This window comes from Homalodisca vitripennis, unplaced genomic scaffold, assembly GCF_021130785.1.
Source record: "Homalodisca vitripennis isolate AUS2020 unplaced genomic scaffold, UT_GWSS_2.1 ScUCBcl_3948;HRSCAF=9791, whole genome shotgun sequence".
In the NCBI taxonomy this organism is placed as follows: domain Eukaryota; kingdom Metazoa; phylum Arthropoda; class Insecta; order Hemiptera; family Cicadellidae; genus Homalodisca; species Homalodisca vitripennis.
The window spans coordinates 1-70,408 of record NW_025780070.1 but is presented as its reverse complement, the minus strand read 5'-3'; the positions used below and the strand labels follow the sequence as shown (position 1 = coordinate 70,408).

The following is a 70,408-nucleotide window of genomic DNA, read 5'->3' as shown; positions in this document are numbered from 1 at the left end:
CAATCTATGGACAGCCATATCTCAAAAACGTACGAGCCAATTTTGATAAAACTTTCTGTACACATTCACTACATGGTCATAGTATACTAAAATACAAGCCTCATTCTTAGGCCACGCCTATTTCCCGGAGCCACAAATAACTTTATAGGCCAAGTGCTGACCAAAAACCAATCTATGGACAGCCATATCTCAAAAATGTACGAGCCAATTTTGATTAAAACTTTCTGTACACATTCACTACATGGTCTAGTTATACTAAAATATAAGCCTCATTCTTAGGCCACGCCTATTTCCGGAGCCACAATAACTTTATAGGCCAAGTGCTGACAAAAACCAATCTATGGACAGCCATATCTCAAAAATGTACGAGCCAATTTTGATAAAACTTTCTGTACACATTCACTACATGGTCTAGTATACTAAAATATAAGCCTCATTCTTAGGCCACGCCTATTTCCGGAGCTACATCGATTTTACAGGCCAAATGCTGACAAAAACCAATCTATCTAGGTTATGTGCTGAAAAAATCTAATGTATTAAATCAACTCACCTGGAAAAATCGTAGAGCATATTTAGGTTAATTTTCGTATACATATTGTAGCCACTTTAACAGGAAAATTGCGTGCAATAATCGTCATATTTAATAGTAATGAAGACTAAACCGGTTGAGCTTTTTATTTGCAAGAACGGTAGGAGGCTAGGGATGTTGCGATATTATAGATATCAATATATATCGGATATTATCGTTTCGATATGTCCTTATTTTGATATCGATATAAGTTATCCGATATTACCGTGATATCGGCAAGAAATATACAAATATTGTAGTTTTGATATCATATTGAATTGAAAAGTTGTTAATTCTTTATTATTTTGGCTTTATTAGTTGTACAAAAGTAAAAATTCAAAACAACTTGCTTTTTTTTCTGTTGTTAAAATGCAACGCCAGCAAAGAAATTAACTTTGCAGATTAAGTAAAAAAGTAACAAGACGATGCTTGGTTCAGTTAAGCCATATATAATATAATTGCTTTTTAAAATGCAAATTGTTGTTTTTAAAACTCAATTTAGATTCTTGTAGATGTATATTGAAATGTAAAATTGTATTTTTTATCCTTACTTTTACAATTGTTTTTTTAATAATTGTGCTTCAAATGGGTTCTTAGTTAAAAAACATGTTTAAATAGAATAATTTAAGGAATTTCTTTTTTATCTTTAAAATCATGTTTTAGGCTATAAAAAACAAACCCGATGGGGTTGTTTATGAAAAACAATTTGTAGTATCACTAGATAAAGGAATACAACTAGTGATAACTACAATTAACAAGTTTTTCCAATGCTCCACGATTCTACATATATTAAAACAATACTGAGAGTGGGTCAGCTGCTAACTTATCACTACGGCAATAGTTTACTGGACCTAACACAAAGTAATCATGTTATTTTGGTAATAGGTTATTGACAACGTTGTGGCTAAATGGACGGACGGCTGGTATAATACTGTTGCTAAAATGTGACGAATAGCTCTTTGTACGATAGATTTTTTGTTCATTAATAATATCTTATAATAACACGTTTACGAGCGCACGCCAATTTATGCAAGTTATGTGCTCAATTATAAATTGTTCTAGTTACAAAATTATAAAATCGACAATAAAAACATGTACTTATTGTGTTACTAAGCAAAAATATGACACTCGAAGTTAGAAAATCGTTAGTTGGTTTGTCTAAAGTATGTGACCCCTTACCATCTGTCGGAGACAATGACTTTGAAGAAACTGATGATGCTGACATAAATGAGTCTACTTCTGATGCAATATATCAACAGAGTCCTTTTTACAAAGACATGAAAGCAATTGAAACTGAAGTTCATACATTGCTGAACATCAAAGAGCTACCAAAAGAAGATGAGCCTAAAGTTTTTGAAAACTTAGACAGTTCAGATTCCAATAAAAATATGAATAGTGATGATTCTACTACTCATGATAGTGCATCTAGGACAGAAAACATTATATTACAATTCTAAAATGGCAAATTTAATTATTAATAAATATTCACCGTATTTGCCCTTATGGTCTGGTTTGTTACTTCACACATCTACAGAGAATGTTTGTTCAGAAAGAATGAGCAACGGTCCTGTAGAGAATTGGTTTTTTCAACTAAAGCACATTATTCTGGCAGGGAACAAACGGCTAAGACCAAATAGATTTATTTCGCAATGGTTAGGGAATATGTTATGTCAATTTATAAAGAAACTATTATGGACATACCCAAAGAAGGATGTGCACGTGGTAAACGGAAACATAACAGTGACAAGAGGAGACCCAGAATTGAAAAAGAAAACAAAAATTGAAAAGCGAATCTGCTCTTATATCAGGCACTAATTCAAATGTCATAGATTGTCCTGAGAACATGGATATTGTTGAGGAAACATGGCCAAAGACGAGAAAGAAGACCAAAAACATTCTTTAACTCACAATATATTCAGCGAAATATACCAGCAAGAGGTTGTCATGTCTCAGTCACAAAATAGACATAATTAAGAACAAAGTTCTGCCAAATGGTTTAATCGATGATCTTAATTTCTATGTGTCTTTGAGTAATGGAGTCAACTACGCTGTTTGTATCTTGAAAGGTCCAATAAGTAAACATTATTTATACTTAGAAGATATGCTAATATTACAATCAAACAAATGGATTACTTCAGATCTAATTGTAGGTGTTAGTTTTATGCTTCAGATTGCTTACCCACATACAAACAGCGTAGTGTTTCATGACAATGTTAGTACTAACGTTCTTGAGAAAGGCAAAAATTTGGATAGAGACCACTTTGCTTTACAAAACTCTATAATTACAGAGAATACAACTAAATTGTTTTTTCCCGTTAACATTAGTGGTGTTCACTGGGTACTTGTTTATGCTAATGTAAAAGAGAAAAACATTTTCATACATAGATCCTATGGATGATACTGAAAATGTAACATTAGGCTTAAAGACTGCAGAAAAAAGAACATTTGATAGATTCATTAAATTTTTTGCGCATTTAAACAGAACAAAACGTGGATAATGTAAACCAAGGGATGGAGATTTGTCCAGTATACTCATCCAGTACAACACGATGGATATAGCTGTGGCGCATTTGTTATGTATTTTATAGAGCAGTTAATGACCAACGATAGCATTTCTGTTCAATCTTTTTCTCCCAAAACCGCTACAGAGCTTACCTTTACAAGAAATTGTTGCTCCACTCGGAAAGCATGATAAATATATGCTTGCAATGTAAAAATGGAATTTACTTCCATAATACCACATGATAAGGAAAGTGAAAGTGTTGAATGCACTGCATGTTCAAGATGGTATCACATATTACGACCAGGTTGTTTGCCTGATGATGTACCAAAAGATAGTAATATTTTAAATAAATCAGACGTGAGAGTTTTCTGTGCCCTGTGTAGACAATACTGGAAAACTTACTTACAAAAATAATACATTGCTTGAAATTAGAAGGTATTAGTTAGTACCAACTTGTAAAAGTTGCTTCTTAATAGCGTGAAATCATGTGACCCAATAATGTCAAGTTAGCGCCAACATGTAATGGCTGCTCTCCTTGATTGCATGAAATCATCTGTGACCAATAATGTCAAGTTAGCGCCAACATGTAATGGCTGCTCCTTGATTGCATGAAATCATCTGTGACCAATAATGTCAAGTTAGCGCCAACATGTAATGGCTGCTCCTTGATTGCATGAAATTATCTGTGACAAATAATGTCAAGTTAGCGCCAAAATGTAATGGCTGCTCCTTGATTGCATGAAATCATCTGTGACCAATAAAGTCAAGTTAGCGCCAACATGTAATGGCTGCTCCTTGATTGCATGAAATCATCTGTGACCAATAATGTCAAGTTAGCGCCAACATGTAATGGCTGCTCCTTGATTGCATGAAATCATCTGTGACCAATAAAGTCAAGTTAGCGCCAACATGTAATGGCTGCTCCTTGATTGCATGAAATCATCTGTGACCAATAATGTCAAGTTAAGCGCCAACATGTAATGGCTGCTCCTTGATTTGCATGAAATTATCTATGACAAATAATGTCAAGTTAGCGCCAAAATGTAATGGCTGCTCCTTGATTGCATGAAATCATCTGTGACCAATAAAGTCATAGTTAGCGCCAACATGTAATGGCTGCTCCTTGATTGCATGAAATCATCTGTGACCAATAATGTCAAGTTAGCGCCAAAATGTAATGGCTGCTCCTTGATTGCATGAAATCATCTGTGACCAATAAAGTCAAGTTAGCGCCAACATGTAATGGCTGCTCCTTGATTGCATGAAATCATCTGTGACCAATAATGTCAAGTTAGCGCCAACATGTAATGGCTGCTCCTTGATTGCATGAAATTATCTATGACAAATAATGTCAAGTTAGCGCCAAAATGTAATGGCTGCTCCTTGATTGCATGAAATCATCTGTGACCAATAAAGTCAAGTTAGCGCCAACATGTAATGGCTGCTCCTTGATTGCATGAAATCATCTGTGACCAATAATGTCAAGTTAGCGCCAAAATGTAATGGCTGCTCCTTGATTGCATGAAATCATCTGTGACCAATAAAGTCAAGTTAGCGCCAACATGTAATGGCAGCTCCTTGATTGCATGAAATCATCTGTGACCAATAATTTCAAGTTAGCGCCAACATGTAGTGGCTGCTCCTTGAACCAAGAGTCAAATATTGTAGAAGGTGAGTGACAAATACAAACAACACAGATGATGGGAGGTAAATTTGTTTCGCGTCCGTGTAATGGTAAATATTCAGTAAAGGATCATTCATTGTACTTCAAATAAAACAGTTTTACATACTTTACAATATCACTTTAAAAAGGTAATTCTTAATCTCATTTCAATCATTGCATTTCTTTACCACTACACACGTGCCTCCTGGGTAATGCCAAATGAACAAAAAATACATACAAGTTCTAAGTACCATATTCATATCCTTAGATTGGTTCATGTAGTAAATGTGTACAGACAGTTTTATCAAAATTGGCTCGTACGTTTTTGAGATATGGCCGTCCATAGATTGGTTTTTGTCAGCACTTGGCCTATAAAGTTATTGTGGCTCCGGAAATAGGCGTGGCCTAAGAATGAGGCTTGTATTTTAGTATACTAGGACCATGTAGTGAATGTGTACAGAAAGTTTTATCAAAATTGGCTCGTACGTTTTTGAGATATGGCCGTCCATAGATTGGTTTTTGTCAGCACTTGGCCCGTAAAATCGATGTAGCTCCGGAAATCGGCGTGGCCTAAGAATGAGGCTTGTATTTTAGTATACTAGACCATGTAGTGAATGTGTACAGAAAGTTTTATCAAAATTGGCTCGTACATTTTTGAGATATGGCCGTCCATAGATTGGTTTTTGTCAGCACTTGGCCTATAAAGTTATTGTGGCTCCGGAAATAGGCGTGGCCTAAGAATGAGGCTTGTATTTTAGTATACTAGACCATGTAGTGAATGTGTACAGAAAGTTTTATCAAAATTGGCTCGTACATTTTTGAGATATGGCTGTCCATAGATTGGTTTTTGTTCAGCACTTGGCCTATAAAGTTTAATTGTGGCTCCGGAAATAGGCGTGGCCTAAGAATGAGGCTTGTATTTTAGTATACTAGACCATGTAGTGAATGTGTACAGAAAGTTTTATCAAAATTGGCTCGTACATTTTTGAGATATGGCCGTCCATAGATTGGTTTTTGTCAGCACTTGGCCTGTAAAATCGATGTAGCTCCGGAAATAGGCGTGGCCTAAGAATGAGGCTTGTATTTTAGTATACTAGACCATGTAGTGAATGTGTACAGAAAGTGTTATCAAAATTGGCTCGTACGTTTTTGAGATATGGCTGTCCATAGATTGGTTTTTGTCAGCACTTGGCCTGTAAAATCGATGTAGCTCCGGAAATAGGCGTGGCCTAAGAATGAGGCTTATATTTTAGTTATACTAGACCATGTAGTGAATGTGTACAGAAAGTTTTATCAAAATTGGCTCGTACATTTTTGAGATAAGGCCGTCCATAGATTGGTTTTTGTCAGCACTTGGCCTGTAAAATCGATGTGTAGCTCCGGAAATAGGCGTGGCCTAAGAATGAAGCTTATATTTTAGTATACTAGACCATGTAGTGAATGTGTACAGAAAGTTTTATCAAAATTGGCTCGTACATTTTTGAGATATGGCCGTCCATAGATTGGTTTTTGTCAGCACTTGGCCTATAAAGTTATTGTAGCTCCGGAAATAGGCGTGGCCTAAGAATGAAGCTTATATTTTAGTATACTAGACCATGTAGTGAATGTGTACAGAAAGTTTTTATCAAAATTGGCTCGTACGTTTTTGAGATATGGCTGTCCATAGATTGGTTTTTGTCAGCACTTGGCCTGTAAAATCGATGTGGCTCCTGAAATAGGCGTGGCCTAAGAATGAGGCTTGTATTTTAGTATACTAGACCATGTAGTGAATGTGTACAGAAAGTTTTATCAAAATTGGCTCGTACGTTTTTGAGATATGGCTGTCCATAGATTGGTTTTTGTCAGCACTTGGCCTGTAAAATCGATGTGGCTCCGGAAATAGGCGTGGCCTAAGAATGAGGCTTGTATTTTAGTATACTAGACCATGTAGTGAATGTGTACAGAAAGTTTTATCAAAATTGGCTCGTACGTTTTTGAGATATGGCCGTCCATAGATTGGTATTTGTCCAAAAATAGAAGAGGTCTAAAATGAGGGTAGTAAATATAATACAGTAGACCATGTATTCAAAAGTAATGTATTAAGTATAATCTATAGATATTTTTGTATTTGTTCTTTTTTTAAATTATAAAATTTAATTTTAATAATATAATTTAATCCTGAAGTGATTGAACTGGTTCAGGAACTAGGTTAGTTGTAGTTCAGGAACTAGGTCAGGAGTAGTTCATGAACCAGGTTAGGATTCAAGTCAGCGGATTAGTTCTTTTTATGGATGGAATCTATGGCCAGTTTCACACTGCTGTATAAAGTTTTATTCTCAAAAGGTCTAAATTAGGAAAAACCTCTTTTATTTGAGTCAAATTTTCAGCCTCACGTTATTGGTTATTGGTTATTAAACGGAACCAAACATGGCTGATGTCAGCGGCGACCAATACAAGGTTGACTCAAAGTTACAATAAGACCACGAAACGCCCAGCACAGATATAGGAAATATTACTCTGTGCAAGTAATGTTATCTATGATTTTGTTGACATTTTTACCTGAAACCTTACATTGTTTTTAGGACGACGATTGCAATAGGTTAATAATGCAAAACTTTTCTTTTAATTTCACATTTATGCAAATTTTAGAGAAAATCAAAATCAGAAAACTTTTATAAAAGGAGGGTCATTGTATTCCATGAAAGGGGGGAATTGAGGGAGTTTAATATAAGTTGGATATTTACTATAGGCTTAGGGCATAGGTCACACCTGCAAATTTTCACAAAATTAATGATGGAAACGTGAAAACTCCTAGAGCCTCTCTCCAACAACTTTACCACCAACCAGATCAATATAACCAACCAGTCAGTGAAATCACCAATTTAGAGGTTACAATTTTATAGCGCTTAATTAATAACCTATGCCAGTTTACATTAAATTTAGGCACGTTAAAGGAGAAGAAATCTCCTAGTCAGATTAGGTGATTACGCAAGAGTTACGCTCATTGCACACAATTAAGTTATTAAAATATAAAATTACTCACTAAATACCCAGGTGTTTTAAAATCTATACTAATCTGTTACTCGTACCTAAAGTCCTTATGAATTGTCAAATAGTTTATGACGAAAATACTACTTCCAATAACAAGATTACTTTAACAAGCACTCATCCACTGACTGATCACTAATGATTAATGAATCATGTAGGTGGGGGTGGGTGGGGTTAGTGATGTGCGTTAGTAGGCCACCGTGAAGTTAGCGTCACTTTATCGTCCAGACCGTCTAGTGCATCAATGTTGCAGTCATCAACCTGAAGGCGTTAACAAGAAATTCAAAAAACTGAGATAAATTGTATACTACTAATTATAAAAAACGATTTTTCACAATATCAACACACTTTTTTCTATTTATTACTTTCCACAAAGGTTTCCCATTAAATGTGTCAGGAATAAAAATCCCAAATATAATACCTAAGTAAACCGTAGGAATGTATCGTAAAATGGACGTCCTCTAATAAAAGCCACTCCTGAGATTAAAACGAACAAGTGCCCGCAATTAAACTTTGTACACAGATGCTCTGTAAGCTGAACTTTAATATACCAACGTCAAAAAGGTGGTGTCGGCCGTCAGAGGTCCTATCGTCTAAATTAAATGCACCGTTGGACGGGCGTTCTCGTATAAAAGTCACTCCTGAGACTTAACCAAACAGGTACCCGCAATGAAAATTTGTACACAGGTGCTCAATAACCTGAATGTTAATATACCAACGTCAAAAATGTGGTGTCGGCCGTCAGAGGTCCTATCGTCTAAATTAAATGCACCGTTAGACGGGCGTTCTGGTATAAAAGTCACTCCTGAGACTAAACCAAACAAGTGCCCGCAATGAAAATTTGTACACAGATGCACTGTAAGGTGAACTTTAATATACCAACGTCAAAAAGGTGGTGTCGGCCGTCAGAGGTCCTATCGTTTAAATTAAATGCACCGTTAGACGGGCGTTCTCGAATAAAACTCAATCCTGAGACTAAACCAAACAAGTGCCCGCAATGAAACTTTGTACACAGATGCTCTGTAAGCTGAACTTTAATATACCAACGTCAAAAAGGTGGTGTCGGCCGTCAGAGGTCCTATCGTATAAATTAAATGCACCGTTAGACGGGCGTTCTCGAATAAAAGTCACTCCTGAGACTTAAACCAAACAAGTGCCCACAATGAAACTTTGTACACAGATGCTCTGTAAGCTGAACTTTAAAATACCAACGTCAAAAATGTGGTGTCGGCCGTCAGAGGTCCTATCGTCTAAATTAAATGCACCGTTAGACGGGCGTTCTAGAATAAAAGTCACTCCTGAGACTAAACCAAACAAGTGCCCGCAATGAAACTTTGTACACAGATGCTCTGTAAGCTGAACTTTAATATACCAACGTCAAAAAGGTGGTGTCGGCCGTCAGAGGTCCTATCGTCTAAATTAAATGCACCGTTAGACGGGCGTTCTCGTATAAAAGTCACTCCTGAGACTAAACCAAACAAGTGCCCGCAATGAAACTTTGTACACAGATGCTCTGTAAGCTGAACTTTAATATACCAACGTCAAAAAGGTGGTGTCGGCCGTCAGAGGTCCTATCGTCTAAATTAAATGCACCGTTAGACGGGCGTTCTCGAATAAAAGTCACTCCTGAGACTTAACCAAACAAGTGCCCACAATGAAACTTTGTACACAGATGCTCTGTAAGCTGAACTTTAAAATACCAACGTCAAAAATGTGGTGCCGGCCGTCAGAGGTCCTATCGTCTAAATTAAATGCACCGTTAGACGGGCGTTCTAGAATAAAAGTCACTCCTGAGACTAAACCAAACAAAAGTGCCCGCAATGAAACTTTGTACACAGATGCTCTGTAAGCTGAACTTTAATATACCAACGTCAAAAAAGGTGGTTGTCGGCCGTCAGAGGTCCTATCGTCTAAATTAAATGCACCGTTAGACGGGCGTTCTCGTATAAAAGTCACTCATGAGACTAAACCAAACAAGTGCCCGCAATGAAACTTTGTACACATATGCACTGTAAGCTGAACTTTAATATACCAACGTCAAAAAGGTGGTGTCGGCCGTCAGAGGTCCTATCGTTTAAATTAAATGCACCGTTAGACGGGCGTTCTCGAATAAAAGTCACTCCTGAGACTAAACCAAACAAGTGCTCGCAATGAAACTTTGTACACAGATGCTCTGTAAGCTGAACTTTAATATACCAAAGTCAAAAATGTGGTGTCGGCCGTCAGAGGTCCTATCGTCTAAATTAAATGCACCGTTGGATGGGCGTTCTCGTATAAAAGTCACTCCTGAGACTTAACCAAACAAGTGCCCGCAATGAAAATTTGTACACAGGTGCTAAATAATCTGAATATTAATATACCAACGTCAAAAATGTGGTGTCGGCCGTCAGAGGTCCTATCGTCTAAAAAAATGCACCGTTGGACGGGCGTTCTCGTATAAAAGTCACTCCTGAGACTTAACCAAACAAGTGCCCGCAATGAAAATTTGTACACAGGTGCTAAATAATTTGAATATTAATATACCAAAGTCAAAAATGTGGTGTGTCGGCCGTCAGAGGTCCTATCGTCTAAATTAAATGCACCGTTGGATGGGCGTTCTCGTATAAAAGTCACTCCTGAGACTAAACCAAACAAGTAAAATGGACGTCCTCTAATAAAAGCCACTCCTGAGATTAAAACGAACAAGTGCCCGCAATTAAACTTTGTACAAAGATGCTCTGTAAGCTGAACTTTAATATACCAACGTCAAAAAGGTTGTGTCGGCCGTCAGAGGTCCTATCGTCTGAATCAAATGCACCTTTGGACGGATGTTCTCGTATAAAAGTATTAGATTTTTAAGTATCAAGGTTATCTAAACTAGATTAGTATATATCGTAAAATGTTCAAAACGTTGTATGGAATTTGGTACTCCAAAGTTTCATTATTTTTAAAAACATGAAAAATTAAAAGCATTATAAAAAGTGATAGCTTGAAATTCTAGCATGCGGACGTATTTTAGAAGTTATAACATAAATATTACTGCTTCTCTTTTACGCACTTTTTTAAATGACGTTGTCCTCTTATATCCATGAAAATAATAAGTAAAATTAGTAGGCTAACTAACAATATATTTTTTCTAACCTCACATATATTTCAAAAAACAATTTATTTTAAATTTCATTTATTATTTTTATTCTGTTTACTTATGTTTTTATCTGCAACAATTTATTTTCAAATGTTTTACCAATTATTTTTACTATTGTAAAGTTTTGGACTATTGTTGAGGGTTTTTTTGTAATCACTGAATTTATTCAGGGTATGTGAAATCTTATTTAGAGTTATTATATCGCATGGTTGTATTGTATTTAAATGTCGTGTAATTTAGGACATTAGGGTTTCCCTGATTTTTTTCTAATTTTTCAGAGTCAGATGTGGTTGAGGCTCGAGAAATTTATGTTATTGCTGACACCTGGTAGGTATGAGCAGATGTTATAATATGGAAAGAAAAGCTATTGTGTAGACTTATCTCTTTACCCAATACCCCTCACGGAATTTCTGAGAATAGTTTTTATAACCCTTACACGTAATTTCATTAGACACATTCAGAAGGGACACGCAAAACTCGAGACCGGTTGCCATAAACCTATTGTCTGGTAATGACACCATTTCGAGGAAGGAACCACCTCACCCGAGCCTTTACCTGAGACTACCTCACTGTTAATTCTGTTGTAGTTAAAATATTTGTTCCATTCCATTGATATTTGAACGTTGATTAATTTGAACTGTAAAAATCATGCAATGCTAACAAACATCTTTGTACAACTTATACATGAAATTAACAAATCGATTACATGGAATAGTAGGCTAATCACGCCAAATATTCTACGTAACAATATACCATATATGACGCCAGGGACTCGCTTATTGGAGAAAGAAAACGTATTATAAGTTTTTAATATTAAAGCTCATATGCATTAAAACAGAGGTAAACATTAATTTAATACTAATAAATGACCATTATAATTTTCAAAATAGACAAAATAGACAAATAGAATGAATAACATGATAATGATGCATTGACTTAAGAGAAAAAATCCTTCTAGAAGTTCTATATTTTTAGAATTAATAATATAATTAAATGGCGGTATGCGGTACCATTACATCAACTCATAGAAATAGTAATACCATTGAAGCATTCATTTCATATTGACTATGTTTAATAAGTCATAAATTGCAAACCTTAAACATGTGGTTTTTAACTCACAAACCTCGGAAAATTGTTTGCTGCTTAAAATACAAAGTATGACCTCAATATTGGCTTTATATTATAATATGCGTCAGATACGTTTGATAACATACTGTATCGTTGGACTTAATATTTTAGTGCGGAAATATCAAAATACACGTTATTGGCATAAGAATGTATATTTAGAATCTCCTTAAAAATCGAATGGAAAACTACAAATCTGTTTATGTATACAAAACGTAACACGCGTACGTTCTTACTGTAATTTACTGGAGATTATATAAACAACTCCAGATATCTTAACTACACTGAGGGCAGTTTCCCACTGGGGCATCAAAGAGTAGAGGAAAGGTTTATTTTTTTACTCATAAATTTAATGTTAATGCCAATTTAAACGTGTTTTAGTTTCTATACGATTCTAAACGGATTAGTAGTGTAAAAGACCCAACACTGATATTGCAAATATAAAAATAGGGTCGTTGAGACAACGATTCGTAGAGTAAAAGAGCTGCCCCCCAAATAAAAGATCCTTCTGAGACTAAACCAAACAAGTGCCCGCAATGAAACTTTGTACATAGATCCTGAATTTTAATGTACAAAATGTATTTGTTAATTATTTGAATAGCGCTCTTTTTATAAAATCACAGTATAGATCTTTTTTAAACTTGTAGTTTAAGTAACGTTCTGGAAGACATTGAGAGGAAAATGCCTATAGCTCTGATTTTGCATTCCTTGCTTTTGTATGGTAGGTAGCGATGTCCTTGCTTCTACTAGGCAAAGTGAATATTGGGATTTGCCAATAGAATCATAAATTTCTATTCAAAATTGCTGGCACAAGGGGCGGCACACGGGGCGGCGCCCTTTGAACCCCGGAGAAAGTTGGACCTCACACTTAGATGAAAACCCTACAGTAGTCTAGGACCATCTTCCTTCTGTTCCCCGTTGTAAATCTCCAATATGTCAAATAAATATAAAAACGATGCCTGAGGGATGTTTGGCACCATTCTTGGATTGGCTGTGATCTGTGAACGTTGTTTGCATTAGTGCAAAGTTCAACACACGGAGTGCTACTTGATCTTCTGTATCCTGTTATCTGAGGTAATTAATTTTAAAAATTTTAAAACGTATTATAAACTTTACCTGGTATGGATAAATTTATATTAATATTTTATACTTGTCACTCTCGATTAAATTTTTGAATGATACATAATTATGACGTAATAGATAAAGTCTATCATTTCGTACTAATAGTGAACTCGAAATTATGTATATCATCCATCTGAAAACAACAGATGTAGGCTTCAATTGATTATTTTATTTATCAAATAGCAACACGTTTGAATTTTAAACATAAACATTCCGTACTTTACAAATAACGGAAAATATAATAAGAGATTTATACTTAACAGTTAATTTCAAAACTCAGTGGTTTACACGTAATTTAACACAACTTTTTTTAGTTTAAACCTTTCTACAGAAAAATTATTTTGTTCATACCAGTTACAAAACATGGTTTAATTTTGTAATACGATTTTCTAGACAAAACCTTACCTGTAATGAACATAAATTACAATTATTACACGACGATATTGGTTCTTACCATGCCTATCTGTACACAGCAAGGAAGATATTAAATTAATATATTCTCAATTTAAAAAATTTAGGACATTTCTCAGTGGTCTTCAAAAAAAACTCAGTACAAGAATGATGGCATGAAAGTAGACAGATGGACATATGTAAGAGGCGAGGGGGCAGTCCAAAGTGATAGCTTTAATTGTGGAATATATGTTATAAAATTATATAGAATGTTTTCTGAAAGACCAAAAAATGCCGACGAAAATAAATGCTACTGATTATAGAGAATACTTAAAAAGAGAAATTCTGCAATGGTCAGATAATATGGCAGACATATGCATACAATGTGGAAAGGGGAGAGACTCGATGCAAAATATTGATAATGTGCGACAGCTGCAAAACGATGGGCTCACTTCCAACCATGTCTTAAGTATTTAAGTAAAACCCAACATGAGGTTGAGGTAAATGATTTCATATTTATTTGCAAACTTTGCCAACAATTTAAATCGAAATACAACAGGAACCCTTGGGAATGAAACAATTAACAACAACACCTGTTTTTAAGGAAAAATATTAGGTCCCGCACAACGCAAAGAAAATTGCTTAACGGGTTGGTGGTGGATTGAGTAGCTGCCAATATCGTTATGCATAGTATATTGATAGACAGAAGCCAAGGAAAGAAAGCAATTTTATTAACCTGTATATAGAATTAGCATCAACCACGGTATAGCAAAAATATTAGGTCCCGCCCAACGCAAAGAAAAGTGCTTAACGGTTTGGTGGTGGATTGAGTAGCTGCCAATATCATTTATGCACAGTATATTGATAGACAGAAGCCAACTAATTGAAGAGATCCAAATAGAACTTGCAACAACCACTGTTTTAAAAAATTATTAGGTCCCACAAAAATAATGAGATGTTTCCTGAAGTTGTTGGTAGTGAAATTAGTAGCTACCATTAGTTTTATATTAATTGTAATTATTATCAAGAACCCTAACCCTACAACTAACTACCTCATACGCCATACTTAAACCCCCGAAATATACTATACCCTACTTCCACCACCTCATCTCTTTCGAAAAGAATCCTTCTACAACCAGAACCTGCTTAGACGATGGTAATGACCACACGAAGGACGTGTCGCTGACGTGAGCAACATGTTCTCCTCTTCCTGACAACATTGTTTACTGAAGTGGTAAAGGGATACAATTGTCCCTCAGATTGATATTTAGATTAAACGTATATTTAGATTGTTTATAACAATTACTCTTTACAGGTGAAGTAAAACATTAATAACAAAAAGTAATTTTTAGAAATTGTAAATGTTTTACAGCCGTACTTTTCTTCATTATTATTGTATGGGAATTGTGTCATAACTGACAGAGCGCAGTGAATACATACATACGGTCCTTCTTATCCCATACATGTGTTAGCGTAAAAACATTTCCATCCACGAATAATTTAATTGTTTTGCTTAAATCATGGCCTGTAAATTCATTCCCATAATATATCATACATGTATATAGATATTTCAGTAACAGTTAATGCTATTGATGTCCGTAATATAGGTCCATAGTTGCATGGCAGAGTAAATTTTGTTGGTGTTGGGTATTTGTAATATAAATTTAAAATTACTCGTACATAACATATGCTTTAAGAAATTGTAATAACACATATTTGTTGGTATTATCTTTTAAGTTTGTAGCCGTTGAGTTCCAGAATCTAGAGAAGGAAGAAGAAAAAAGAAAAAAGTGGTGTTTTTTTTAGTGGGTATGCCATCAGAATACTATCTGGTGGAGAGCCCCACACTTGTTCGCTTGGTTACGGTAAGATCAAGCGTTCGGGCAGCAATGCACGTGCAGAGAACGCCCGTCTATCGGTGCATTTAATTTAGACGATAGGACCTCTGACGGCCGCCGACACCACATTTTTGACGTTGATATATTAAAGATCACCTTACAGAGCATCTGTGTACAAAGTTTCATTGCGGGCACTTGTTTTGGTTTAGTCTCAGGAGTGACTTTTATTCGAGAACGCCCGTCTAACGGTGCATTTAATTTAGACGATATGACCTCTGACGGCCGACACCACATTTTTGATGTTGGTATATTAAACATTCAGGTTATTGAGCATCTGTGTACAAAGTTTCATTGCGGGCACTTGTTTGGTTTAGTCTCAGGAGTGACTTTTATTCGAGAACGCCCGTCCAACGGTGCATTTAATTTAGGACGATAGGGACCTCTGACGGCCGACACCACATTTTTGACGTTGGTATATTAAAGTTCACCTTACAGAGGCATCTGTGTACAAAGTTTTCATTGCGGGCACTTGTTTGGTTTAGTCTCAGGAGTGACTTTTATTCGAGAACGCCCGTCTAACGGTGCATTTAATTTAGACGATAGGACCTCTGACGGCCGACACCACATTTTTGATGTTGGTATATTAACATTCAGGTTATTGAGCATCTGTGTACAAAGTTTCATTGCGGGCACTTGTTTGGTTTAGTCTCAGGAGTGACTTTTATTCGAGAACGCCCGTCCAACGGTGCATTTAATTTAGACGATAGGACCTCTGACGGCCGACACCACATTTTTGGACGTTGGTATATTAAAGTTCATTACAGAGCATCTGAGTACAAAGTTTCATTGCGGGCACTTGTTCGTTTTAATCTCAGGAGTGGCTTTTATTAGAGGACGTCCATTTTACTTGTTTGGTTTAGTCTCAGGAGTGACTTTTATACGAGAACGCCCGTCCAACGGTGCATTTTTTTAGACGATAGACCTCTGACGGCCGACACCACATTTTTGACGTTGGTATATTAATATTCAGGTTATTTAGCACCTGTGTACAAATTTTCATTGCGGGGCACTTGTTTGGTTAAGTCTCAGGAGTGACTTTTATACGAGAACGCCCGTCTAACGGTGCATTTAATTTAGGTGATAGGACCTCTGACGGCCCGACACCACCTTTTTGGACGTTGGTATATTAAAGATCAGCTTACAGAGCATCTGTGTACAAAGTTTCATTGCGGGCACTTGTTTGGTTAAGTCTCAGGAGTGACTTTTATACGAGAACGCCCGTCTAATGGTGCATGTAATTTAGACGATAGGACCTCTGACGGCCGACACCACATTTTTGACGTTGGTAAATTAAAGTTCAGCTTACAGAGCATCTGTGTACAAAGTTTCATTGCGGGCACTTGTTTGGTTTAGTCTCAGGAGTGACTTTTATTCGAGAACGCCCGTCCAACGGTGCATTTAATTAAGACGATAGGACCTCTGACGGCCGACACCACATTTTTGACGTTGGTATATTAAAGTTCACCTTACAGAGCATCTGTGTACAAAGTTTCATTGCGGGCACTTGTTTGGTTTAGTCTTAGGAGTGACGTTTATACGAGAGAACGCCCGTCTAACAGTGCATTTTAATTTTAGACGATAGGACCCTCTGACGGCCGACACCACCTTTTTTGACGTTGGTATATTAAAGTTCAGCTTACAGAGCATCTGTGTACAAAGTTTCATTGCGGTCACTTGTTTGGTTTAGTCTCAGGAGTGACTTTTATACGAGAACGCCCGTCCAACGGTGCATTTAATTTAGACGATAGAACCTCTGACGGCCGACACCACATTTTTGACGTTGGGGTATTAAATTTCAGCTTACAGAGCATCTGTGTACAAATTGTCATTGCGGGCACTTGTTTGGTTTAGTCTCAGGAGAGACTTTTATACGAGAACGCCCGTCCAACGGTGCATTTAATTTAGACGATAGGACCTCTGACGGCCGACACCACCTTTTTGACGTTGGTATATTAAAGTTCAGCTTACAGAGCATCTGTGTACAAAGTTTCATTGCGGGCACTTGTTTGGTTTAGTCTCAGGAGTGACTTTTATACGAGAACGCCCGTCCAACGGTGCATTTAATTTAGACGATAGGACCTCTGTCGGCCGACACCACCTTTTTGACGTTGGTATATTAAAGTTCACATTACAGAGCATCTGAGTACAAAGTTTCATTGCGGGCACTTGTTCGTTTTAATCTCAGGAGTGGCTTTTATTAGTGGACGTCCATTTTACTTGTTTGGTTTAGTCTCAGGAGTGACTTTTATACGAGAACGCCCGTCCAACGGTGCATTTTTTTAGACGATAGGACCTCTGACGGCCGACACCACATTTTTGACGTTGGTATATTAATATTCAGGTTAATTTAGCACCTGTGTACAAATTTTCATTGCGGGCACTTGTTTGGTTAAGTCTCAGGAGTGACTTTTATACGAGAACGCCCGTCCAACGGTGCATTTAATTTAGACGATAGGACCTCTGACGGCCGACACCACATTTTGACTTTGGTATATTAAAGTTCAGCTTACAGAGCATCTGTGTACAAAGTTTCATTGCGGGCACTTGTTCGTTTTAATCTCAGGAGTGGCTTTTATTAGAGGACGTCCATTTTACTTGTTTGGTTAAGTCTCAGGAGTGACTTTTATACGAGAACGCCCATCCAACGGTGCATTTAATTTAGACGATAGGACCTCTGACGGCCGACACCACCTTTTTGACGTTGGTATATTAAAGATCAGCTTACAAAGCATCTGTGTACAAAGTTTTCATTGCGGGCACTTGTTTGGTTAAGTCTCAGGAGTGACTTTTATACGAGAACGCCCGTCTAATGGTGCATGTAATTTAGACGATAGGACCTCTGACGGCCGACACCACATTTTTGACGTTGGTAAATTAAAGTTCAGCTTACAGAGCATCTGTGTGTACAAAGTTTCATTGCGGGCACTTGTTTGGTTTAGTCTCAGGAGTGACTTTTATTCGAGAACGCCCGTCCAACGGTGCATTTAATTAAGACGATAGGACCTCTGACGGCCGACACCACATTTTTGACGTTGGTATATTAAAGTTCACCTTACAGAGCATCTGTGTACAAAGTTTCATTGCGGGCACTTGTTTGGTTTAGTCTTAGGAGTGACGTTTATACGAGAACGCCCGTCTAACAGTGCATTTAATTTAGAGGACGATAGGACCTCTGACGGCCGACACCACCTTTTTGACGTTGGTATATTAAAGTTCAGCTTACAGAGCATCTGTGTACAAAGATTTCATTGCGGTCACTTGTTTGGTTTAGTCTCAGGAGTGACTTTTATACGAGAACGCCCGTCCAACGGTGCATTTAATTTAGACGATAGAACCTCTGACGGCCGACACCACATTTTTGACGTTGGGGTATTAAATTTCAGCTTACAGAGCATCTGTGTACAAATTGTCATTGCGGGCACTTGTTTGGTTTAGTCTCAGGAGAGACCTTTTATACGAGAACGCCCGTCCAACGGTGCATTTAATTTAGACGATAGGACCTCTGACGGCCGACACCACCTTTTTGACGTTGGTATATTAAAGTTCAGCTTACAGAGCATCTGTGTACAAAGTTTCATTTGCGGGCACTTGTTTGGTTTAGTCTCAGGAGTGACTTTTATACGAGAACGCCCGTCCAACGGTGCATTTAATTTAGACGATAGGACCTCTGTCGGCCGACAACCACATTTTTGACGTTGGTATATTAAAGTTCACATTACAGAGCATCTGAGTACAAAGTTTCATTGCGGGCACTTGTTCGTTTTAATCTCAGGAGTGGCTTTTTATTAGAGGACGTCCATTTTACTTGTTTGGTTTAGTCTCAGGAGTGACTTTTATACGAGAACGCCCGTCCAACGGTGCATTTTTTTTAGACGATAGGACCTCTGGACGGCCCGACACCACATTTTTTGACGTTGGTATATTTAATATTCAGGTTATTTAGCACCTGTGTACAAATTTTCATTGCGGGCACTTGTTTGGTTAAGTCTCAGGAGTGACTTTTATACGAGAAACGCCCGTCCAACGGTGCATTTAATTTAGGACGATAGGACCTCTGACGGCCGACACCACATTTTTGACTTTGGTATATTAAAGTTCAGCTTACAGAGCATCTGTGTACAAAGTTTTCATTGCGGGCACTTGTTCGTTTTAGTCTCAGGAGTGGCTTTTATTAGAGGACGTCCATTTTACTTTTTTGGTTAAGTCTCAGGAGTGACTTTTTATACGAGAACGCCCATCCAACGGTGCATTTAATTTAGGACGATAGGACCTCTGACGGCCGACACCACATTTTTGACGTTGGTATATTAAAGTTCAGCTTACAGAGCATCTGTGTACAAAGTTTCATTGCGGTCACTTGTTTGGTTTTTTAGTCTCAGGAGTGACTTTTTATACGAGAACGCCCGTCTAACGGTGCATGTAATTTAGACGTTAGGACCTCTGACGGCCGACACCACCTTTTTGGACGTTGGTATATTAAAGTTCAGCTTACAGAGCATCTGTGTACAAAGTTTCATTTGCGGGCACTTGTTTGGTTTAGTCTCAGGAGTGACTTTTATTCTAGAACGCCCGTCTAACGGTGCATTTAATTTAGACGATAGGACCTCTGACGGCCGACACCACATTTTTGACGTTGGTATTTTAAAGTTCAGCTTACAGAGCATCTGTGTACAATGTTTCATTGTGGGCACTTGTTTGGTTAAGTCTCAGGAGTGACTTTTATTCGAGAACGCCCGTCTAACGGTGCATTTAATTTAGACGATAGGACCTCTGACGGCCGACACCACCTTTTTTGACGTTGGTATATTTAAAGTTCAGCTTACAGAGCATCTGTGTACAAAGTTTTCATTGCGGGCACTTGTTTGGTTTAGTCTCAGGAGTGACTTTTATTCTAGAACGCCCGTCTAACGGTGCATTTAATTTAGACGATAGGACCTCTGACGGCCGACACCACCTTTTTGACGTTGGTATATTAAAGTTCAGCTTACAGAGCATCTGTGTACAAAGTTTCATTGCGGGCACTTGTTTGGTTTTTGTCTCAGGAGTGGTTTTTAGTAGAGAACGGGTTACAGGATACATTTTTACAGTTTAGTTAGTATATTTGAGTTTTTATTTATTATAAATTTAACGGGAATTCTTTGTGGTAAATAATAAATACGAAAAATTGTGTAGATTTTTGTGCAAAGATCGTTTTTTACTATAATTAGTTTTATACTATTATTTCAGATTTTGAATGTTTGTTAGCGCCTTCAGATTGTTGACTGCAACATTGTTGTACGGAAATACAGACGGACGATAAAGTGACGCTAACTTCTTGTTGGTGTTAGTAGTGCGTAGTCGAATGAAATTGAATCGTTTAGTCGACTAATCAAAACTATCGAACAGTTTCGAATAACGAGATATATTAGTCGACTGACGCAACGACTACTGTTTGTTAAAATGCAATGCGACTATACGACTAGAGTCGGTGTATTATTGAGTATTGACTGCTGATGAGTAAAAGCAAACCACCCAACATGAGCAAGTTGAGACTTGTCAATTCCAGATAGTTGTTTATTCTATTCATCTGTTGTAGTTCCTTTGTCCTACTTGTTAGTACACCTAGTTGACTCTTGACCGCTCATATAATGAATTATGCACTTATTATATTTAACGTAAAAATAATTGCTTGTGTGGTTTGATTTATGAAGGAGTGTCAACTTTATTTCTTCTAATTATTGAGGTGATATACTTGCAAGTGACACAAGTTTAACAAATACGTTATTTAAAAAAGAGAAAGAAAACAACGATCTAATGTTTGAAATTTTAAAAAAATTCAGATTCTCAGAAATTTTCATTATTTGTAAAAATATGTAAAAGTAATAACAATACAACAAACTTACGTAAACATTTAAAACATATTACTGCTTTAGAAAGTGGCAATTTAAATACGGCTCACAATTCAACCATCTTCCACTCATGATTCTATTCAAAATACTTTAGAGGAACATATAATCCCCAAACATGTCTTTAGTTGAAACTGATAAGCCAACTGCGACTATAAATTTTGATACGAGTTGTAACATCAGTAGCTGTGCCATAACCAATAAACATCTGAAAAGACAAATTCAATTGGTTTTATAAAATGAAAGTAAAACACTTTCAGAATAAAAAATAAACAAAATCAACAATCTCGTTTTACAAATGATAACTATAGATCTCCAAACGTTGTCAGTTGTTGAGGATGTGGGATTCAAAGCTTTAGTACATGAGCTTTTGAACCCAGATATGTAACTTTCTTCTAGGAAAGTAGTTACACACAATATGTTACCAAAACTCTATGAGACAACTAGAGTTTACTGGTCATGCTATGTTAAATTCTGCCCCAGTTTGTATCGTTAACTACTGATAATTGATCCTCAAGAAACAAAACTGTTTATAATATATGACAGTGACTAGTTTTTAAAAACTTGTTAAATACGTGCTGACAACTCAATCACTTTCTGGTAGTCATACTGTTGCTTTACCTATCAGAAACATTATTAATAAGACTATTGATAAATAGCACCTAAGAAATAAAGGTGTGGTAGTGACGGATGGAAGTGCAAATATTAAAGCTGTTGTTAAGACTGTCTGGATTTCCAAATATTCCATGTGACACACACATGCTTAACTTGATCGCACATGACAGTATTGCAAAGTGTGCAGACCTAGTAACAATCCTTAAAAATGTAGATCAATTGTGACACATGTCAAAGTAAGTATACTAGCTTTAGATAAACTAAAAACAGTTCAAGCTAATATGGATAGCAATGAGTTTAAAAACTAATACAGAATGTACAAACGAGATGGAATTCTTCACTTTTCATGCTTAATCGTTTGTTGGAGGTTAATGAGGCTTTATTTGTAGCGCTTGTAGCTCTAGACAAATGCGTCAGAGTTACTATCCAGTGACCAATGGGATGTTTTTAATTACTGTGTGAAACTCTTAGAACCTTTTTGATGCCAATGACTGAGAAAATATCGGTATAAAAAATTATTCCAACAGTTTCAATATAATAATTAATTTCACTTGTCAGAGGTTTGTTCAGAGTACTATACATTGTTGACACTTAAGACATAAATTCGGAAATCATTAAAAATGAAACCTGGTTAGTGGGAGTTCAAACATGACTTGGACTTGTCGAGAAAAAAAACTAAATCAATATCATCAGCATCACTGCTTGATCCTAGATTTAAAAAGGCAAAGTTTTGGAAACATAATAACTTTTCAGAAGAAGTACAACAAGTGGCAGATAAACTATCAATGATGTATGCAAATGAACAAGAAGTCCAAAAATGAAGAAGGGGGAACTTTAGAAAAAAAGTGATGACTAGGGAAGACGACCAGAGAATGTTGACAAACAAGAAAACGGAAGAATCTGTGAAGATTTTTAGAAGAAAAGCTAAATGAAAAAAGGACTAAGTCTAATCCAACGTGTACATTAATCGTCATGATTAGACAATATTTTGAACAACCGAATGAGGACCGTAAATGTGACCCAGGAAAATATTGGATGAAACAAAGAACACTTATCAAACAAAGAAATCACTTCAAAAAGCTGGCAATGAAATACTTGTCCCTCCCAGCAAACTTCAGTTCCACCACCAAAAAGAATATTTTTAAGTGCCGGTCAGATTTTTTTTTCGGAAAGAGGGAATAGGCTGAAGCCGAAAACATGTACATATGTTATTGTTTCTGAATGGAAAACGTGTAATAACACTGCATTTTCCTATTAGATTATTATTAGCTTCGTTTTTCGGTTTAAAATCAACTTCATATTCTAACTACTCATATTTTTCCACCTGTTATTTTTTATTCTTAAATAAAATTAACTTTTAAGTTATCTGATTTCTTGAGAAATGTTTGCTTTTTTACATAATTATATGTAGGGCTATAGCTATTGTTAACAATCGTAATTCATACATTTATTTTTGGTTTAAAACTATTTATATTTACTTACGTAAGTGCATAAAAATGGATTTACTTTGGCTTGAATTAAAATTAGAATTACTACTTGACTAAATTAAATAATTAATAAATATTTTGTCTTCATCCTTATTAACAGAAACAGAAATATTCATATGACTGCGCTAATTTATAGTAACTACAAAAGTGATATTATAGGATCGTTAAACATTGATATTAAAAATTAATATGTGTAAATCCAATAACGAATTCAGCTAAAATATGACATTAAAAGGAAAACCAGTTACGAGTTATGGCTAATAATAAGAAACTATAAAGATATGAGGGAAAAAAACGTTCATATCTATCGGAAATGATGTAAGTCGTACTAGTTTTCGACTAATTACTCGATTATTTGTCTCGAATAACGACTCTGTTTTGAGTCGATAGTGCACATCACTAGGTGTGGTCCTCTCTGGACTAGTTTTCACTTTTCCGTCCCTGACCACTGTTACTGTTGCCATGCGTTTTATTTTCCCGTTTACTTATTAATACAGAGGGGCTTGAGGACGTCATGAAGCTCCGATGTGTACTGTTATGAGGTTGCTTACATAGAGTTATTGTTTACTAGACATGTAGGGGTTGTGACATTCAGTACAACATGCAACATAAAAAAGGTCCGACTTATGGTAAACGTTATAATTGTTAAAAACTAACATAACATTTTCATATATAAGAAGATGTCATATCTGTGTATATATTAGTCAAAAGATTGATTGATTTTAAGGATGGATGGCATGGAAAGCGAGAAGTCATGAAAGAATTTCGTTTTGTCTGCAACCCACCGGGCCGCCAGACTTTCTTTACAACCCGAAATGTGGTGGGATTGCCATACGTTGTCAGTTGTTGCCAAAATTTTTAAAACAACCGATTATCGTACCGACGACGTCGGAAAGTTATCATACTTTTTAGGTGAAAAATTATAAAACGTATGGTTAAGTAGTAAATTATGTACATTTATTTATTAGTTCGTGTGATTTGCACATAAATAAGTGGCCACCAAAATTGGATTATCAAATTCTATCCAGTTATCTTAAATTTACCCAACAAATAAATAGTCATTTAGCTAATCTAATTAGAATATTTTTTGCTACGTGTGAAAACAAAACAATGCATATATTCTAATTATTTTACAAACCTAACAAGTTTAAAAAAAAATTTCTCAAATTTATCAGCACCATTTGACACCACTTACCAACATACATTTTTAATATAAATATTTGTGCATGTAGGCCTTTTCTAAAATTGCCATACAAAATTATATTTTAGTTAATTTTAAGCAACATTTTTATCAAATAATACTTGCAACCCATACTTGTCACATGGGGGTTTATGAACAGTTATTCAATGCAGTGGGCTCGCTATCTCATCTCGCCTCCCACACGTACTTGGTCTGACGATGACTTAAAAATATTGTACTAAAAAATACAAACATTAAACCAGATTTTTTCGTGATAATTTGATATTACAAAAATTATGGGCAGGGTACAATAAGCGAGCCTGGTTTTTTATATCGCTTATTACAATCTTTTGATACTTTATACAAGGTGTAAAAACAAATCCCGCACGGGCTTTGATGATGACTCCCGAACGATGACAGTTGACAGTTAAAGCAACTTGGTACATCATTACTGCACCTATAAATCTTCTTTTTGAAGTAACTACCATTATTTTATCATCATGTCAAAGAGATGCCCCGCATTGAATCAGAAGAAACTCTTAAATGAGAGAATTGGTCGAATAGTACATCAAAGGCCTTTTTAGTAGTAGAGTACAATTGCCGCAATTCGACCTCAAAGGGTTCACCCCTTTACAACATTAAGCTGGTTTTTGAAACATTTTACAATATAGTTTATACATTATTTATGCCAGCAGGGTTCAGATTATATTACTATCACAAAAGGTGGTTGTAAAAATCCCAAGCATTTAATAAATCATTAATACCCAACTGACCATAATTTTGTGTGGTTAGAGAGAGAACTAGGAAGCGATTCGCAAGAAACGTATCCAAGTCAAAATGTAATGTCAAGCCTTGATAGCCAAAATAGAAGACACCCCACTATAAAATGATATCACCATATAGAAGAAACCACCACGGAGAAGTCTGAAATCTCCGAAGAAATGAACAAGCATGCCTCGATTATTACGTCGAAAACGTACAGACTTCTTCAATTAAACCCAAAAGAGTTTGCGTATTCAATCCGGGATGGCGCTTTTGTCCGAAAGTCGATGTTCGAAAGCTGTCACCTGGATCATGCAGAGGAGTAAACATTTTTATATTTTATTTACCAAAAAGGAATTTTTGTTATTTTTTGCAAGACAATTATACTTCCTGCAGTGAAGAAGTTTTTTTAAATCAATTTTGAACTTATCCAATTCCTTATTTGAAGTTTATTTTTGATGATGGTAGGAAACATTATTTTGGGGAAACATATGTTTTGGGAATCAGTATTTTTCCGGACTTTTGCAATCGTTTAGTGAAAAACAAAAAAAATCACTAAACACTACGTTTCGAGATCTGCAATTTGATCTCTTCTTCATCTTCTTGAATGCCCCATATGTTTAGCCTTCTCAAAATCCACAAAACAACCATCCATCTCTCTGGCCCATCATTAGTTTCTCGTGATTCCCACTTATAGGGAATTGTTCTAAAGTCCTATTGGACATCTTAAATGCCATTGGTAGGGAAAACTGACTCTTTTATCAAAAATTCTAGGGATTTTGCAGAGAAGTCAAAATCCCGGAAGTTGATTGAAACTGACAAAACTAGTTTTGACTTTGAAAGTTTATTCATATAAATGTACCAGTTCCAGAAACTTTCGAAATTATTGAATCACATATCAAAGAAGACCAAACATTAAAAACTAACTAAAACTTCCCGTTGCCAAGTATTTATGGAACTGTTAGAAACTACGCACACTCAATTGCAATTATTTCGAGTTAGAGAATAAAATTTACCATCAAGATGAGGAGATGGCAATGGGCTCCACCACTGTCTCCTATTTTCGCTAATATTCTTTAGGGAGGGATTTGAGCAAAAACCTTTGACTTCAGCTTTGAGCTCAGTTCAAACTGAAGATTTGGTGGAGGGTGTGTGGATGATTAACCTGTGTTATTTTTCCTCGTGAAGAATTGAATAAGTTTTCGAAAAACATTAATAGTATTTCTCCTTCCATCCGCCTCACAATGGAAGTGGAAAGTCCAAAACAAAGCTTCCCTTTTTGGATGTGTGTGTATTAAGAGATAGGGATGTCCTTAAGACAACTGTGTTTCGAAAGATAGAAAATTCACACAGGAAAATATTTAAATTATCAAATCAAACCATAACAAATCTGTTAAAGAAGGAGTGACCTACTCGTTATTTGATAGGAGTAAAAGAGCTTATGCATCAGATAAAGATAGATTAAAAATAGGAACTTAAACACATTCACTGCGCCGGCCCCAGATTGGGGACGGCGGACCTGCGCGCGTAGTACGGGACATCCCCCGATGGGGCCGCCTTGCCTGCTCTACACACAAAGCCTCAGTGTAAATTCAGCCTTTTCGTTGTAGGACTATTGAATCTTTGTCGCATTTTTAGGTTGTGTCCAACGTTTTTTTTGATCGGTTTCGTTCGCTTTTTACCCGTTACGGTTCTTTTTCAGTAGGAGCCCGTTGTAATCTTTGAGGTGTTTAGTGTGTTGTTTCTGTGTATATCAAACTGTGTAATTCTTTCTCTACATTATTTGTGTTTTTTTTAATATAAAAATGGAATCCTGCAGTGCCAGGTACCTCTGGTCAGACTTTCACACCAGCAATGGACAAATCTACGACAGAGATGGTTCTGAGGATTTCATACAGAGTTGTTGACGACTCTTTCCTCAGGACAATTCACCTGCTTGTTCTGAAAGGCTACTGTTATTGTGGTTCCTATTTTGGAGTATTTACAACTGGTATGAGGCCTATCGAATTCGTCAGAACCTAATCTTTGTTAGTAATCAGTCCCGGGGTTTGGTTCCCCAATAGATTTTTTTCACACTCCTTCTTGACGATGTTTTCCTAGAAAATATTATTTGCAAATTTACAAATGCTTGTGCATTCAATTTTGTATGCAGTAAACCAACCTTGATACCAAAATAAAAAATAAATGCGTGGAAAGACATCAACTGTACCCGAGCTGAAGACATTTTTAGGCGTTTATTGTACACAGGCAAAATACTAAATTTAAATTGAATCCAAGACTATTGGAAAGCAGATTATTTATTCAATTTCAAGTGTTTTAGTAAATTTTTTATGTCGAGGAACAGGTTTCTTGTCCATTATGCGTTGTTTTGCATTTTTGCAAAAAAATGACAATGCTCTTGGACCCGGCACTGCATACTTTCATAGAAAAAATTCAGTTCGTGTAGGTTACTTCAACGACAAAAAATGAGAAAATGTTTTACTACCTCAAAAAGAGTTATCTCCTGAATGACGCTATGGCACTGTTGGTGAGGAAGATTACTCTTCCGTCAGTACATCAAAGGCAAAAGGCACGAGTTTGGTGTTCAAAAATTGTACACTTTGACAGAGGCATCAGGGATTTATTCTTTAGATTCCTCGTGTATCGGGCAAATCAGATACTGCCGTAGGTGGTGTAGGGCATCCGGAGAAGGTTGTCCTACACCTTGTGAAGGATTATTTTGGGGCAAGGCCATTCAGTTGTATTATGGACTTTCAATGAAACAAGTAAAGTGATATCAGCAGCAGAGCGCTCGTACAACTTTTGTCAGTACGGGACCAGCACAATATGCGGTCGGCCCCAGTAGGGGCCGAAAAATTGTGACGTCACAGTTCCAGGATAACTCGGCCGGAAACGTCATTTAGACCTTCAATCCGGCCTTTCTACCGTACAAGGAAAGTTTTTTTCTACATAAAAAAATTGTTCAGCATCTGGTAACCCTAATTGTGCTTTTTTTTTGCCACAGCGAATGTGTTAAGAAAGTTGAAAAATCGAATCTTAGAAGCAAGGATACTCTCAATTAGTAATAAAAATAAGTGCAAACAAAACAAACTACAAGAATCATTTCTGGGTCAGAAAAAACAGAACAGTGATAAATTTGCGTTTATGTCAATCTCTTATGTGCCGGGGATTATCAGAGAAAATTAGAGGAGTAGATAGAAAGTACATTAGAACCGTGTTTAAAACACACAAAACTATTAAGACAAAGTTTTGTAAAAACAAAACAAAACCAAAAAAATAGCACACAGGATTCCAATTACTGTGTTTACAGTATAAAAATGCATAGGCGAGAACAAAAAGACCATTAAACGTAAGGATAAAATAACACAAAGAAAACAAAATACGGGTTTCACAGAAAAAGTAAAAAAAATTGCACACCCATTGTTGGTCCGAAGACCAATCATATGAATTGGGATGAAAAAAACATCATACATCGAGAACTACATTTCTTTTAAAAGGAAATTAATAGAGGCAACATATAGTACATTAAATTGGCATAACAACCAAAAAACCAGGTCAAACCATCAGTTGAGATTAGGCCGCTTTGGTTGCTAGTTCTAAAAAATAAACTAAAGTATCAAACGGATTAGATATTTGTAATAAAACCAATGCGATGACACAGTATGGTTTTAAGTTTCATCTAGCATGAACTAAGAATAATAATAATAAAAAAAGGGACCCACTCCTGTCCTTCTTCTTTTTTATTGCCACCATCTGTTTTTTTTGCCGTGACGATTGCCATTTGCTAATGGCCTCTGGTCAGTCGTAGGGTGGTTGGTAGACGAATGCAGACGTATTGTGACCTGTATTCTGTAGTTTAATTTTAATGATTAGTGTTGTGTATACTTTTATTATTAAGTACATGTTGTTTTAGAGTTAGTAAAGTTGGCACACAAACATGGTGGTTGTGATTCCTGACTTAGGCGTGTCACATACGCTTTTTTTATGATTTGTTTATTTTAACCTAGTTTGTAATTATGTATTAATTATATTAGTTATTTACCCTGTAGAAAACAGATCAGATTGCAGATCCTTGAAACGTAGTGTTATTGGTTTTTGTTTCCACTGAACGGACTTTCAACTATAGTTTATTTTTTTTATAGTTTTGGGCAGAAATGATAAAAAACCGGTAAAGCATTTTTAAGTGTTCATTTTCCATGCTTTTCATTTCAAGTTTATTACTAAATTTATATACATTTAAAGACAAAAAGAGTTCTTTTTAAGTGTGTCTTTAATGTTTCATGTCATGTTTATAATTTTGTACAAAATTTTTATGTTCAGAAGCGAAGCAATTTTAGTTTTTTTGAAAAGTTTTATGTAAATGAGTGCTTTGTTCAATTCAGTTTGAAACTCATATCAATATGGTTTTTTTATTTTTCAATAAGAAGTTTGTCAGATTTAAGTAAGAAGATTTTATTTTTGTTCGTTTTGTTTTCTTCCAGAAAGAAAAAAGGAGTATAAGGTTACTGAAAATGTACAGTGTAATACAAGTTAAGATCACAACGTTTAGATGTATGATGCGCTTGATATCATTAACTTCAATTGTTACTGGTAAATGACTACGAATTGTTTGTGATATACGGAACTAATGTATAAAAAATATTGTTCTTAGTTTTATATTCCTTTATTTTACTTTACTTACTTGTCTTATTTAAACCTATCGTTGAAGTGAGACCGTAAACCTCAATTTGATCTTGAGATCTGTTTGCTGAGTTAAGGGCATGCTAATGTTCAGCCAAATGTTCTAGAGAGACATGCCGCAATCATCTAACAATTTTTGCTATGTAAAATGAAGATACACTACAAGCACAATTTCTAGTCACTAAGTCAATTAATTTTTGACAACTTCCCACGCTAAAAAGACATTCACCGTGATCAAACTTTGTGTTGTCTATCTAGAAATAAAGCTTCATGCAAAACTGCAAGTGTGTATCTTGATCCCCCTTTCTTTGATATTTTTGGACAGAAAGGCAGCCGAATCAACAGTCCCAGTACCGTTTATTATGTACTGGCTTTGCTAAACGCTCAGAAAATTAGCTCTTTTTAATTTACTCCTCTCTACAAATATTTCAAATATTTGCCACCATTTTGAGTTTGAGTTTTATAAAAATAATAACCATCTTATTACAGATTTAATCATAAAAAAAACTGCATGCAAAATTTCAAATTTATACATTTAATTTTGTGCCACTAATGTGTGCACTTACACAGAGTTCATCCCATCAAAATATAAGGCTAAAGGCTAATTGAGTGTTTGGTGTGTATCACTTGACTACTAGCACTACATGGGAGATTACATTCGGAACTAAGTTGTTTACGTTAACCATACCAAATGGGGACATTTTTCTAAATGTAAACATCTGGTATATTCTGGATTGCGGGAGTTTCAAGAGTATGGTTCTGGGCTTAAAAACGTACCAAGGACCACATGTGTGCCTGGAGAACATTTTTGGTCCCCAATTTGTCACTGGAAATATTAACATCAATGTCCTCCAAACATATACTATTTACAAATACAAACAAACACACACATTCATCATGTCACATCTTTTTCATTCATTCTTTGGGGTAAGGACACATTGACTCACAAATGACTTGATTTATTAATGTTTTTAAGCATATACAATAGATATGATTCCCTTCTTCTCTGATATTTCAAACTTACCATCCAGTTTGATTTTAACACTTATAAGTAAGATCTTAAATAAAAGGTTTGCTACCCTCTAAGAAAATCACACAGAATATAAAGAAACACGTTTATATCCTTTAATCGTTTTTTTTTTCCAAAAAGGAAAAATTTCAGAAATAAAGAAATTTTTACCTTGAACAAGACAGCAAATATGCAATAATCTCTCTCAATATATATAAATTATGTAATTATGTACAGGGTGAAGTGAGACATGTTTTGAATTTCGATTATCTACCCAAGAAGTTGATATCTGGAAGCCAACTGAACAAAACAGTTATCAGTAAACTAACTTACAATATATTTACAGTAGGATGTGTAGGAACTTTGTCAAATGTACAGCAGTGGGTGGTAACCCTATTAACATAACAGAGTCACAACAACAGGCAAGAGAGGGATCTGGCGAGCTCTTTAGCTCTCATTTCAGGTTTACTTTGGTTCCAGTTTCTAGTACTTGTCACATAGTATTTTTATGCTTACAATTAATTAGTGATTACAGCAGAAAATATTTTTTAAAATTAAAACAGTTGTTTGTTCAAAAAAGTGGAAAACTAAAAAATAAGAAAACTTAATTGTAAAATCTTAAAATGAAACTAAAATTCAAACTATACTAAATTCCATTAATTCACCCGAACACAGATGACAATAAACTGAGGTTTTTTACAATTTCTTGTTTGAAAACTTCAAATTTATTATAAAAAACGCTCATTTTAGGATAACCTGTTCTCAAAAGAAAAGAAATTTCACATTAGTAGCTCCATTGATGCACCTAAACATTATTTGGCAACCTCATACATTTTCAAAACATAAATCTCCTAAGAAATATAATTTTTATGTATTTGTATCAAATAATAATCTGCATTTAGGTCTCTAAAAACAAACTTTGCATGACAACAACAGTTTATTCGATTTTTTTAGATCAATCTTACACATTATCGTATGATTTACTTCAAATTTTAGGTAATTTACACAATATAAAACCATACAAATTTTCTAATTCAATTGTAATTACAAATAATGTTGACAATATTTTACATATAACTGCTAAACATTTTATTAAACCTGAGATTATTCCTGAATATTGCAAAAATATACAGTTTGTTGAATTTAAAAAAACCAAAACAATGAAAAACCATTAATTGTTTGAAATATTCTGATAACAAGGATTGCAGTTCTTATAGTTTATATTGTGCTTTGACTTTCAAAACATTTTCAGAAGACTGGTTGTATTTATTAATAACTACAATTTACCAATGTAATCTTTGTTTTTAGAAACAAAGCCTTTTTGAAAACCAAAGGATTCATCGTCAGGCAAATTCAGTTTTTTGTAAGAGTCGCCTAGCCATGAAATTTCAGGTTTAAAAGAGAGCCTGGTCAAGAAAATTAGATTGGAAAGTGTTATCATTAACTTCAACTACTTTATAATAGTGTGTAAATGATTGAAGAGTCTTAAATTTTCAGGAGGGATTTTAGAATAGAGAATATGTTTATTTCTAAATGAGATTTCAATTTTTTAAAACCATTTTTTCCTTATTAACTTGAAATTTCTAATACGTAATTTTTTTTCTAAATATGTTTAGCGCGAATACCTATAATATTTACTTTACCCACAGCATCGGAAATTATCTGAAACCACTTTTAACAATTTCTTATAGTGGTACTTTATATTTTCAACATATTTTTAGTTGTTCAGAAACCATATACCATATAAAAATTAAAAAACAAATTTGTAGGAGTAGTTCTGTCTATGGAAATTATGTTTAATATTAATAATAATTACGTATGTTTAAGATTTATAATATAATATAATGCTCTTGAGCATTATTTGATTTGGGGATCGAACCTCTAAACTTTTGATCTGTTATTGACAGGTAATATGATGAGGAATGATTGTGGTTCATAACTTCCGCATTGATGACCAGAGGCATTAGCCTCAGCCCGTTGAACTACTAATTTTTTCTTATGTATAAAAATTTTTAGACGCACTTTCCGCACTTTGTCTTCTGTTGTTTTTTCATTCGTTTTCCAAGAATTTTCAATTGGAAAATGTTAAGTGGATAAAGTAAATATTTACACGCACACTTTAAACAATTTAATAACAATGCGCAATGCAATGCTTATTAAATTATTCTAAACTGAATTTGTAATAGACGATAAAATTCGCATTAATTTTTTTTTTGTATCCATCTTTCAGAAATCTTTTTTAGTTAAAATGCACAACTTATTTAAATATGGCTGCAATATTAACTTACAGTTAAAATTTTACTGCATTAAATATAATTATTCAAGTTTGGAAAGAGCATAACTATACATAAAACTAAAGCCTGTATATCAAGTATTAGTGAAAAATGTTATAGTGGAGTGCTGTAAATTCTGACCAACTGGGGCCAGACCTAGTAGAAAACAGAGTTTCATGCGAGCCAATCAAAAAATATTAGGTTTTTGCAAAAAAATTAGCATTGGTTCAGTCAAACAATTGTCCCAGGTGCATTATTTATTTATTCACAATACAGCAAATTTAATGTTTTTAGAGCTATTTATAAATTATTATTTGGTGAATGGGAAGAGAATATACGGAAGGTGAGTGGCTTAAATAACTATATTTTTATCCTCTTATGATGGCCAATTCTATCCACCACAACACCAGTTATCTTAGTTTGGGCAATTGCACAAAAGAATATTTTCTCTCTATAAATGAAACAAATGAATAAGAGACTCAAAGACTACAGTAATATGGACTTTTTTTACCAACCTGATCTTGAATATTTAGTAAGTGTTCTTTTCAATGCCATTCCAGAATCGTTATTCAAAGAGTTTATGTTTCTAATTATTTACAAGAATTGTAATGAATATTTGTATAATATTTTTTTTCTAATGCTCTGCAATTAATTATTTATTTTACCACTTTTCTAAATTTGTTCAGATCACATTAGTAAAATTTGATTAGCGGAACTCTTAAATATCTTGAGATAAATTCCAAATTTCCACAGCACTGTATTTATAGTAGTGCCTTTGATGGTACATTTCATATAATGTCAGTACTACTTATTTTATTTTAAATTGTAATTATTAATTTTTAATTTATGCCTTTCACCTCTAGTATGCTTTAATTTTTTATAAAGATGTATTATTAGAATGAAGTTTTTGAAATAAATATTTCACTTAAAACCAATAATACAAAACACAGTAATAAAATTATGTGGCTTCATATTCTGTTAATTGAAGTACACTGGAATATTTGGAAACATTTCAAATCCAAAAATCAAACTCAAACTGTCAATTGTATGTAAAATCTTGGCCTAAACCGATTGTACCAAAATAATACTCAAATCTATGGGTAGGTATGAGTTGCGAGGTACTATGGTTAAACAAAGTTCACAGTTGGCAGTGCAGCTCTCTTGCCCTATGATAACAAACAATACTGTCCAGAGCAGTGAATGGTAAATATGAGTGTTTCTCTAAACAAACAACAATACAAAAATAAGCTCTAAGTGAAACAGCTTCAAGTGTACATAAGAGGTAGGTGTGAACACTAAGTCTACAAGTAAATAAAATAAATAATATTATATTAATGAATACTTTTATATAAAAATAATGAAGACAACGGGGTCGGGAACCGGATGTTTATTATAAACAATGTAAACAAAACAAACTTACTTTGGTTACGGGACCACAGTATAATATATAACACTATACAACACTGGTACGTGGAAACATGTAGTGATCGATACAAAAGATATGACAACATCTATAATAGCAACTTTATGTTCATTAGGCCATTAAACATACCCTTGGAAGAGATGTTTCTATTAACGTGTGGTTCTCTCTCTCGATCCTCCAGCACAGAAAACGCACTCCTACATCTTGCAACAAAATAAATGGCAAGCTTTCTTCCTTTCCTTCACTAGTACAAACTAAAATATGCCAGCTGGCACTCGAGCGTAGGAAAAATATTGCAAGAACACTCAAAAGTGCGTGTTTACTGCTTTATACTGCAATTGATTAAAATTGTAAGTACAGTGAGCTCGACCAAGGGCACAATGTCAAGTAGAGTTGGCACCTGAGTTGTTGAATTGAGGTCAGTATGGTGTCGAATTTCACCTTAAACAATTTTTTGTAGCTTTCATGACACAGACTTGAACCGACCTTATAGTGGCCTACAATATAATATAATAATAATAATAGAAAAACCAATCTTCCTTTTAGATTTAAAAAAACGATTAGCTAGCATTAGATAGATTAACATAAATCCAATTAATATAACTTTAATTACATTGTCTAATAGTTAATTTAAATTATTTATCTAATAATCTAAGGATTTACATCAGAATAATTTCACTAAATTTGAAAACAGCATTTCAACCTACAAAAAATTAATTACTTTTCACTTTATTTCAAACCATTTATTTATACAATACAGTCTAGAACAAAATAAATACAAAGACCAGTTTCTTATTTACTCTTTGACAGATGGTAAAAACTGTGCGTCGTCTGAACTTTTAGGCCTGATTTTACAAAATATATAACAGTAGCAAACCAGTACAGTATTGCTCCCAACGGTTTCAGTAGGCGGGTCTCACAAGTACAAAACGCTACAGTTGTACAATCAATGGATACAAAAAGTCTTGTACATAAAACATTTGTGTGATGCTGTTAAAAAACCGGAAACCATCTTATTGCTACACGTGACCCATACAACATGGCGTTGTAAGAATCTTTACAGTTTTAATTGCGATTGCTGATTCAACTCATGTCCTACAGAATTTACCTTCTACTTTAATATGAAAATTTCAGCAGGGGCTTATACAATCAACACCCTCTTGTAATTTTCCATTTAAATCTAAGTTGTGTTATAAAAAATTGCATAACAATAAACAACAAATATAAAAGCTCCAAAATGCTTAAAAAAGGCATCCCATACTAAAGAGTACTCCATTATGCCATAAACCATTTGGAGTTCATTTTACAAACATCAAAAGATATACATATTCTTTTAGATTTAATTTGTATTTTGTATAAATGATATCAGCTGAAAACGTATTTACAATATTTTCCAAATAATCAGATACTCAATATCAAACCCCCTAACAATACATTAAAATACAATGCTTATACAATAATACACACAATATAAAAAGGTAAAACTACTAAACGCAACATTATGCTAAGTCAGACATACCACTAGTTTATAAATAAATTATATTATTGAACTAATTTGTTCACAATTCACGGTTGTCAAGAAAGGTCAAACTTACAACACTCGTACCTCTTTGAAAAATTAAAAAATATGAGTTTTAATTTTTAAAACTGTGCGAGAATGGATTTTGCAATACTTTTATGCAAAAAATGAATTACATTTTGTTGTACTACATTTCACAAGTGAATAGCTTCCTCATCAAAAATATTACTAGCTTTTAATCATATTTCAAATTTCAATATAAAATGTTACAAACTGCCTGATGTATAGTTGGTAATGTAAGCTTAATAAAACCTTTTAAGTTTAAATGTAGGAGTTCACCCAATGTATCTCAAAATAATAAAAAGACATATTATCTCAATTATGCTTTCCATGAGCAGAAAAAATATTCTTTTGGGAAAGAAATAAAGAACAAGACATAATACAAAGGAGGTTTTGTTTGAAATCATGTTCTACTTTGTACTCTGTTTTATCTTATTTAATAGTATTATATGTTTATGCCTATAAACAAGTAATATTTGGATAAATTTTTATAATTTTGAGATAAATTGATACAAAATAAAACTATTTTTTAAAGAAGTCATATATTTTTATTTATACACACCTATCATTTGAACTGTATCATTTTTGATAAGGAAGTCGTGGGCAATAGCTTATCAAAAAATTGGAAATATCCAATAGGTAGTTTTACAGCAGTAAGAAAACTGTAGTCTCTTATACTCTGTGTATAGCTAATAGTGTAGGCCCTGAGCCATTCACACAGTGAAAATATAAAATTCATAATTCACCCAAATGGTTTATGACAGATTAATTGAGGTAGATGAAGTAGTTAACTTTACATTGTTCAACTAAGAAAAAGGCTTAATGTCGCTCTAACACAAGACCGGTTTGTTGAGATTCGTCAATGCTACACATGTGACCATGACGGATCAGTCGGGCTCAGTTGCAGTCGCAGCGGAAAACCCGGCACACCACAACGGTTTATCCCAGCATCGTCCGACACCCATCGAGACGCACAGCACTACAGCACAATATTATGCCACCAAGATGTTCGGTACTGAGTGCGGTCAGTAGGCACGGTTCAACGCACGGTCGTCCAATGTCTACTAACACCGGGCGTGTTCTCAGCATTTTTGTCGTCTTGATGCCATTGGGCCGCGCCAGGATGTACCCATTGGGCGTGGTCGTTGCTGCCGTTGCTCACTTTACTGCTCCCGGACGACTGCTTGTAGTTCTCCTCATCGTCACTTCCTAATGAGAAATCCTCAATCTCTCGGGTGATGCAGAGAGGTGTCGTCTCCCCACCGGCTCCTGTTGTCTCAGCCACCGCTTCCCCCACCACCGTGGGTGGAGGTACTGGGGCGACCATCCCCGCACTAGCCCCACCACGTATCTCCTGGCCCTCCTCACTGTGGTAAAAGCTCACTGTGGAGAACTTCTGGTTGGCTTCAGGTAACAGATCCGTCACCAGTTCAAGGAACGTTTGGCCTCATCAAAGGCTTGTTACTGCCAGCAACGCTTCATCAAACCAGTAAAGATTCTCCGGGCAGTTGTCTGGTGGCAACATCACTCGCCCCTCGATCACGTACTTGAGTGTCTGGTCATTGGTCAACCCCTGTAACACATAAACATTTAGTAACTGTTGCTCTCATACTTTCAAATAAGGATGTGGATTTTCATATTCCGATTTTTCATTCCCAATTACATAATTATTTACATACAGTAGAGTCCCGTTAATCCGACCTAATTGGGACCAGAGCCCTATTCGGATTATGTAATTGTTCGGATTAGCCAGAATTACAGAAAAATACGGTTTTAAACTTGAGAATGGGTCTATTTTGTTATATATAATTATCAACATTGTTTATTAAAACATGTTTTTCTGACTGTTGCATTGTATTTCTTGACAAATAAACGTGTTTGCGAATACTAAGCACATTTACCGTATTTAGTGTGAGAGTTCTATTGTTAAGCAATGTGAGTCATCCAATAAACTCTCTTCAATGCGACAATAAGTAACTGAACTTATGTCTTTTAACAATTAATATTGTACTCAATAATAATATCAGTACTGTACGTCCAATTTTTGCTTGATTTCACTTCTTAATACAGTAATTTAACTCATACTTAACCTATAAGTTTTCAATTTGGTACTGTATTTAACTTCATTATTTATGTATTGTACCGTACACAATTTGTCTTAATAAAATACTGTATGTCTATTTAATTAAAGTTTTTCTTTGTTTATGTACGAAATTGATGCACCCATTTTCATTTTTTAAGTAATTAGTTCCTTCAACTGTTCATTATCGTTATAAATAATTCCTCCTGGACCTGTTCGGATTAACCGACGTTCGGATTACACTGTGTTCGGATTAGCAGGACTCCACTGTACTTGGAAGATAAAAATGGCAGGTCATAAATACTAATTTTAATTATGATTTACTTTAGTAATAAGAATTTAATATTAAATTCTTTTTACTATCCCCCATTATCCTCTTGGTAAACACGGACATATTGGACTCATTAACTATACAGCCTCAAAACACAAAAATACCATACAAGTAGACATGACTTTAGGTATTATAATAACATTTGTTGTACAAAAAGCTATAATGTAATTAGCATAATAATTTTTCATTATGCTTCAGTTCTCATAAACAACTCATGCCACAGTGATTTAAAAAAAAATGTTCTCTTGAAAAGTTATTCTTGTTTGACCTGCTCTAACACAATATATGAGAAACCAAAAAAGTTCTAATATTTATATCTATCACTAGAAATTTACTAGAGGAGATTAAATATTTTACAAACATCAAATAACATATTTTGACTGAACCTATTTAATTACAAACAACTGATGCTATTTACCCACTGTACAATCTTAACAGTTGCTGTACCAAAACTGTATTTAAATAACAGAAAGTTAATTAGGTCCATCCCTGTTTGGATTATTAAATTTTTTGATCAGTCTAAATAATTAAAAATTGTAAGGAGGTCGCTCAAATCCTTCAATTTACTAGGTGTATCAAAAAGAATCATCTGATTTAATAAAATCATAACTATTCTGTTTGTTGAGCTAAATGCGCCAACAACGTACTGTTGAAAAGAGTATCTTTTAAAGTTTTACATGGTTCCCGCTAGGTAGCATGAGCGCTTGAGTGAACACCTACTTCATTTCTAGTGAAAATGGCGTCTGCACCACAAAAAGCGTTTTGTGTTTCTACATTTTTCGCAGTGTGAGTCTGTAATAAACTGTTTCAGCATGACTTTCTTAATAAGTATGGTGTTGATCCTCCTACATCACAGAGCATTAGACGATGGTATGCACAATTTCAAGAAACAGGTTGTCTGTGTAAAGGCAAGTCACCCAGAGTCCCAGGGTGTCCGATGAAGACGTGGAGTGCGTCCGCCATTGTTTCACATGCAGCCCTTAGAAATCTGTTCGCCGCGCTGCTCGACAGCTCAACATGCCTCCTATGTCCGTTCTGGCGTGTGTTGCGTCGACCATTACGCATGAAAGGATACAGACTTCAGATACTGCAAGCTCTTCGTGAGGGTGATAAAGAACAACTCGTGGAGTTTTGTTCTTGATAAGATGGAACACATTTCATTTAAATGGAAAGGTAAAACCACCAAAACGTTAGAATATGGGGCACATAAAAACCACTTGAAATTGTGCAACATGAGAGAGACTCTCCAAAATTTTATGTGTTTTGCACGGTTTCACAGGAAAAGGTGTAATGGTCCATTTTTCCTTTGCTGAGAACACTGTTACAGGAATAAAATATCTCGATATGCTTGAGAATTATCTTTTCCCCCAATTGGGAGACTGATTTCGAACGACTTCATTTACCAACAGAAAGGTGCACTGCCACACTGACATCTGGCAGTCCGGCAATTTTTAAATCAAAGAATTCGTGACCTGTGGATCGGCCGCACTGGACAAAATGACGCATCCTTACATTTCTGGCCTCCAAGGTCACCGGACCTTACTGTATGTGATTTTTTTCTTATGGAGTTTCATCAAAGACTCTGTACTCTGTATATGTGCCTCCGCTACCAACAACAATGGATGAGCTGAGGAATCGCATTACAACAGCAGTGGAATCAGTAACTCAGGACATGCTCGCTGCAGTGTGGGATGAATTTGAATACCGCACAGACATATGCCGTGTATCTAAAGGTGGACATATTGAACACCTTTGAAAAGGTATGAAAAAAAAACCTTTTTGAGTTTCCCTTTCAGCCAATTTTAGTATTAGTAATTGTATATGTTTACTACTGTTTGAAATATAGACATGCCAAATCGGATGATTTTTTTTATACACCCCTGTAGTATGACGCAAAAAACTGTGATTGGTTAGATACGTTTCAACAAGGTTCATCTTGGCACAGTGAGATCTTTCAAACAAATTCATTCTATACTTAACACCTGTGGGGAGTAAAGCAACAGAAGTGGACAGAACAAGAAATAACAGGTTATGTTTACATTTTGTGACAGCTTTACTATCAATTCTACTTTAACCAACTAATGATGTATCAATCGTTTGGGTTCAGGTTATTAAAAGTTAATGATTTACTTTTGTTTAGGGAAATTTTGAGTTTTTATATTGTTAAATGTCTCCGAGTTTAGTAATGATTCAATCTATTTTGATCATTGTTCAAATAATTTGCTATTTCCATAACACCTAATCCATAAATAAATTAATAAAATTTTGTAACTAAATATATCTGTGGGCCAGTTTTTTCACAAACTACAGTATTTTATTATTTGTTTCCTAGTTTAGTTAAAATGTTTCAAAATCATTTGAATATCTTTTCTAGTTTTGAAGATTTAGCAAGAAAAATCTGAACCTAGGACCAAAAAGTATTTTGGTCTTATAAGAAATAATACAAAAATCTGTCACTTAATTTGAACGTACGAATGAATTCACTGTTCCAAATTAAATTTCAACTAATAGACTTCCAATTTATTGGTGAACTACCTCGTTTTCTCATCATAACTGTACGTGTAATTAAACAAGTACTTATGAATAAAATGCAGGATATTAAAGTTGGTGGGTTTATTCATATAAAACAGTTGTCATTATTTAATAATTTTACATGAGTTAATTGTTTTACAACAGTAAAAATGGATATGTATAGTAAATAATGTGGCTTTTTAGTACTTTTATGAAATTAATTAACTTAAAAATATAGGTATTCTTTGATCCTGATTAAATTTTACTATTCATTCTATCACTAAATATTTTGATAAGCTTTACTGGATTTTAGGACCAACGACACTGAAGAGTAATTGAAATACTTATGCAAGAGGTTATAAATAGAGGACAATGGGAAGATTTTATTTAATACTATAGGGTGGATGTTGGCTTACTTGATATGGTTGTGAGGCAAGTGTGGCCATTTCCCATAAGACCACTCCATAGCTCCATAGCTTTTTTCTATTTTTATGACATTAAAAGCCCCATGTATGTATTCATCAAACACACGCTACATAAATAGTGTTTGTGGATATTAATGATGCTTCGAAGCTAAATCTCGAATACATGATTTATTCTGACTCGATCAACAAGATTTGTTCACAACATAAGTATCAAAAAGATAATTTACCAGAATTGTATTAAAATATTGTAAATTTTTCTGTATAAATTATGAGGTTGAGTGGTAGAGAGGGCTTAACAGCCCTAACTCCGCCTCTTTAATAAAGGCATTTTTCATTAATTTTTCATTCATTTCAAGATTTGAGAATCAAATCTGGAGTCTAACCAACATTTGCTGTGTTATTAATCATTAGACAGAAGTCATGTACATGCTTTGCCACTTCCAGACTATGGCAGATGAATAGTTTTTTTATGCCAAAATAGTAGAAAATGAATCATTTCGATCAGAAGATCTGACATATGTCAATTTTGACGGTCAACCAATACTGGTCAACATAATGGAGAGAGACAGAAATACGGAAGTGCTCTAGTTGAGGTAAGTTCTTTGTTGCATGAGCGTTAACGTCATCTGGCTACTAGTGGTAAGACGAAAAAATTGTATGTAGTTAACCAAAGTAAGGAAATAATGTGATTCTATATTTAACTTGGAACTTGCATATGCTAGTTTATTTTCATGCATTGGTTTTGTAATATTTGAGGAGACTAGATGAAAAGCAATTACACAAGATAATACAGAAAGAGATCGTATGAAACTGGTTTGGTTATATAAAATAAATGAAGAAGTGTTCGCTTCTGATGGAATGAACAACAAGAACAATTCAAAGATAGCTTTTTGATTACCGGATTGTATAATGGTACAAAATGGCAATATCAGATCAGAAATGTGGTCTGTAAAACAAAAGACTAAACCATGCATCTTAAGATATAAAATCTAAGATCATAACATTTAAATCGTGTATAAAAAAAGGATATTGAATGGAATTAAAGATTAATTCTAATGCGATGTATGCCTAGTTGTATTGGCTTGTTAAACATCTTGTGTTGTGTTATAAATGGCTTGTTTCTACAACTTCTTTTCACTCATTATCATCTCCTTTAAATTCAAAACACTCCACAATGTCACAGCCGCCACCATCTTACTGTTTTTCTTTCTTCTAGTTTATTTCCATGGCTCTTTCCTACACAGCATACTAGCTCGTAACATTTGTCTCCATGTCTCTTGAATTATTTTCTACTTTATTTTGTAGAGTTCTTGAGAAAAGAGTGTATAAGCCAAGATTCAGTACAAACATCAAGCTTAACTTTTTCAATTCTCAAGATGAGTACCTACTACTCTTAACAAAGAAGCACATAAAATATATGTACACAAAGGGAATACTTTATGCTGATCATGCTCACTGTGCATTTTAACAACCACAGAAGGAAATATTTTCAACTTTTAAATATCTACGATATTGTCACATTTCATAGAAAAACTTCCATACGAGTAAATGTTTCATAATATGGTCTGTATTTATAAACTGTACTTACTTTCTTTACTTTTGCCACTGAAGAACGGCTATTTATTTATAAAGTACCTATAGGAGAAGTCTAGAATACTTCACAGATTGATATATGGTTGTCAACTTCGGGAAAATCTGAAGTTCATGGCCACAACTATGGAGCTGGATTCTGCTTTCCTAGGATTATATTCAGTCCATTCATGTTCTAATTAAATGCTATCCACAAGAACAAACCATACAATAATAGGCAACATTTGGATGTTCAATGATATGTCCAGTTACCTTGTGTCAGAACTCTACTGCCAAGCACTAAAGCCTCAAGAGACCTTTTGCACACATCAGAGAACAATTTCAGCAGTCACACGAAACGCTGAGAACAACTAATCAGGTCCTCCTGAAATTAACCACCCTCTTCCAGAATACCAAAAAAAATGGCATAACGCTCTTTTAACACGTTAGCTGCCACGTCGGGCCAAATGGACCGACAGCATAACAATGGCGGTACCCACCATTTTGATTACCTACGTGCCTGTGCTGCAACCCTGACGACTCTAACTGAAACTGATTGAACTATGAAGAGTTTCAGCTATTAAACAGAACGTTGTTTGTTGTGTTTATTTTCGTTATTAGTGATATGAATGAGATTGCTACATTGGCCATTTTTGTTGGGCCACATTGCCCGACGGGTATTTTTATAGGTGTTAGAATATAAAATAATAAGGTTTTTAGCCTTATTATTGCTACCAGGAAGAATAAAATATGTGATTTGTTATTTTACAGTAAAAAGAGATTTATTTTATAAGCTTCAACAAAAAGTAAATGTAGTAAATAAAAGGTTGTATCTTATTTATTTTCATATTTTTTGCTTTCCTTACTATTCAAATAATTCAATTCTTATAAGTAAAGAAAAATAAGTAAATACAAAATTACCCCTATACAAAAGATGAATGAAGATATACTATTTGTGTATAATTTTGAAGCATGTTTCACACAAAAAATGGTTTTTTCGGGACATTCACTGCAAAACGTAGTTACTTGTGTCAAATTTCTTGCTACCTTACGTCCTTTTTCCTCTGACATTTTTGTAGCACAACTTGCACACCTTTCTTTGTCGGCATTTTTGTACTCCTCCACCAACAAAAGCAGATGACGTCAGGTAGTGGTGCCCTGTAAGTGGTCACATTTGGAATGCGTGGCTCTTCCTGCACGTTCATCAAGGAACAGGCCAATTCCTCTCTGAACTTAGTGATAGAGACTAAGTTTTGTTTTTTTTTTTAATTATGAGATGTAGTGTGGTTAAGAAAATTATTGTAGGCCAACCAACTATTTACCACTGCAGTTCGAAGAAGAAGTTCTTCAGCTAGTTTGTGGAACCAACGCATTGTCTTCCGTACTGCAGTGTTATATGACATTTGATCGGATACGTCTATCCCAACCTTCGCCTTATTGTAGTCAACGATGACTAATGGCTGGCTTCATTACATTTGCCCCTCCAACTTTTTTTTGGTCAAGGACGGACGTACTCCGGCTTATGGAATGTGGAAAGCAACTACACATTTCACCTTACTAAGTTTTTGTTTTAAAAGGTTTTTTGGTAGGCCTTTACGACTTTTTCTCACAGTACCAGCAAGATGTGTTTTATTTGACAACAAAGCATTAGCCAATTCTACTGATGTGTAGTAGTTTGTCCGTATATAACTTGTGGTCTTTATTTAAATGAGTTCCAGTACCACTTTAGTCGCAACAGATCTGTCTTTTGTCACTTCTATAGTACCTTTCCCCATGTATACTTTTACTGCATAAGTATAACCCGTTTTATCACACAGCTTGAATATTTTTATCCCATACTTGTTGGCCTTTCCGGGAATATACTGCCGGAAACCTAGTCTACCACGAAACGGCACCATAGTTTCATCAATAACTAAATCTTGCTCTGCTACTTTCAAAGTGAAGAATAAATTGTTTAGTGCTAGAAGCAGAGGTTTTATTTTACCAATTCGCCCATCTCTTTTGAGGTTTTCGTTACCGTTAAAATGCCAGAAACGTAAGAGTAACTGAAACCTGTTTCTACTCATTATTTTTCGGGCAACTGAGAATTTATACAAAGGGTGTTTTTTACCAATAATCACTGATTCTTGGAAGTCCTACTAAACCCACATATAAAAGAAGGCCAATAAATTGTTTTCATTTCCCCATGATTGGTATTTTTTCCAGTCTTTTAGCCTACTCTTACGACTTAGTAGCAGCTTTGAAATTACTTCATTTGCATTATGGTTAGTTTCTACAACCATAAGTTCAACTACTTCATCTGTCAAGTAATGACGAAAAAAATCTATTGGTTTTCTGTTGTTCGGTAAACAAAAATTAAATTTTGTTGTCTGAGTGAACTGAAACGTTTTCTGCTTACCCTCAAACATTTCCCAGCCCAAATCATTGTCCTTGGCGTTTTGTAGAAATAAAAGAAGTAGACTACCTGTGATATCTGTAACTGTTCCATTAGCATCAGTAGAATTAAGTTCCACGTTTTGATTCTTGATTGTCATCAGAGTAAATATTCTGAATCAGTACCAGGAATAAAGTCTAGGTTGCTATCAGTGTCATCCGGTATATCACTAAACCACCATTGACTCCACACTGTCATCATCCACTTATTTCGGCAAACAAATCACCCGGGGAAGACGGATTCTCAATCATAAGTTCAATTTCATCCGTAAGAAGATTATCGCCGATTTTTTACCGATCAATAGTATACACGCACACAACTATCGAAACATTACTTATAAAAAAACACAATGTAGGATTCCAGTAACAAAACGCGTCAATTGGCACTCAGCTATGTGGAAAAGGCGGGTTAGAAGTAAGCTGATGCAATTGCAGACAGAGAACTAAAGCGCGGGAATTATTCAGGTTGCACATCAACAAAACGGAATATCACTGAATCAGGCGTCGGGCGTATAGGCCTTGTAAAAAGCTCTTTCGGGCCAATGTGCACGACGCTTTATAAACGTAATAAATATACATAAATCATAAAATCATGTTTAGTAGTAACCAAAGAAGAGAAAAATAACAAAAGGTTACAACAATTTATCTTTTAAAAAATTTGGCGCTTTAGCGCTAAAACGTATTTTTCGGGGTTGGCAGCTAACGTGTTAATATCACAGGGCAATACAAAAATTTGCAGGTTATTTTGTAAAATTTTATTCCTTTTATATCTTCTCAAATTCCAGTTATATAATAGTCAATAATTTATAAACCATTTCTAAATTCTCAATTTAGAGAAAATTGCATCTTACGAACCAACAATACACAGTACTTATAATTGTAAAATAATTTTACTTTGCAGTAAATGAATAAAAGTTACTAAACTATAGTTTCCAAAGTAGTTAAGGAAGTCTTACTTTTAAATGGAATACGAATTATGACTTACTCTGAGCGTGGGGGGTTGTTTTGTAGGATCGTCCACGGCGTCTGGTCGGTGAGACCGCAGGTAAGACTTGAGGTCCCCATTAGCCATCAACTCCATCACCACCAAAGTAGGCTGACCCTTAGATACAACACCTAGCAGCTGTACAACATGGTGTGTGTTGAAACCCCTGCAACATTACAAAACTTTTTTTGTGGAATCGTCCTCAGCATATGGTCAGTGAAACTGCAGCCCACCAACCCATTAGACACCAACTCCAACACCACCAAAATAGACTGACCCTTAGATACAACACCTAGCAGCTGTACAACATGGTGTGTGTTGAAACCCCTGCAACATTACAAAACTTTTTTGGTGGAATCGTCCTCAGGCATATGGTCAGTGAAACTGCAGCCCACCAACCCATTAGACGCCAACTCCAACACCACCAAAATAGACTGACCCTTAGATACAACACCTAGCAGTTCTACAACACAGTGTGTGTTAAAGTCCCTATAACATTACAACGTTGTTTCATGGGATAGACCACAGCAGCCCACCAACCATTAGCCACCAACTTCAACACCACCAAAATAGACTGACAGATACAAACACCTAGCAGTTGTACAACATGGTGTAAAGGGAATAAAAAAGTTGTATTTCTTTTTTGATGCTGATTTTGAAGCAATTAATGGAGGGTTTAAAAAAGAAAAAAAAATATTTGGTCAAGATTGAAGTGAATAAAACTTAACAACTAATATCTAAATGTAGTAACTGCTTTGTATTTTTGTTGAGTCTGGTGTAGGTTTGAGAATTTGTGTAAAACCAATGGCTATGTTCATCCATGTTAGTGAGTTGTAAGTTGTATCGTGATCAATTTATTGCTAAATTGTTTGATGAAAATGTTTTAAATACCTAATTTTGAAAATAACGAAAATACTCTTGTACTGATAAACTTCACCTTCACCATTAACTTCAATACCAGGGCCTAGCAAAATCTAGTTCTGATCAAGTCCTTACGGATGCAAGTCGCCCGCTCACCCACACGCGCATGCGCAAATCCCCAAAATCAACTAGTAAAGTCATTGGACTACTGGTATGTCCACTAAAAATTCTAATCGTTCATAGATTAAAAAATTCTCTTCTTATCCATACTTCTGGGGACATTAACCAAAGGCACACTAATGCAGGCTAAATATTGTAAGAATTATACAGTGTCCCACGAGTAACCCGAAAAAAAACTTCTCAGGTGGTTTCCTTTCATCAAAATAATGAAAAATTCCATATAAACATATGTTTGAAAACGTTTTGTTAGTTAGCGAGCTACGGTTAGCGAAAGATTTCGCCCCGATTTTTTAGGAAAGGACGGAAATAAAGTGAACTGATATTTTTATGGCGTAACGATAGTTGTTACATTTATTGGATGTCGTGTAAAATGAACTGGAAAAATGAATATTATAAGTCCCCGAGACCACCCATTTCTGAGTTATTAAACAAAATGTGCAAAATTCTGTCTCGAAAACCAAGCTTTGTTTAGATTTGAAGGACATTAACTTCATTAAATGGGTAATAAACACGCAGACTGTATAACCAAAACTTATAGATAATGTAATTCTGAAGAGAATTTTGTAAAATAGGCCAATAATAACCAAACACAAAGTTTAAAAATGAGTATTAGATTAAAACAACACAAACGAAAATAAGACAAAATGCAATATATTTCATATTAAATTACTGTTCTTCGTAAAAAAAAAAACATTCAATAATGTTTTTTGTCTGTCAAGTAAATAGTTGCAAAACACTTACAATATATAAAACATTCTAGGTTGAGAGACAAGATTTTAAAAATACAGCGTCAATTGAAATGCTTTTAGTTTATTGAAAATCGAGAGTTGGCAACACTACTGCAACAATACCTGAATATAATACAAGTTATTATTATACAGCTGTCCAACAGTTCAGCTGTTGCAGTAACTCGTCTATCATCTTTGGTTTGTGCAGTGTATGTGAATTATTGTATTATTTGTACTTTCTTCGTGTTCTTTAAACGACAAAATGCCATTTACATTTTCAAATCAAGAGTATGCTGATATTGTTTTCGTCTATGGTTTTGCCAATGAAAATAGTAGTGCAGCTAAAACGAGAATATGAAGGACGATTTTTGAATACAAGAACACCTACTCACGTAACATTTGCATCGGTTTTCAATAACTTATAAACAAATGGATGTTATCCGGCCGTTAATTGTTCGCGAGAATGTCCTAAAATACAGCCTGTACGCGAACAAGATAGTATCATCGACATGATACAACGCAGTCCTCAACTTATAGATTAAACAGTAGTCTGGAGAACATTGAAAGAAAACAACTTTTATCCATATCACTTACAAAGAGTTCAAAATCCATTTGACAGTGCATTAAGATTACAATTTTGTAGATGGGCGTCATAAAATCGAAATAATGTAAGTTGTCTTTTATTCACGGGCGAATTGATGTTTACAAGATACGGAATTATAAATTTTAAAAAATAGTCACAGGTTGTCAACTGAAAATTCAAAAGCACTTGTAGAGTCGAGTTTTAAAATTTGATTTTCGATAAATGTATGATGTGGTATAATTGACCATTTAATTAGCCCATTTATTTTTGAAAACCGCCTTACCGGTCTTGTGTACAAAGAGTTTTTAGAGAATCAACTGCCAGTTCTACTTGAAGATGTGCCACTAGAAAGAAGACATCAAATGATATTCCAACACGACGGCGCATCGACACATTATTTCCAAATTTTAGAGAGCACTTGCGATAAGTTTTCCAGGCAGATGGATCGGTCGAGGTCGACCAATTAATTGGCATCCTAGGTTCCCCGATTTATATCCCTTGGATTATTTTCTTTGAAATTATTTAAAGTAACTTGTATACGCAGAACCATTTATTAAAAAAAATAATTATTGAACGAATTTTAAAAGCTTGTTGACTAGTTAAGAACGAACGAGAAGCTATCAGAAAAGCAACAAATGGTTTCGTTAAACGGACTAGATTGTGCACAAATTATCAATGAAATCTTTGGAACATCATTTATAAGGTATGGAAATTGGGATAAAAGGTTAGCAATGATCAGCAATTAAAATGTTTTGTTTTTACGTAGAATGTTTATTACAGATATTGCATTTTCTTATTTTTTGTATGTGTTGATTTAATTAAGCATTATTTTTTTTAACGTTGTGTTTGTTTGTTATTAGCCTATTTTACATCATTCTCTTCAGAATTACACTATCTATAAGTTTTGGTTATAAAGTTTGCGTGTTTATTACCCATTTAATGAAGTTAATGTAGTTCAAATCTAAACAAAGCATGATTGCCTGGGACATATTTTATAAAATTTTTCAGTTCATTTTTCATAAAATGCGATAAATTTAACAACTATCTTTATGACATAAAAACATCCGTTTCGCTTTATTTCCGTCCTTTTAGAAAATCTGGCGAAATCTTTCGCTCACCGTTGTTCGCTTGAGAAGTTTTTTCGGGTTATTCGTGGGACACCCTGTATAGTAAATACGATATATCTTGTTTTATGGGTATTTTATATAGTTTAAAGGGAAAAAATGAACACATTAATATTTATACATATATTTAGTCTAAATAAATAACAAGACTCATGTTTACTTTGCTTTTTCTGATTGAACAACAACATGGCTGAAAATTGAATTTTACCGAGCAATAGGTACTTTGTTAAACATCCCCTAATTACGATGTTTAAATGTTAATGTGCCCCCTAAGAAACCAGTGTTAACGGACCAGTCGGTATTAGTCGAAGTACTCCTCTGTTCGAGTAACAAAACCGTTATTTTTTTATTGCCTTATATCACAGGTATCAAAGTTACAAAGCGGTTAAATGGAGGGGAAAAGGTTATTGAGTAATGAGTAAGGGGCTTACTCCACTTCACAAAAGCGTAGCAATATAAAATGCATAGACCATTCATATCACACAATCCTTCTTGAGTGTCCAGTGCCTGTTAGCTTTCTTCAGATATTTTTTTAATACGCTAGTCTTGAATATCAATAAAACATTGTTATATATCAGTTTTCCACTTTAAAGCAGTATCGTCGGCCAGTAATAATACGTTTGTACGTAATTAAAATAAATGACTAGTTAAAAAATATCAGAAACGTACAGAAGCCATTGACAATTTAACTGATTTACATACTGGTAATTTCGTTGTAATCAGTAAAAATTTAGTGTTATTATAATTTAATTGTTCCTTGTAAAAAATGAAAGTACAATCTAACTAGCTGACATGATGAAGTCTTAATTAAATATTGGTACAGGCCGATTGTGCAATGTTATTAAATTTTTACCAAGAACAACCTAAACTAATTAAAGGCCTAAGTTAGTATGCTTTTTGGGGATACTTTGTTAATTTAATAGCTATCTTGCGTTAAAGTTGTATATGCTAACGGCCACTATGTAGCAAACCTATTTTTGGAAATAAAAAGAGCACGGATTTTAATACTGTATAAGTGAATTGTTCAATATAGGTTGTAGCGGTTAACAAAGCACAGAAGCAGACTTATCATCATTATGAAACGACAGAGGACTCTCACTTAGAATCCCGAAGATCTTTTTTCATTAACAAAGTCCGTCCACCAAGTCAACTTGTAAAATCATTGGTTTTTCTAATTTCACGTATAAATTCAACGTATGTTACCGTTGTAACACTACGTTAGGCGAGTATAATACACGATTTGCTTGGCCTCGACTCGATTAATATAGTGCACGTGTTACGAGAGTAGAGGAATGCTGCAACCGCACCCTCAGTTCCAGTGTGCAGACTCCAGCCAGCGATGGACAGGTGCCCCCTCCCCCTCCCCCACAGATTCCTGCTCCAGCCACTACAGGCCGCACCGTTAGTCGCCAATAATCCAGCATAATGTGTGTCAGTTGCCCCACTTTCCTTGGTAATTGCGCGGCGGCCGCTGTCTCTCTTCCTCTCAGATGCTCCGAGCATCTCGTGCTCGTCATTCTCTTCTTATCGCGGTTTTTGTACGCTTCTGGCGGTGCGGTGTCCCCACCGACTGCGATTGTGCACATTATATTATTAATTTAATAATAATTATGCAAATTTAAAATTAAAATACGCAAAACTTATAATTTGTATTAATGTGTACACTTAGAATCTCGTCTGTTCCACGACAGTTAGTCTTATTGCTGCATGATTTAATTTTTTATTCGGCTTGTATAACAAAAGTAAATTTAATGAAGTTTTAATGGGTCTTTTGCAGCGGATTCTGCAAAACATGTTTAAGGCTTACACATAAGTACCAATTATAGAGGTTCGCAAGAAACAAAGCTTAACAAATTTAGCTGTGATTATTCTTAAAATACAACTCGGCAACCATCAACAACCCAACATTGAAGCTAAATCACAGTTTAATTGTCAGTGAGAGAAAAGATGTTTTAGAAGTAAATTGTATCTGCACTCTAGTAGTACTGTGAGCAAGATAAAATGGCACAACGCTGGTTTTTTTATTGCTCTAGTGATCAACTGTAGGATTCAGTCTCATCTCTAACATGGAGCGCAATAGTTCCTTTAATCAGGATGGCAATAGGCCACCTTTAAATTCATTGTTTTCTTCTGAGAATATATCAATAAGTGGAGCCACTGATTTGCTATTTCCCGATTGTCACAGAAATTCTGCCTTTTCTGGAGAATATCATACCCTGATTAGCACTACCACAATCAAATAAATTTTGAGAGGTCACAAATGCATTGTCTTTTTGTGTTTCAAGTCTTTATATAATCAGATTCACAATTCATATGTGATTTCTCCACAGTTGACTTTACTTTACTGGTCTAAACGTTTGTGTTTTTCTACAATATTAAAAATATTATTCCAGAAAAAATTTTTTTTTTTCAACATTTCGCCATGAACAGGTAAAACAATATAAATATAAAGGTGTTTGAAAAGTCTGGGTACGGCTTAATACAAAGAATATTACATGAAGCGGCAGAAATACCTCCTGAAATACTACGCAATGTTATGGATGGCTACTTCAACCGGCTAGCTCACTGTCAAACTGCAATGGGAGAACAATTTGAACATTTATTGTAAATAAAAGGTTAGTTACAGATTATTAATAAGTAAGTACTTTGTTCTAAGATTGTATTTTCACATAGTGAATAAAATAGCATTGCTAGTGTGTAACTATGTTAATTCATAAACATAAAGACGACGAATTCATTTTAGTTTTATTTATTGTGTTATAAATTTATGACATAATTTGCTAATTAAACAAAGTCAGTGAAAAAACACATCGGTTAGTAGAGTGAAACGCCGCCTACCGCATCAGAATACGACGATCCAGTCAGAAATGGCAGCGCGTAATGTATGTACTTCACAATGTGTACCTAAAACAACCCGCCATTTCTGACTGGATAAAGCTTTTGAGATGCGTTTTGCGGCATCCAACTCTACTAAAAGAGCTCTTTCAAATGAGGTATAACTCGACCCATGCTTTAGTTTAAGATTTCCGTGTTTTCCTTTGTGGGCCTTCCCCCCATGGTTGGCATGTCATGGTAATAGCAAGGAAAAATAGTTAACATAGTCATATGACACTGTGCAAAGTTTATAGATGTTATCTGCTATGGTTTGTAAAATATTAAGCCGTACCCAGACTTTTCAAACACCTTGTATATGCAGTGGCAGAATCGATTTTTGAAGTGGCTACTTCTTTTGGCGAGCTATGGATGTATGTTTTGTACGGGGGAAAAAACACTTTCGTCTCGCGTCACGGAACGTCACGCTTGTTCACTCTGTAGCCGCTAAGGGCGGCCTGAAGCGGCCATTTTTATGTCAGAGCGTTTCTCCATTTAGTGGCTATCCAGGCGTGCTAGTGAGAAGGCGTTACATAACAAAAGTATGGTAGGAGAGATTAAAAGGTAAATATAAATTACAATAGCATACGTTATGTATGATAAAGAAAATAACAAATCGCTTCTCCAATCTAGTAGTGGTTTACAATGATTTATTTTCTAACTAATCCATCATTTTACTCCTATTATTATGGACGTAAATGTTGCCCGAAATATCGCATTGTCTGGATCTATCCCTGCTTCTATAGACTTTCCTCGGTTATGGAATTTATCAGTTTAGGTTACTTAAACTCCAACTTTAAAGCTGTAAAATTTACAAAATCAATTCATACTCTACTATTAGTAGCTATGTTGACACTAGAAAACTTCCAATGCAAAACAATCATTGCAAAGAGACTAAAATATATGGTAAAATACTGGTTTGTATGAATGTACGAACTAATAACTGATTTATTAATGAATCCAACGTAAAATTGATTAACTTACTACACCATTTAATAGTAGTATTTAAAGCTTATCTGATTCTACTTGAATTTCAGCACGGTTAATATTAATTCATATTCCAATTCACTACTAGTTTCGTCCTGAGATTTAAAAAAGGATAAAAAAGAAATGTATTAGATCTTTTCTAGCTAACAAAGCCATAGTGTAATTTAATCGTGGAATAAAATTAATCTTTCTGTTGATTGTAATTATAACATTTATTCCATTACATTGAGCCTTACCTTACAGTCACTTAAAAATAATAAAAAACATAAGTACAATGAAATATGGAGTATACCATATCAACTATAGACCCTGTGTTTACATGATATTTAGTAAGATTTTATTGCAGAGAACTTTTTTCTTATTTCAGTTGTTATAAACCCATAATTTAATTTTTAGAATATAATGACAAAGAAAATTTAAGTAATTATTTTGAAAATACAAGATTGTACTAAAAATTATACTGACCAAATTATAGAAACTAATACAAACGATAATTAGGAAAATGTATAAATATTTATTACTTTAATATTTATACAAGTCATCACTGTATTATATGAAATGCAAATACTTCAAAAATATGTTTAAAATTAATAAAAAAATCGATGTTTTTTATGTTAAAGAATTGAATGTCTTATATTATTTTAAAATATAAAAAATAACCATTTAATAACCACCTTGAACATACTTTTTCACGATAGATATTAGAAGAAGTATCTTCTGTCGGTCAGTCCTGTCACTGCCTTTCCATTTTTTTTTTTTTTATTAGAACGACTTTTTCCACTTGAAGTGCAGATGCATTGTCAATTTCAATATCTTTTTTCAATCGACTTTAAATTTGCTAGTAACAGTGTTTTACATATCACAATGTCGATCTATTTACGTTGTTTTTCCTAAAAAAACTTTGACTACATCTTATTTTGTCTTCATGCACGGTAGCCAGAACCATACGTGAAATGGTATGGAGGGAATGACAACTTGTAATCTTCAGTTAGTACTTTTCAAAGGTAGGTAAAGAGGAAACAGTTTTGTTTACACGTAAAGCAAGCAATTGCTTGTGTATCAGTTAGTTTGATTTCATCAATTCACGGTCGATGAATTAAAAAAATTTTTGATATGTCATAAATGTTTTGGTATAATTTTTCATATCATAGAAAAAAATGTATTTAATGATTTAGTTAACTGTTAGTTTGGTATGCCTTTCTATTAATGCAACCATTTATTTTGTATACATTGTTTTATAATATCTATAGATAGCTTTGAATTTATAGCCTTTAATGCTTCTATATATTTCATTACAGCAACGGTTCCCAACAAATTTTTTTGAGGGTATCTAAAACATAAAATCACATTTGGTGGACTCCTTTATAACAACATTTTGCTAGGTTTCCAAAAAAATCAAGGACCTCTTGTAACGTTAATTTAGCACCTATATAAATTATGAGTAGAATATTTTTCATTTTACTTTTGTGTCTTTATTTGTTTTTATATTGTCAATAATATAATTATACATAAAACACATATGTAATGTTCACAAATCATATCTTCTTTATTTTTTTCTTAAAAGTGTTAACAATGAGGTCTATTTTCATGAAAGTACAGTAAATAGTTAACATACATTCCCTGATTGAATAAAACAGAAGCTATTTGGCAATTAATCACAAACATTTAAAAAGACATTAAATAAAAAATGTTTATTAACATTTTAGTAATACGAGTAATCTATTAATTATTATAGTTATACATGTGGATTTTAAAACAGCATTTAAATTATCAATTTCAAACTTTGAAATTGTCAAGAAACTCCGTTATTAGGTTTTGTTATGGATTGCCATTCCCTTCTGTTTTTTTCTGTATCTTCATCTTCATAATTTGTGTTTTTTGTTAAAATGAAAGATGTTTCTCGCATTTTGATCAATTGTTAAATGGCAATCTGTGTTCTGTATTAATTCTCTGGTAATAGGATTTATGATAAGAGAATTTAAAATATTCATCATAAAATTTTTTTCAGTGCAATTTTCAAAAGTGTACTGCTTCAATATCTATCTTGAGGAATACTTTTTCCTCTCTCTTTAATGCTCAACATATGCAGGTACTGCTAAATCATTCTCAATGTCTTTGGCATTTTTTAAATAAATAGGCTGCATATCTATGTATTATTCACTCTTTTAAACCCTGTGTTTTTCTATTTCAAGTGCAATGACGTGAGATTGCAGAATTAAACTTCCCAAATTAAATTCATCTGCAGATCTGATCAAATCCATGATTATTATTATCCAGATCATAACAAAAATAATGTTATCGAATTTAGAAAAAAGATGAACACGTCTTCTGCCTCACCTTCCCCATCCTTGTTTAAACACAGTTCTTTTATCTGTTTGTAGAGCTGAAATTATTGGGAAAGTTTCGTTTAATGGGTGCTAGGGAGACATGTAACCTAAACACATTTGCCACTCTCAAACTCTCTCATGTGTCAAAAGCTCTGTGTAGTGATTTTGTTTTATTTAAAAGTACAGCCTATCTCTCTGGGCTGTGTTAAAAACATCGCAAGGTTAGTTTACACAGTCCAAAAAGCCACAATTTATATGGAACATTTGCAAACTGCATGAACACTGACAAATCTCCACCACATTGGTGAACATAATATAGCTAGAGTAATACCTTTGACTTTTCCTTGTACCCACCTCTCTAAATTCACCAGCCATATTTAAGCAGTTCTCAAATCTGTGACAAAAATCCTTGTTGTTCCTTTATATATTTTTAACTTTTGAATTGAGGTTTGTTATTTCTTTCTTTGTTTTGAACAGGAAATAGTATAAAATCTTTCTATTATACTTCATAAATTTCTTTAAAACACATACTAGAGAACAAAACGTATAAAACTTAACATATAAAGTCTCGGCCCTGGGCCTTCCTGAGGGCCCAATCGCTTATTCACTCCCTTTGGGCGGCTCTGGCAGATTAGAAATATTTTCAATCTCATTGCTTGGAGGAGCCAGGGCCTAGATTCACAAAATGTTTTGTAACTTTTGTTCTGTAATATGTGTTCTATTCTAAGAAAATTAATGAAGCATAACAGAAATATTTTAAACTTTTTAAGTTGTTCAGTAAATATAAAATTTACATTGATTTTGGTAACAGTTTTACTAACGGAGCTTCAAATGAGTCCACTTAGCATTTGGAACTTCAGGTTTTATATGAACTTGTAGACTAGTTTTCTCACCAGATGTTGCTTTTACCCTATCTGTAGAGTTGCCAACACATTTTCCTCAAGTAATGGTGTCTCTTTAAAAACCTGTCAAGTTCTGTAAAAAAGTCTTCTTTTTTTTATTTGTCTTGTTGATCGTAACTCAACCATAGCACGTATATACAGGATACCCCCACACAAGCTCATTTTGTACCCGAATCTCATGAAATCTTTTCATTGAAACTTACAAATGTTTTTAGATCTGTCACTAAAAATAAAACACACAAAATAAAACTGTTTTAGCCACATATTCCAACACAAATTTATTTAGTAATAACTGCACCAAAAGTATATAAACATTTTTAAACAAAATAGTTTGTTGTATAATTTTACATAAGCCACCAATACACTATCATGACATGTAGATAATGTATTACTTGGTTCTAATCGTACAATTATAGATAAGTTAAATTATGATTTAGGTGTTTCTGATCATACATTGTTTTTATCCTTCCAATGCCTTCAAAAATATCCAGCAATATTAATTCATCAATACAAAAGAGAGCATTTTCTGAATGAATTTGAAATTAAACTACAGGACATTAATCTACTATTTAGATTTGAGTAAGGATTTAAGTGATAATTTTAACACATTTCTTCCCCTTTTAAATCTTTTTTAAGTGAAAATTAAAAGTTTTGTAATAAAAATTTCCGGTGTGCAAAAGGCATCAGTTTCAAGTTTAAGAAAAAGGGAACTACATCAAGAAGCATTTCCTTAACTCATTTATCAATAATTGATTGTCTTAAACTTGGTATTGTTGGGTTTGTAATTAAATGAATTAAAATGAAATAAATGTGACTTCTTTTATCATATATTGTTTTTAAGAGATTAGTGCTTAAAGATTTTACAAAGTCACCATTTTTTACTAAAGGGTGTAAAATGTTTAAATTTTTCTGTAATTGGGTCTTTAGATTATAAATATATATGTATACCAAATTTCAACTTATTAGAGCAAGCCATTCTCAAATTTAAAATACTTAATTGAAAAACAAAATAGTGGCTATTTGTGTAATTACTAAATCATCGAAGTTTTTAATGGTATTTTGGTTTGTCTTTAGCCCAGAAATACTACCTAAAAATACTGGTATAGAGTAGTTCTGGGACATTCTTTATTTATTAAAAAAAAATTTCTTAACAATATTTGCAGAATGAAAACTAATACTGTTAAGCTCCATTTAACCTTCCGCTTATTGCAGTGTGTGAAATCTGACACTGGTACAGATTGACTCCTAGCCTAGAAATATATGTGCAGAAAATGAGAAGTAGCAATAGTTTCTTGGAGGTGCGAGGGAAAAAGGATACAAGCGCCTGAGAAACAGAAAATATTTCTGCAACTAAAACTTCCTCTCCTTGCCTCTCAGAGTCTGGGACAACCTCTTGGTGGCCAAACTGTTCGTAGCTGTCTTAGTCACAGATAGAGCAAAGCACCTTTGTGAAGAAGTGTTTCATCCTCACTTGGGATTTGCAACTTGTTTTGAGGTTAGGATGTTATACCCACACATCATGCATGTACAGAAGTTCAAGCCATTCGAAACACATTGTTCAATCGCTCTAATTTTTTTTTTAACCTGCAAAAAGACACAAAATATTTTAGTGTATGAGTAAGAATTCTATCCAAGATACTACTGCTGAGTGGATAGCGTAAACACAATCCTAGACAACTATGAAGTGACTTTTGAAACATCAAGAGCAATAGCAGAAAATGAAACTTCCCAGGAGGGTAAAGTCAATTTTTTGATTAAATCCAAAGAAGACTTTAACTTCATTTTCTGTTTGAAACTAAGAACAATTGCCAACACAGTACAACATCTTGTCAAAAGCACAACAGGCAACCAAAGTCAACTATTCATTAATGACTTACTTAAATCCACATCATTTATACTATCATTGACAAGTGATGTTTCTTGAAAATCCTTGGTCACATTGCAGCAAAATTGAAGAAAGCTGTAACTAAAAGCCAAAGTGCCAAGTTAAAAGAAAATACCCAATGAGTTAAAAGGAGGAACAAAATATCTAACTGGAACTGTGGGAGACAACTACAGGGTGATAGTGCTCAATCCCGTTCTTGATATTCTTATATGAGAAATCAAAGGAAGGCTGGAAGAAAACAACCTACCATATTGAATACACTTTGTAACATCATAAGCACTGACAATTTTAGACTTAATGGCATTCATTACCTGTGCCAGCACTACTCAGTAGGTGAGGACACTTTGTTTATTGAAGTAAAATGTGTTTACCCAATGGTTATTAACAAAGACTTAGGTACTAATGAAAAAAATCCAAAAGAAAGATTTCCTAAAAAATTTGAACTTTCACGCCTTTACCCTACAATACCAATGAGTTTTACGTTCAATGAGTGTTACACCTTCATGCCTTTACGTTCATTCTCTTGCTTGAGGAGGTGAAAAACACATCTAAGGAATACGACCGGTCAAGAAAGACCGGATTATTACTTATCACTTGCCTTGTAGGCTATCGAAAGACAGGAATATGTATACATGAACAAAGTGATCAACAAATTCACAGGAACAAAAAGAAAATTTAACTTTGTTTAAAACCAATATACAACTAATATTTTGTAAAATATTGTTCAATAACATGTAATGTAATACATAACGTATAAGCTATTCAGTAATGTGTAACATTTGTTTAGAAAATATTACATGTTTCAAGCCAAAAATTATAGTTATTGTTTACTCCAAATTACTAATACAAGATAATTTTTGTAAACTAAATAACTTTACATTACACTATCGTACACCACGAGCCTTTTAAGCAACCATTGTGTGTTCAAATAAGGTTTTTACCCTAATAATATAGCAAAATTTATTGTTACTTGATCTACAAACAGCCTTAAAAATGGAGTATCAGAGTAGGCATATTACATTCTAAAAATTTGCCAGTAGGTGGGCCCCTGAAGCCCCTTTCTCCTAGGGAGCATTCCATGCCCTCCAGGCTCTCCCATACGAGTGCCCACTCCAAAGACCTAAATCCTGCCCATGACTTCCACCACAAAATTACTCATGATTCCAACTTCTTAACATGATGTCTGGAAACCACACATATCTCCCACTAGCAGATGGAGGGAAACTTTTTTTGTATTGCCATAGTCTCTTCCACCACAAAATTACTCATGATTCCAACTTCTTAACATGATGTCTGGAAACCACACATATCTCCCACTAGCAGATGGAGGGAAACTTTTTTTGTATTGCCATAGTCTCTTCCACCACAAAATTACTCATGATTCCAACTTCTTAACATGATGTCTGGAAACCACACATATCTCCCACTAGCAGATGGAGGGAAACTTTTTTTGTATTGCCATAGTCTCTTCCACCACAAAATTATCCATGATTCCAACTTCTTAACATGATGTCTGGAAACCACACATATCTCCCACTAGCAGATGGAGGGAAACTTTTTTCTATTGCCATATTCTCTTCCACCACAAAATTATCCATGATTCCAACTTCTTAACATGATGTCTGGAAACTACACTTATCTCCCACTAGCAGATGGAGGGAAACTTTTCTTTTTGTATATTGCACATTAACTTTGGTGCATATGGTATATCCACATATTTAGTGGTTGGTTAACCCCCAAGAGAGAACTTAAGTAACATAACTAAAGAATATTATCTGCTAGTTTTTTAATTACTACCCTAACTGAATAGTCTACAATAGACAATATTTTGGAAACTCTCGATCATATACTAATTTCAATTGTAAAAATCTGTTAATACTTGTAGCACTTAAAGCTAATCAGGGACTTACGGGGATATGAACGGGATCAGGTAAAAATCAAACTAAAACATGAAATAAAAAGCCTTTATTTATAGAGCCCCTGAACTGGAAGGCTCAGTGGGGATCTGAATCCCTTACACGGCACCTCCTAACTACTAACTACATCTACACCGGGGCCCAGTACTACGAGTGCATCATATATGCTGGGGCCAACATTACTAATACCTATTGTGGTAGTAGCTGACCATGGGGAAATTCTGGTTGGGTGTGAAGTTTGGCAGCCCCAAAATCCATTCCACCAGTTCGAGGAATGTTGGTCTCATCTCAGGCTGATAATTCCAGCAGCGCTTCATCATGTTGTAAAGGATCTCTGGACAGTTTTCTGGAGGCATCAACACTTGTCCAGCTATCACATTGTTCTGTACTTGTGAATTATCCAGTTCCTGTGACATTTTACCACCATTAGTAGGTCAAAAAAAAATATTAGAAATTAGTCGATTGTAATTCCTAATAATTATCAATCTTCAGGTATTTATATCTAAATTGAATTTACCAACACCGTTAAGCATATAAATCAAAAAGTTTTCAGATATATAGATAAATCCAGTCCAACATTGCTTCAGCAATTCGGGTCCAATACTGGACAACTTGTTGCAACGTTCATATCTAACAAAAAATGTCATAGAACCTTGTTTTTTTAATGTACTGTGTCAGAAGGTCTTTTGATAGTTTTTTTACAACCATTAGCATGCTATGATTAGTATTAACCGAAGGGAAAAGCAATGTTACAATTACGAAATATCAGGAAAATCTCATAGTTGTATGTATCTAAGTAGTTATCCTGTTGTCTTCAAGACTTGTTTCTACTTCCAGATCTTCAAGGTCAGTAAGTATAAAGATATAGATATCTCATAGTTTCAATACTATTGTTATGAACTATTTATAAATATAATGGAATAAATGTATGATTACTACTCTCGTGCAATCAACTTCAGTCAGTAAAAATATAACAGATTTTTTTAAAGCAGGTGTCTTACAAATTTTTCTCTTCTTTTCAGTTTTATGAAATTTAGCTTTTACGGTTTTAAAAGCCACCATCTTTAAACTATAACGACCAGATATTTTGCAAGCAGATAGTAACATCCTCACTAGACATACAAACATTCAAAATTACAACACCATAACTTAAACTGTTCTTAATTATGATTTTATAAGTTAAAAACACAGACAGATGCCAAAGAAAGTGAGACAAACTATGGTGTTAAGAGGAACCTTTTTGTTTACTTTCACCTACCTATTGAACCATATCCCAAAATACATCCCTATATTTTTTTAATACCCCATATATTTTACATTATTATTATTTACATATATAGATATATGTATTTATGTACATATGTTTGTAATATTTTTTAACATACATTTGTGATTTGTGCTCAGGACTTGCATCCTGTGCAGTGACAATGCCTGGACTGTACTCCAAGCAGCTTTTGGGTATGTATGGACCCTTTTCTTTCCCCTTCTTTCTGTTCCTTATTTTTGTATGTATTAATACTTCCCCCACGTGACGAAGAGGGTAGATTCTAATCCTCAAAAACATTGTGTTATACCTTTCATAACCTATAGCAACATTGTATTATACCTTTCATAACCTATAACATAACGATGGCAAATGTCCGAAATCCTGTTATTCTGTATGTAATAGTATCCATATTTTTCGTTTTAGTAATGAATTTAAACTCTTAATAAAGTGTAATTTGGCGAAATTTCATAATTCTCTGAAGTATTGAAATTTGATAGTAAAACCAGCCAAACCACAAAAAATAAGAATTCCTAGGTGCTAAAACACTATTAAAAATAAGCGTACCGATGGGTTAATAAATCACCAATTACAAGTTATTTTACTTCAGCATTAATTATGATGCATAGTTTGATTATCTCACTAGTGTAACTTGGACACTCTATTACTGGTGGCGAGAGAAAAGAAGAGACCTGGCCCGTGCCGGCGCACAGCTGTGTACTAGTGTGTTGCCGCACAGTAATTTCAGGCACTTCGCCCCACAGCCAACCCTGCGAATTGTTTATCCTAGCAATGGAGTTATTTGTTTTCAGTAATGTGGCATTCCTGCAGAGTGTGACTCATCTTAAATTTTATATACATAAAAAACACTAAATTTACATTATACATATATGAACATTAGTAATTGTTATCTTAACAATAAAAATATCTTTAATTTCAGCAATTCATTCCTTTAATTATTGTTTGTTTACAACCACTGTAGAGCCTAATTATTAGAATTTATTACAAACATAATTTTGCTCAATTTTAGTTGATCAAAACAGTACCGTCATTATTATCTTATAAAACATAACAATTAGGCCGCAAATCAATCAAAACAGTGAAACAATAATGGAATTACGAAACAAGGCGCGGCAACATACTAGTAGTAGCGCCTGCAATTTTCAGATAGGCCAGAATCCAGGTCTCTTCTTTTCTCTCGCCATCAGTACCATAAGAGTAGGTCTCCAAGCCTGTAAGTAAGGTGGGACTGTGGTGAGTGTTGTGAATATTTTGTAAATGTATATATGTAAATAATAAGCTTTTAATTCCTTTAAAACTAAAACGGAAAATACCTTTATCATTACAGGCAAAGTTAGGACTTAAAAGTTCTCTCTTCCACTTGGCCTTTCTTTTGGTGAGTGCTTCAAGAAATCATTGTTACAATTTTATTTTTTTTTTACTGCTAATATAGTGAATATAATAGTTAAAATTGAAGAAAAAACTCAAAACGTCCTTTGCTTTGTGGAAATAAAGTACACCAACCTATCTATTTTCACAATTTATCAATGTAAATACACTAAGATAATCCGAAGATGATATAACCGTACCCATTTCAAATATTTAATATGTCCAAATGAGGTGGACCACCATTAAAAACTCCTTTCGGTTGGTATTGAAATCTAAAAACACCAATAGCAAGGGTTGTGTTCACCTTAGAGTGTAATCAATTTCTAAAAAAAAACAAACCAATAATACATTAGTACACACAGCACTAAATTTAATTTGTAGAACAATCTTTGGATAACTAATTTGTGATCATGTACCTGGTGTATTTCTTTACACACATACATGGGCTAATACTTGTGTATGTTACTGAATTGAGTACACACTGTATGGTAATATAACTTATTATTTTCAACTTATATATTCCTCTGAGCCGTGAAATTGTGCATACTCAGAATATTAGTAAAACTTATGGACATTGCCTTACACACTGTATGGTAATATAACTTATTATTTTCAACTTATATATTCCTCTGAGCCGTGAAATTGTGCATACTCAGAATATTAGTAAAAACTTATGGACATGTGCCTTAAATAAACAAAAACTCAAACTATGAAAATATTAAATATTAATTTTGTCTAACTCAACAGTTTACAACAGTGTAAGATCCTACAAAAAAAGTATATTACGATATACAGGGTGACAATTAAGTCTGGAACCCCCTTTTTAATTTTTTTTGAACCACAATAGAAAGAAATACCAAAGTTCAAACGTGCTTACTGGTGATAGTAACGCACACATCTGCCCCAATTACCGACCAGAGATATTCCCTTTGGGGGACGGTCCACAAGGAGTCAGACAAACATAAATTCTTAAATAGCAGCATAAGGTCAAGTTTGGTATCACATTAAAGGTCTCACTTAGCAGAGTACAATGCCGCAAAACCGGACTTCAAAAGGTGGATTCATTCAGTAGTTATAGCTATTTGAATTTTATAACAATTTAACAATGTAAATTAATTAAGTATTACAAGTAAACACCAATTTTTTAAGTACCTGTGATCAAAAGTAAGTGTTCAAAATGTTCCCCTCCCATCATCTAACAATGTAGTAATCAAAGCCAGGAATCAATAATTATATTACCAATAACACAATTACTGTTAGAATGTGAAAGTAGTGGCAGATTGAGTCATACACAGCATCCACAGAAACTTAACGTTTGGGCAGGTATTATAGGAAATCAAATTATGGGCCCATTATTTATCAATGGTAATTTAAATGGTGACTCGTATCTAGCAATGCTCCAAAATGAGATAATTCCTGCACTACAAGCTGCTCTTGGTCGACAATTTCAAAGAATTTATTTCCAACAAGATGGCGCGTCACCACACTTTGCTCTCCCTTGTTGAGAGAATAATTGGATACAATATTCCATCACAGATGGAATTGGAAGACGTGGTGCAGTAGAGTGGCCTGCTCGTTCCCCTGCTTTATCTCGCTGGATTTTTTTTTCTTTGGGGATACCTCAAAGATAAAGTTTATCGTACTAAGCCTCGAGATTTGGTGCACCTAAGAAATCTCATAGTCCAAGAAGCTCAAGATATTCCTCGTGACTACCTTCAAAATGCAGTGGATGGTTTTTAAAAACCGCCTACCCTAGGGACATTGCCAGACGATGGGGAGGGGAACATTTTGAACACTTACTTTGATCACAGGTACTTAAAAATTGGTGTTTACTTGTAATACTTAATAATTTACATTGTTAAATTGTTATAAAATTCAAATAGCTATAACTACTGAATGAATCCACCTTTTGAAGTCCGGTTTGCGGCATTGTACTCTGCTAAGTGAGACCTTGTAATTTGATACCAAACTTGACCTATGCTGCTATTTAGAATTTTGTCTGACTCCTTGTGGACCATCCCCCAAAGGGAATATCTGGTCGGTAATTGGGCAGATATGTGCGTTACTATCACCAGTAAGCACGTTTGAACTTTGGTATTTCTTTCTATTGTGGTTTTCAAAAATTAAGAAGGGGGTTCCAGACTTAATTGTCACCCTGTATTGGTTTACACAGAATATGTATAAAAACTATTGAAAAATAATAACATTTACTTGAAATTAATTGGATTTGGTAAGTTAACACAGTAGTTTAATAATGAATGTTTTGAAGGGTTAGCCCAATAACAGATATTTGACATTGTTACATTTTACAGAAACTTAAACACGTTTCCACAACTGATATTTTTCGCCCTTCCCACCTGTATAACTTAAGCTTTTTGATAAGTACTACCTCGTGGTATTGTTTTCCTTCATCATAATCACTGATGGCCAGAGGTATTAGTGTCAGACCATTCAGGAACAAAAAATACATTCAAACCGTTACGGACTGTTTTTCTTGGTTTGCATTTCTATTATAGCAGTTTTAGAAACAGTGTTAAGTTTGGCATACGGATAATGGAATTTCACCTCATTAAGCATGCAAGAAAGTGGACGAATCAAAACCATGCGAAGAACACACCAAATTCAAACAATAGGAAAGTCCCCCACCAACAAAGAAACACACTTTTGAGTTCAACACTACGTTCTATAAAACACTACAGACAATAAGGTAAAACACACAACAGTCCTGCAACACGAAATGCACTTACCACAGATGCTACTCTACTGAGTAAGAAGAAACTGAGCAGAAAATGTTGCCACAGTACAGTGCTTTGTAAGTCTCTTACTAATGCCATCCTGTTATGTCTGCCACTATATGTTGCAGCCTGTGGTGTATTGTGAGTTTCATATCTTTTCTGTTGGCTCAGATAAGTTTCTTTGTTGATGTACAACTTTTCTTCAGCTTTTATGCTCAAACTTCTGTTGATGGGTTTGACATTTGAAAAAGAAAGACACATAATGTGAACAAACTAACATGATGGCATGTTATGCCACAATATACTACTGTTTGCATGTTTTAATTTTACTATCAGTAATTAAAAGTAGCATAACTCGATCAACATTATCTCATGGAGCACAATAAAAAATCTATGGGGCATAGAAAAAATGTAAAGATTGAAGTTTCAAGTAGTATTAGGTGTTGTTAGATGTACTTTATATAAATTAGCTCAATACACTCACTGTCATGGAGTTTCAAGAAAATTTGTAGTATTTCATTATTTATGACTTGAAAATCCTAAATCCATGTTTTGAACATATACATGTACAATATATATATATTGGGATTATGCTATACACAATATGAATTTTTAAACACAATAACTCTCATAATTTCCACCTCATTAAAATTAAATGTTATATGTAAATAGTATTTGAGCAAAATTGTAATTTATGCTACAAGACTGAAGTCCAAACATTTTTGAGAAACTTGAATGATTACAAGCTACTTTTATACCTACAATACTTTTATAGCAAGACAATAAGACTTAGAATTTCAAGATCATTAATATAAATTATTGTTTTAACCAGAATGGTTTGAATACAATGTTTCTTAACCCTCCATCTGTTAGACAAGTAGTGACTAGTCGCTAAAAATGTTTCTCCAATGTTGAAAGACTAGTCACTAGTTGATTTTTGCAGTCATCAATGATTAATTTGATATATAGTTTATTGAATAATAATGATGCACTAAAAATATAAAGTTGCACTTCAAGAGAGCACGAAAAAAATGGGACTTTTCCCCTATACTTTTGCCGCGGGATACTTCTTTTAAGAATGAGTTTGGCTACATCACTGCGTTCAGAATTTCTTTCTCAACAAGGCCATCTGCTTCAAACAGCTGTTCGTTGATATATGTTACAAAGAAAGACGTTTGACGCAACTATTGTTTGTGACATTTCTGTAATGTTAAGGGGAGCACGAGGGTAAAAAACTAAAAATTTTGACTTTTATTTTTTAATTTTTTTTATGAAATACGGACTTATTGCGGACATTTTGATATATAACACATGATGAAAAGACGTTTGGAAATGCACATAAATACTCGTAATTTTTAAAGATATGATGTGACGCGCAAAAACGACAAGCAACATTGTTATTGTGCGTTACTATAGTACTGCAACTCATTTACAAACTCTAATGATTTCAGTTTCTGCTGTTGGCTAACCTGTACTAGTGTCATCTGTAATAGTGAGAACTGTGTAGTGGGCTTTAATTGCTGTATTGTTTGTTTACATTTCAGTCAAAACATTGTTATTGTGGTTTCTTTTTTTCAGTGGTTGTTTTGTGTTTTATGGTTCAATTATGGCAAGGAGACCAAGAAGACCTAATACTGTGTTCAAAAAAGAAGAAATGTAGGTATTTCCTAAAGCTAACTTACCTTTACCTCCTCAACCAAGTGACAACCTAATTCAAAGTAGGCCTAACACATTGGATAGTCCTAGGCCTAGCACATCTCAGTTACAGGTTGTTGATGAACTCGAACCAAAACAAAGTACTTCTGAAAAGAAGATTGGTGATCTGGATGATGTATATAGCATGTACAGTGATTCTAATGTAAATAGTGTAAATATAGTTTTAGATTTATCTTTATTGTGTGACGCTTTAGCTCAGTCTGTGGATTGTTTCGCTTTGTGGCGAATCGGGGATCGAAGTACAATTAGTTAGTAGCATTGGTTTGGCCTCAAACCTTGAAATATTTTGTAAAAATTGTTCAAACAAGCATGATTTCAAATCATCCAAAAAGCTGAACAATTCCAAGCTGTATGAGAGTAATGTTCGATTGGTGTATGGCCTTCGCTCCATTGGCAAAGGTCATAAATCTGCGCAAACTCTACTTGGAATAATGAATTTGCCCCCTCCGCCCACACATTTTGAGTCTTATAACGATGTTTTGGGCTCAGTAGCAGAAGATATTTGTTTTCAGAGCATGAAAGATGCAGTGAGGAAGCTGTAGTTGTAAATAAATGGGATTCGAGACTTGGCAGTGGCTCTCGACGGGACATGGCAAAAGAAAGGCCACACATCTCTCAATGGAGTTGTTACTGCCACCAGCTTTGACACTGGCAAGGTAATTGACTGTTCAATACTGTCCAAATATTGTAAATGCCCCAACAAAGAACAGCATAGCCATCAATGCACTGCAAACTATAAAGGCTCCAGTGGAGGGATGGAGGTGCAGGGGGCAGTAGAAATTTTTAATCGGTCCAAAAGTGCGTATAACGTACGTTATACTGAGTACCTTGGAGATGGGGATTCTAAGGGTTTGCTGCCGTGAAAGAAATGAATCCCTATGGCCCAGACTGTGAAATCAGCAAATTAGAATGTCTGGGACATGTACAGAAAAGGATGGGTACTAGATTAAGAAAATTGAAAAATGAAAACAAACATTTAAAACTTAGTGACGGTAAAGGTTTGGGTGGCAAAAATAGGCTATCTAATGCTGTCATTGACAGATTTCAGACCTATTATGGCCTAGCCATAAGGAGAAACACTGACAATGTACAGAATATGGTAAAAGACATTTGGGCCATGTACTATTCACAAGCTGTCTACTGATGATGACCCACACCATGGACTATGCCCTAAGAGTGAAACTAGTTGGTGCGGCTACCAAAAGTCTATTATAGGAAATAAAACTTATTCCCATAAGAATAGTGTACCAACCTGCATTATGGAGTTTATCAAACCTGTGTTTAAAAAGCCTAACAGATAAAGAGTTGTTGAAGAAATGTCTGCACGGGAAGACCCAGAACCCGAATGAAAGCGTGAACCTGTGATTTGGTCGAGGTTGCCGAAAACCGGGTTTGTCGGACTGAAAACTCTACATTTTGGAGTTTATGATGCTGTGTCATCTTTCAACGATGGAAACATCACTAAGTGCAAAGTCATAAGTAAGCTAGGCATGGACATAGGGAAACACACAATCAACAGCATGAAGAAAATGGATGAACTCCGAATACAAGCTTCTAAACGGAACTCGTCTGAATGAAAAAACAAGCAAGGCAAAGAAAAGACAGATCAAGAGAAGGTTGGAGGACACTGAAGAAGATCCTGATGATCCAAGCTATGGAGCTGGCCTGTTTTAGGATGCCAAAGGTACTGTAAATAAATATTTTGTGTTTCTCTTCTCTTTTATCTCAGTTTTTTCCGAAAACTATGTTTTTTACAACTTGGTGCACAGTTTTCTCAGGAACTACTGCATATAATTGAACCAAATTTTTACCACTTATTCCTAACATACTAAAGCACACTTTAACCCTTTTACTGCCGGCCATTTTTTTTATCGTACCAGTCAAAATTGCCAAGGGGGAAAATCGCTGTTGTGCATTCATTTACAAAAAATGCTGTATCTTTTTTATTTTTCATTAAATTTGCATTAATTTTTACTTTATTTACTCGTATTTAAATGCTGTTTTTCAAGTAATAAAAAGAAATTTTAATTTGAAACAAACTCATTATTTAATTTTAAAAATTATGTAAATAAAAAATAAATAAAAAAATAAAAATTGTGTTTGGCATCTGATAATTTATTTTTAAAAATTATACTAAAATTTTGAACATGATATCATTATAAACTAGAGCAATTGCTTAGAACATATACCAAATTTGAAGGTGCTACCTTGAAACATAGCTGCACTATGAGGATTTTCCCAAAACTGGTAGGCCTCCTCTAGGCCTACCAGTGGAAGTTGAAGGTAAACTTAT

At 34.5% G+C, this 70,408-nt stretch overlaps 2 protein-coding genes across 2 annotated transcripts; both read right to left on the bottom strand.

Moving 5' to 3' along the window:
* Window positions 1–37,352: 37,352 nt before the first annotated feature.
* LOC124372747 (insulin-like receptor) lies at window positions 37,353–51,626 on the bottom strand. The gene is given in 6 exon segments (XM_046831159.1): window positions 37,353–37,886; window positions 41,652–41,718; window positions 44,277–44,422; window positions 46,648–46,813; window positions 46,987–47,110; window positions 51,404–51,626. Coding segments are annotated over 6 exon segments (1,260 nt in total).
* A 9,419-nt stretch (window positions 51,627–61,045) lies between these two features.
* LOC124372748 (insulin-like growth factor 1 receptor) lies at window positions 61,046–61,404 on the bottom strand (the record flags this gene model as incomplete). Its single annotated transcript, XM_046831160.1, is given in 1 exon segment — window positions 61,046–61,404. A coding segment is annotated over 1 exon segment (211 nt), but the record flags the coding sequence as incomplete, so codon positions are not given.
* Window positions 61,405–70,408: the final 9,004 nt, after the last annotated feature.